The sequence below is a fragment of the Helianthus annuus genome, chromosome 17, assembly GCF_002127325.2.
Source record: "Helianthus annuus cultivar XRQ/B chromosome 17, HanXRQr2.0-SUNRISE, whole genome shotgun sequence".
Classification (NCBI taxonomy): domain Eukaryota; kingdom Viridiplantae; phylum Streptophyta; class Magnoliopsida; order Asterales; family Asteraceae; genus Helianthus; species Helianthus annuus.
Genome location: NC_035449.2, coordinates 34254430 through 34326518, shown reverse-complemented (window position 1 = coordinate 34326518; position 72089 = coordinate 34254430). Strand labels below are relative to the sequence as shown.

Here is a 72089-nt window from a genome sequence, read left to right as displayed (position 1 = left end):
GTTGCACTTGGGGTCAAGACTTAAACAAATTTTCAAACATTCAAGGATCTGAACAACGAACGGATTGCTGTCCGATCGGATTGCCATCCGATCGAACGACCATCTGATCAGCTGACTTTTGGATCCTGAACACTTAAACGTTTTACAAATTCTCACCACACATCAGTTCCAACGGATTGTCACCCGATCGGATTTCCACCTTATCGAGCGACCAGTCTGCTGTGAACTTATCATCAACCAAAGTGCCTTGCCAATCGGATCACCGTCCGATCGAACAGCCACCCGATCGAGTTGCCACCCGATCGATCGGCCGTTCGATCGACCGACCTGAAAGGAAGAGATACTACTTTGTTTTCAAAATGCTACAACGAAAACTTCAAAAGGCAAACCATCATGCACAAACACATCTTTCCCAACGAGGTAGCAATCCAATCGAATGGTCACCCGATCGAATGACCATCCGAACGGATTGTCACCCGATCGACCAGCCACTCGATCGGATTGCCATCCGATCGGAATACTGTCCGATCCTTTGACACCTTGCCCCGTTTCACGCACTGTTCAACGCTTACGCTATCGATCTGTAACCAGGATAATCTCACACGCGCTCCCTTCAATCCAACCAAGTTGCTGCTTGCTGAGCACCGACTGTGAGTATACTTGAACCCTTTTTGCTTTTGTACTTTTGGGTGTAACATACGTTGCTATCAAATCAAATCACATCAAATGCTTAAACTAATTATCAATTGCGAATGACCAATGTGCATAGTTATACGTGATGCTAGTTACATATGTGCTAGGACTTATACTCGCGACGTCCCACCATGACTAGTATAGTACTATTGCGCCCGACAGGGTCTAGTTTAGCAATCGCGATCGAAGCTCGAGGACTTAGCTGGTAGTATCAGTTTTGTGAGTATATATGTCGTGTATTACGTTTATGTACGTGGAAATTCGTAGCTTTTATCTATTACACTATTACATATCAAACCTGTATACTCGCCAATACTTTTGTATTGACATTATTTTAACGTATGTTGCAGGTTTAGTCGCATTCTACATCAAAGCAAGCTAGGAGGTCTAGAAACTCACCAAAAATCTAGGTTGTCAGATTTGTATTGTTCGAAAGGACAAGAAATCTGTGATAACTTATGTGATTGTACTGAGTGTTAGTGTGGGATAACAAATGTAATAAATATTGTCGCAGTATAGTTGTTATGGATTCTCTTGAGCAATCTGATTCTAGTGCCGCGCCCCGATGATTCCGCCATCGGTTGGGGTGTGACAGTTTCAAAACAAGCAGGTATAACATTTAATTATACGTTTATTTGTTGTACGTTAACTATTTTAGTGTTTTTACGTTTGATGTTGTTTTTATTAAAATCTTAGATTAGGGGTGCTAAACGGGTCGTGTTCGCGAGTTGGTGGGTTTAACCCGACCAGAACCTGCAAATTTTACACAAACCCGAACCCGACCAGAACCCGAAAATCGTATCATACATAAGAACCCGAACACGACCCGGAGTTTCATAGGTTGACCCAAACACGACCCGTTCAACCCAAATTTTTTTTATTTTTTTCTGAAATTAATATATTAAAATTTACTTAAAAAACAGAAATATATATATAATAATATCATATTTAAATTATAAAATCTATTTTAATTTCTCTTTTTAAGTTATAATCATGGCATAAAAATACACACCCCATTTAATTTATGACGTAAAATATATTGTAAAAAAATATTGTAGGATCGTTTGGCGACCCGAACGAGTCAATCAGAGGCGTTTTCGTCAATTACAGGTGCGGAATAACAAGTAAACGTAGGAATAGCTTGCAATGCACTTTAATCTTCTTTTCTTATTGATTTGACGATGAATACAACCTGTTTTCGATCCGGTAGCACTTCGGTACGAAAATCAGGAACGTTACAAATGAACTCGCTCTAGAGGTATATATAGGACTTTGGGACCGCTTATTGGACATGTCCAATAAGCGGCCCAACATGACATATAAGCGATCCATCATGTTGTCACATGAGCGGCCCATATAGATTGACATTTGAGCGATCCACCTAGCTACCACTCGAGCGGCCCACTTAGCTAATGGACTAATGAGCGGCCCACTAACCTAACATCTATACATTTTCACTATTTTCTATATTTCAAGCTAAGATCTATCATTCTATGACTCTGACTCGATACAAGACGTAATCAGCAGATGTAGTGCACCAACAGACTCCCCCTCAGATGTTGATGAAGTCGACTATCGAGTCACACCATGCTGTATCTTCACATCTTCAGTCTTGATCAGTCTTCGAGCTTTTCTTTCTCTATCTACAGACTCCCCCTCTCGATTTACTAGTATTCTCATCTTCAGTAACATCTTCAGGATCAACGTCTGGCTTTCCTGCATAGACTCTACATCAAAGTAAATTTCTTTTACAAATTGATTTCAACAACTATGCACCAGCATTTTACTCCCCTCAAAAACAATCTATGATGAACCACTTGAAGAAGGTTAGATTTATACAAACATCTAGATTTTCACAAACACTCCCCCTCAAATTCTGCTCATCATGTTTAGCACTTGGAATTTTGAAAATCAGTTTTCCAATATCAGTTGTCGAAAATCTTTTTGACTTTTTTAAAAAAAAAAATTATGCTAAAACACACACAAAATCTTTTTGGATTTTGAAATAAAGAAACTAAAATGCAGAAAAAAAACTATTTACAAACAATATTTTTGTGAGTTCGTGCAAGAGGATCATATCAGTTTATGAGACAAATCACCAACACCGTTAAGCTTAATTTCATTCTAAGTTTTAAACAATTTACCTAGATTGTCAGTATGTTTGTCCTCTTAAATTCTCAACACAAATTTCAATTGATTCGAGATACAATATTAATGTTTTAGATACTTAAACTTAATTGTGTATCACTCCACTTGAATATACTCCCGTATCCAGATCCCAAATATTCAGTCTTACAGGTGAGTATACCACAGATGATATCTGTAAAAGGGTTAGATGCGAAACCGTGAGAGCTCAGGTCAGAACTTTCGTTCAGCAGAGAGATGACGGCTCGACTTTTGGTGGGTCCCCTTTAGAGGATCTTTTTGCATTTCAACAGCAGCGACTATCAATTTTATTGTTTCATCAGCATGCTGAGGGCGGTGCTTTTTCAAGCATTTGCAAAAAGTATTATCCGGGGACTAGGTCAGTACTTCCATACAGCAGAAGTCCCGGGATAATACCCCAGATATCACTGAGTATAAAGACCTAGTATCTCAGAATACGGGACCTTTCAAACAAGATTTCGGGGGTTACCCATATATCCAAGAATAGTTACCCACGAATCAAGCAAGTTTGATTTAGGTTTATATCTCGTTTCAATTTACTAAATGTGCGAAAATCTACTGACACATCCGCAGTAAGATTGTTTAACACTCTTTAACTTTACATTTCTTTAGCGTGCCGTGATAGTCCACTGATGTACTATCATTTCCTCTTATTCGCAACAAAACTCATTTTTGATTTTATCATGTTTTTGGCTTTTCCAAATTTTCAAATGTTTTTGGATTTTCTGAAATTTCCCTACTCCCCCTAAAATGCAAACACATTTTAAAGAAAATTTGAAAACTTCTAGATATATGACCTACTAGAAATATAAAAAGCAACAACAAACTGTACAGAAACTTGACAACTGACACTGAATCACATCAAATCGCCATTCACTAGGCATAAACAATCTGAACTCCCCCTATCACAAATCATTTTCTCATTTAGATTTCAAAACACTTAAGTTTGTTTTAATCAAAATGATTTTTCCGGAAAATGAATTTGTGTTGATAACAACCACTTGTAGGTTAATCAATTTTAAAAACGGGGATGTGGTTCATCATCTTGTCTATCTTTTGTCATGAATAATAAATCAAGTACAAATTAATGTCCCTGATTTACCATTTTCATCTAAGAACCTTCTGTACCACTTGTAAATGTAATTAACTCAACGTATCCAAGCATCTCAAAATCTAACCACAATTACCACTTGTGGGATCAAAATTACCACTTGTAGATACCCAAACAACTACCACATGTAGGAATATTACGTCTACATCACCAATATATCAATCAGAATGCCGATTCCTGCTTCGCAATTAACCACCTGGAAGCTCCGGCATAGTCCTTTCACCTGTAAACAAAACATCCAAACATTAAACACAAACATTCAAACTTCTCAAATACTAGAAAGATGCCGATTCATGATCCACGATATAAACTTGGGATCTCCGGCGTAGTCCTTTGAATATCATGGAAAACAAACATCCATCCAAGTCTTCTTAGACTTGATGGATTTCAACTCCTGAGCAGTCGGGTTGTATGTAGCCTTTTTCGTGGCATAAAAATCTTTGACCCCCTTTGCTCTTCCACTCAACATTTTCCCAAATATCTTCTTAACATTCCCGTTGAATGTTTTCTCGACATCAAAATCATTCTTTTCTTTGTAGAACTGATTTGAAATCTCAGTTTTTCCCACTTTCTTTTTAACTTCGTCAAACTTCAATGATGGAAATTCCTCATCATTTACTAAAATTTTCTTCTCAACCTGTGGCTCTTCTGGCTTTGTGGAACCAGATTCATCGCCGACATTCACTTCATCCTTCTTCGCAACCCAGAACTGGTTGTCTTTTCCTTTTTTCTCATACTTGTTCTTTTGTGAACATTCACCAACCTCGAATTTTGAATTCTCAAACATTCTAAGTTTTTCAGTTGGTAGTTCAACATCAACAACTTTCTCTTTCAACTTCTGAGAAACTCCCTGTTTTGATTTGGCATTCTGTGTACAGTTCCATGCAATGTGACCGACTTCATTGCATCTGTAACAGGTTCGAGTCTCTCTTAGATAACAAATCTCATCTCCATTTTTCTTTTTCTCAGCAAGAAACTCTTTGTTGGATTGTCTCCAGAACGGTTTCTTCTGTTCCTCGTCTGAGCTTCCACCTGACACAAATTCAGATTTCGTTTTAGAATTTTTCATATTTTTATCATTTTCTGGTGGAATAAAACCTAATCCTTTCTTTTTGTAGCTACGATTTTGGTTAGGTTTCTTTTGAAAACCAGAACCAGAATTGTAACCTTTTTTCTTGTTTAAACGTTGTTGAACTCTAGAAGTATATTTTTTAGGTTTTTCAAAATTATTCAAAACTTTTAACTCAGGAATATTAACCTCTATTAGTTTAAAAGTTTTGTTGATTAGATCCGTTTTAACACTTAAAACTGGAAACTCTTTGTTGTAATATAATTTGTCAGAACCATTCAAAGTATAAACAACTTCGAATGTTTCATCATTTAAATCAGCTTTTGATAACAAAAACTCTTTACTATAAGACCGTTTAACCGACGAATTTTGACTGTTGACTGACGACTTTGACCCTCCAGATTCAGACTTTGACTCTGTCTCCTCATCAGTATCCAAAACCTGATCGACCACCTTTTTAATCAATTCCGACTCATGATCAGTATCAGATGAGGTAAACGTCACATCAATGTTTTCTGGTAAAATGTCAGTTGTGTCGGTTTTAAGCTGTATATTGACTGCTTTTGCAAGTTTCTCCTCATTTGGTTTCCTAGGTGAATACCCATCCCAAATTGGAGGTGGACACTTGTTATAGCTAACAGTCGGTTTCTTACCACAGTTCTTCTTTTCTTTCTGCTTCTCATCTTGAAAAGCTTCCATACCTGCAACAGTTGGGTAAACACGATCAATAAGATAATCAGAGGTAGAATAGCTCAACAATAACCTCCTAATTCTCTCATTTTCAATCTTTTCTTTCTCCAACTCTTCCTTCCATTTGGCACTTTCTTCAATGTAGAAGTTTATAGCTTTTTGCTTCGATATTAAAGTTGCATTCATCATTGTCAGCGCCTGTTCTCTTTCAGTGTTTGTTGTTTGTAGACCAGTTACTGTTTTGTTCAATATGTCATACGATTCCTTCACATAGTTGAGATTGAACAATAACTGCTCTTTCTTCTTTTCATATTCAGCAATGATGTCATCTTTGACTGCACAATCCTTGCATGCTTCTAAACACTTCTCACATGGCTTGACAACTTCAACAATCTTTTCCACTTCGATTGTCTTAACAACTTCAATCACTTTCTCTACTTCAATCACTTTTTCTTCTTTCACCATCTCGGTAATCTTCTCAGTTACACTTTCAGCATTCTGAGCATCACTTTTAGCTTCAGATTGTTGTTCTTTAGCAGCTCGTTTTTCCTTCAGTATCTCCATTTGCTCTGCAAAATAGAAATGAAAATTATCAGGAGACAGATGAGAATTTGCCATATTTATATGTTTTTCTTCCTCATCATCACTGCTGCTGTGATCAGGTAACTGATCAAACTGAACAGATTTTCTAGAATCATCATCAGAAACACCAGAATCAGACGGTGTTTTATCAAAAGCAACTGCTTTTTCTGAAATAATCTCATTCTGTATACTCTCATTAGAACTTGATAAACTCTCGTTTGAACCTACTGAAATTTCTCCAGATCTTTCTGAAAGTTCATCAGTACTCTCAGAATTTTCATCAGATACAACAGAAAATTCATCTTCACTAGACATTTTCACTCCAATCGATTTCATCCAAGTAGTAAACAGATCTGGCTCTTGGACAATCTTGGCAATGAACGCTTTAAATTCTCCTTTTTCATCCACAAACATATCCCAACTGAAACCTTCAGGTAATTTCTCATCATCTTGATCGATAATGCGTTCTGCGATGGCTCCAGATGGTATATAATCATTCCAGCTAAAATCTACCAAACAAGCTCTTTTGGGATCTTCAATCTTTCTTCCATGAGCTGTCTGAGGTTCCTGGGATTGCCCGACTTGCTGATAGATTGCTTTGCGGTAGTAGTCATCTTTTCCGAATGGATTCTGTGCTCCGCTAGCTTCTCTTCCTTTGCACTCTCGCTTGAAATGACCTTTCTCCCTGCAACGAAAACAAGTAACTTTAGATTTATCAAAACCTAAAGTTGAAACATGAGAATCAAGAAAGTCATTTCTCCCGGTAATAGTTTTGAATTTCTCAGCCCGACGAAGAACACTTGCAAGACACCATTTGATATCCATGAGTTCCATTTCCTCAGCGTCTATCTGATCGTAATCTTCTTTGGTTAGCATAGGATTTCCGATCCGACCAGCAACAAGACCTTCATAGGATAACAAAACTGAACCCAGAAGTGCCATATGATCTTTCGCAGTGTCTTCAGAGAAGCTTTGACCTTCTGGAAGATTAAGAGCTATGTTGCATTGAATCACATAACCGTTCCCAGTTTTTGTACTCTGAGACTGAAAACTCGTGTTAGTTTCTTTCGGATTCACACTTGGAAACGATGAAAACCCACTGCTGCTCTTGTTTGAACCCTGAACAACTTTGTCTGATGAATCTCCAGCACTGAAAGCGGTTTGAATTTTCGGACTTCTTTCAGTTTCAGAAACTGGAGCACTTCCTTTATAGTACATTTTAACATCCTGTTGACCACTTGAGCTATTCATCCGGGCTATCTTCTGTTGTTCCAGATCCTGCCCCTCTAACTTCTCAATAAACTGCCCGATTGTTAGTTTGTCATAAACACCCGTGTTTTTCAATATCATCAAATACGTTCCCCACTCTTTCTGAGGTAACGCATCCGCCAATTTATCAACCCATTCCTCACGACCTTTTTCAACTCCTAACATTGATAATGATCTCACCAAGTGAGAGTATCTCTCGATTAGCTTTTTAGTATCCTCTCCCGGCAAACTGCTAAATAAATCAAATTCCTTTTTAAGCAATGCCTTCTTGCTTTTGAGCATACTTTCACTACCCTCGAATTTTACTTTAAGAGCATCCTAAATTGATTTAGCAGTTTTGTCGTGCTGTAGCAAAATGAATATGTCCTCTTTAATCGCCTGCTGTAACAAACTAATCATCATTTTCTCTGCCTTGTACATTGCACGTTCTTGATCTGTAAATTCGGATATTTGTTTAGTAACTTGCAATTCTGTTTTAGGCAGTGTGTACTTTTCCAATATGCACTCCCACGATCTGAGATGATTTGCCTGAACCCAGTTTTCAAAGCGATCTTTCCACTCGTAGCATTCTTCAATACTCATCAGTTTCGGGGGTTTCTGGGTGGTTCCCGTTTCGTTTTCAATACTCATGGCTTGAGCAATTGCGGCTGGAGTACTCGGTGTAGCAAAGGCGTTGTAAAATTCAGAATTCATGTTGACTTAGCACAATATTCAATGCAGCTGACAGAAAAGCGGTCCAAATAAATTCTTAAAAGCGATCCAGATAATGTATTTGGAGCGGTCCAAGAATGATGTTCGGATGGGTGGTTCAACACTTATCAAATGAGTGATCCAAAGAGAGAATGTTGAAGCGGTCCAACAAATTTACACTTCGAGCGGTTCAGAAATAAATTTCGAGCGGTTCGAATGAGCGGTCCGAATGAGCGATTCAAGAGATTTCAGTTCGAGCGGTTCAACTCCTGTTCGAACGAGCGGTTCAAACAATCGATTTGGGGCGGTCCAAGTCACTCAACCGAATAAGCGGTCCTAAACACGGACGGATGAGCGGTTCACAGAAATTAATTTCGAGCGGTCCAAAGTAGTTCAGAAAAGCGGTCAGACCTCGGACTTCTTTTTAACCCACTATTTCTTCGAATTTCAACCTCAAACTTTCAAGGATTTATCTCTACACTATCGTGCACAATCCCTGAGATTTTTAGCAAGTTTCGACCATGAAAAATATCTGAATCTAAAAAAGAATGAGTAGAAGACAGAAATTTCTCCAATTTTCAGCTATTTCCTGTAGAACTCCTCCTCCTGAAGCTCTGATACCACTTGTAGGATCGTTTGGCGACCCGAACGAGTCAATCAGAGGCGTTTTCGTCAATTACAGGTGCGGAATAACAAGTAATCAACGTAGGAATAGCTTGCAATACACTTTAATCTTCTTTTCTTATTGATTTGACGATGAATACAACCTGTTTTCGATCCGACAGCACTTCGGTACGAAAATCAGGAACGTTACAAATGAACTCGCTCTAGAGGTATATATAGGACTTTGGGACCGCTTATTGGACATGTCCAATAAGCGGCCCAACATGACATATAAGCGATCCATCATGTTGTCACATGAGCGGCCCATATAGATTGACATTTGAGCGATCCACCTAGCTACCACCCGAGCGGCCCACTTAGCTAATGGACTAATGAGCGGCCCACTAACCTAACATCTATACATTTTCACTATTTTCTATATTTCAAGCTAAGATCTATCATTCTATGACTCTGACTCGATACAAGACGTAATCAGCAGATGTAGTGCACCAACAAATATAATATAGTATATGTGTAACGGGTCAACCCGCCAACCCGACCATGTTGACCCGAACCCGACACGTTAACCCAAACGGGTTCGCGGGTTCAACCTGAACCTGACCCGAACCCGTTTATACTAAAACTAAACCGATGGGTTAATCATTTGAGTTAATCATTAATTGACACATATAAGTGTTTTCGTTATAAATTCGCTAGCATGGATGAATTGGTAGAGTGGTGTAGAGATGTCGGACGCGAAAATGGCTACGCCATCGTCACCAAACGCACCATCTACGATAAACCCCCAAGCGGTCAGCCGTTAAAAATTTGGCTTACGTGCGATTGTGCCGGCGAGCACAAATCAACAACCATGGTCAGACGCAGCGGGACCAGGAAAACCGGTTGCAAGTTCCAACTGATCGGGACATACAGAAAGAGGTTAGGTTATTGGGATCTAAGGGTTGAGGAAGCTAAACATAACCACGAACCATTTCTGTATCCAGGGGGTCATCCGTCCCTAATGAGGCTGACTCCATCGGAAGAGAGGACGGTGGAGCAAATAACGCATCAGAACATAAAACCACGAGACATTCTTGCTACCATTAAAGAACAGAACCCTCATAATGTCTCAACAACAAACACCATATACAATGCTCGGGCCAAATTGGGTCGAATAGAACAAGTCTGCGAGACTCCAATGCAGATACTTTTCGACCGGTTGGAGAAAGTTGGGTTTGTTTTTTACCATAGAACGTCTGAAAACGGAGAACGGGTCGAGGATGTTTTCTTCATCCACCCGGAGTCGAACATGTTATGGTGCGCCTTCCCGCATGTGTTGCTTATAGACTCCACCTACAAGACAAATCGGTACAAAATGCCGCTAGTCCAGATTATCGGTGTTACATCCACATTGATGTCGTTTTGTATTGCTCATGCGTGCGTAAGCAACGAGAAACAGGAAAATTTCACATGGGTTCTATAGAGGTTGAAACACTCATTAGACAGTGTTATGGAACCCCGTGTAATAGTAACGTATAGAGATCATGCCCTAATGAACGCATGTGCAACCGTGTTTCCCAGGGCTAGACATTCATTGTGTAGGTGGCACATACAGCAAAACATTGCCAAACATTGCAGGCAAAGCTTTAAAACCGAAGAAAGCTGGCAAAGGTTTCTTTACAAGTGGGGCAAGCAAATTAACTCAACGACCGATCTTGACTACAACTGCTAGTACGAGCGAATACGATCAAAGTTGCCAAGCAAAAAAAACCGACGGTAAGTTTTATATTATGTTTGTTTAATAATCGTATTTATTTGACTTGTCTTAACTGCACTTGACTTTGGTTACAGAGATTATGGACTATTTGCATTCAAACTGGTTACAACCATATAGAGACCGGTTTGTTTCGTTCTGGAGCGACCAACATCTGAACTTCAATCAACGTACAACGAACAGGGCAGAGAGTCAACATGCCCTTTTGAAGCAGTACCTAGGCGACTCTAATTACACGCTAGATAAAGTGGTACCACTTATTGATAAGCTCATAAGAAATCAGGTGACAGAAATCAAAAGCAGCATTGAAACAAGCAGGAGTCGAACATTGGGTCCACATAACAAACCAATATTTGATCTCCTACGAAAGAAGGTTTCACATGCCTGCCTAGACTTGATATCCGCCGAAGTAAATGAAATAGAAAACTTAAAGTTATCTAACGGTACATGCGTGTGCCGTTTGTATACAAGCTGTGGGTTGTCGTGCACGTGTCTGTTGGAACCGTATATAACGAATGGTAATACATTATTCGACCAACCACATTTTATAATCATAGCATTTCATCACGCAAAATCTTATTCACGTTTTATGTTGTTTGTTTATATGTTTCTTAGGTCAAATGATCCCGTTAAAGTTGATAGACCCTTTTTGGAAAAAGTTAAATTTGGACTCCATACTGAAACCGAGCGAGGTGGACTGTTTCGACTTAGACGACGAACTTGCGCTTCTCAAACAACATTTAATTGCCCAGTCGAGAGAAGTCAAGAAAAACCGGGTTCAAAAGATGAAGGATTTGGTACAACTCAATAAGACGAAGCTCAAACAGCCAGTTATGCAAAAAAACACACGGGGTCGTCCAACTTTAAAAGTTCAGCAACAAAGGAAGGATGATTCGTTTACCGAGCCTTCAAGACACAGCTTTTTTACAACGCAGGACGCGTATAGTGATTCACCCGTTGGGTTTGGCACACAAGAGTCAATCATCGAACCTACCAGGCACAACTCGTTTTTCGAGTCACAAAGTTATTGTGCTGAAACACCTATGTTATTCGGCGAGATTGCGAGAGGCGCTAAGAATTCGAAAACGAAAAAGAAGGTCACAAAATCAAAGGAAGAGCAACCACACTTACCTTTGCTGCCTGTCGCACAAGTTAATATGTTCATGCACTTCAAACAGTTCATTCCACCTTGCTTCTATCCACACCTCAGTCACATACAAAATGTGCATGGTGATGGTAATTGTGGGTTTCGATCTATAGCGGTCGACTTATCGCTTCAAGAGTGGCAGCGGCTGTTAATACGGGGGAGCTTCAGGCTGAGTGCAACTGGTAACACGACTTATGGAAAACGATAAATGAACCTGAGTGTCAAAATGTTCTGGAGTCATTAGATTGGTCTGGTATAGGCGCATCACCTGAACATAAGTGGCTACAAATGCCTTTCACGGGGCTTCTGATAGCAAACCGGCGAAATGTCCTTTGTATCTTATTAAGTGACACTGGTTGTGCTTCATTTTTTCCCATGTTCAGAACAGCCGAAGACAATATTCCGCATCGAACAGTCACGCTTGTACATGTACACAGGAAACCATTTTATTCACGTCAGATTAGAAGGGGAATGTCCAATGGCAACCCCATCAGGATACTGGCGACAACCGACACGGAATACGCCAGCAGAAAGTTGGTATCACTATTACAAGGAACGTATTGACCAATATTATAGGAACATTGATGAATACAGGACCAGGGCATACGTGGATTTAGGTTGCCTATGAATATAAAATGTTATTTCATGTTTTGACAATTTGTAACAATGAACATTCACGTTATATTAATGTTTTGGCAACTTGTTGAAATTATTGATGAATACAGGACCAGGGCATACGTGGATTTAGGTTGCCTATGAATATAAAATGTTATTTCATGTTTTGACAATTTGTAACAATAAACATTCACGTTATATTAATGTTTTGGAAACTTGTTGAAATTGAACTTGAAAAAACGTTTAAAATGTTATTTCATTTTTTGACAATTTGTAATGATGAACATACACGTTATATAAATGTTTTGGCAACTTGTTGAAATTGAACTTGAAAAAACGTTTAAAACGAATCAACGTTAACACATACCAACTATATCTTCGTCACTTCCGCATATAGTAATTTAAGAAAAATGAAAAATACTCAATTGTATACGAGTCGTATAAATGTATACGCCTCGTATACATGACGAAAACAGGGATCGTATATGGAGTATATGACTGAATTAAAAAATAATAAATGATTGTATACGGGCCGTATACACTTATACAACCCGTATACATAAAATAAAATGTCGTATAACATTTTATACGACCTCATTTCCACCATACGACCTCAACATTCTCTAAAAATTCTCTCGTTTTTCTCTCGGATCGTTCTTGGATAGCGTTCTTCGGCGTTTGTGGCGTTTTCTTCTCGTTCTTCCTATACGGTACGTTTTCGTATAGTATACTTTCAAATTCCGAAACATGTTTGATTATGGTCTTGTATAGTAAAGGATCGAATAGCGTACATAGGCGTAATGATTAAGATTGTACGATTGATTTTGAAAAAAAAATGAAACTGAAAATTGTAACTGAATATTCAAGTGTATACAGTCGTATACAACTTATATGATCGTATAAGGATTGAATATTAAAAAGCGTATACGGTCGTATACAACTTATACGATCGTATAACGGTTGAATATTCAAAATGTATACGATCGTATACACTATATACGCTCGTATAATGTTTGAATGTTCAAACTATATACGACCGTATATGATATATACGGTCGTATACAGATTGAATATTCAATCTGTATACGATCGTAGACATTGTATACGACCGTATAAACTTATATTTTATTCCCAAATTGTTATATTTTTAGCGTATCCGCGACGTATAATACGTGCGTATAGGAAACGTATATCTGAGGTGTACGTAGCGTATACGTGCGTATAATACTTGCGCGTACGATACGTATACTTCATGTTTACGGATCGTGTACGAGATGTATAACACGTGAGTATACGAAACCTATACTTCATGTGTACAGAGCGTATATGAGATGTACAATAAGTTTGTATACAAGAAAAGTAGTCGTATAATACGTTAACGCTAATCGTATAGTGATTGCTAAGTTGTAATTGTTATTTTTGCAGACGATATGGCTGAGTCATCAGCAGCTGCTACGGTCCGTAGAGGTCGAGGTCAGGGTCGGGGACGTGGACGTGGATGTAGAAGGGGACGTCGACGTGGACAGGAGGAGGAGATTGTGCCCGATTTTACTGAGACAGGGCAGTTTGTTTGCGAAATCCCCTGGGGTACGGCTGCCTATAGGGTTTTGAGCAGATTACGAGAGATGGAGCTGGATGTGCCTCGAACCATTGATATTCAGTTTTTGACCGATATTGGATCGATCGGTCGGGTCCGGGAGTTCATTCCAGCTAACTCCGCGTGGGACCGCTTATTTGATGTCGCCGCAGAGCAGGCCCATAGGGAGATTACTGTAGAGTTTTATGTACTTTTTCATTTATAGACACCCGGGGTGGGCGTTTACAGCATTTTTTGACGACACCCGCCATAGCTTTTACTATTTGCGGCAAGACTTAGAGGATGACACTTCCTGAGTTTGTCGTTGCCTTGGGTCTGTACTCACAGGAGTACTCAGTGTCCCAGGCATTTTTTGATGCGCACATCAGCACGTCCAATGACGTGTTGTGGCCTTGGTGGGGCACTATTGGGTCCGGAGAGTTCGCGACACCGACTTCGCGATCCCCGAAGGCATGCGCGAATTGCCTTTACGACCCGTTACACCGATACCTACATCGGTGTATCGGCATGATGATCGCCGGTCGTCATGATAGCAGGGAATGGGTCACCCAAAGTGACCTATTCTACTTGCACGACTTACTTACCGGCGGGGGGCCAACTTGGCGTACATGTTGGCCGCATATTTCGCCGAGTACGCTTTTAAGCGTACCTCTTCCCACATCAGCTGTAGGGGCTTCGTGTAGCAACTCTTACTAAAAGTCCTATTTATTATTTTAATTAGTCTAATTGGAAACCCAAATTGAGAAACCCAAGTGATTCTGCAGAAACCCTGAAAGTTTTAGAACAATCAGAATCAGGATCAGGACCCCTAAAACTCAAGAGGGGTAAAACCTAGCTAATAGTTATCCTCAAAACTCGTTGTTTAACTTTGATTGGTGGAAATTTTCAAGTCAGCAAGCCTAGTCCCGAACTTAGCCGCCTTATAATTAGACTGCTTCCCTTACGGACCGTAAGGGATATGGCATATGGTCCGTAAGCAAGACCAAAATTCGGCTATAAATAGCAGGCCTTGGGACTTGCCTGAGGAAGTTACAACGACGCACAAACTCTCTGTGTACGTCGAACTATAGAGGAAACAGTCCAAAACACACACAATCACTAAGTGCTGCTACGATTCAGGGTATTAATTCGATCGCTGCTACGATTCAACGTCCGATCGATTGAAACTATCCAACGTATGATTAAGTGCTGCTCAAATTGAGTTTATACTTTGTTATTCGTCGTGATTTCGACTTGAATATTTGAGTATTATCCAATTTCGGACTATGCTCTGTTATTCGTTGTGAATCCGCTGAATTGTTAAGTATTGCACTTTGTTAATCGTTGTGAGGGTTTAATCTCGTGAATTGTCGTAACTGCTGTATTAGTTACTAACCCCGTTCGTGTGCATCATTGTTTAAATTAGGTTATTAGGCTTATTAGTAGGCTAAACTCTACCCTTACAATCAAAGAAGATAAGCAAAAGCAAAGGTGAGTTCACGAACTTTCTACAAGGCACGGCTATCCTCCAGAGGTAGGATGCCACTCCACTAATCTTCACACACATACCTGTAGGGCCGCGATGCGACGCGATACGGATACTAACCTTCGCACACATGTCTAGGAGACCGCGATACGGGCTAGTAAGCCAGCGAACCAACCGTGAATTCACTCAACTTTGTTGTTGACTCGTTGTTACATGCCTTGCAGGTCGTTAGGTTCCTAGCTTAAAGGAGCTTGCACTGGGAGGCGTGGTCGTTGTGGGAAAACTTATATTAAACTTTATGTTTTGCTTCGGCTGTAAACTCAAACTATGTTTTGACACCAATTGTATTATGGTAGGTTTTATTTACTTAAATACGTTGTTCAATATGATTGGTGGCTATGATCCTGGGCATGTCACGCCTCCAAGGCGGGGTGGGGTTTTGGAGGGGTGTGACACTTCGTCACCCATCTGGCGAAGCATTTCCCTCGCCTCTCGTCCCCGCATGTGGCAAAGGGTATGACCCTAACACTCCAGCTTGACAGGGTTGGGAGGGCCACATCCTAATCGATAGGTTTGGCTCATGAGGTCGAGGGAGAGCGGCTGGTTTGGGCGTATGGTGTGGATGAGGGTGAGGGACCCGAGGGAGAGGGAAGCGAGGGGAGGGAGGCGATGGACAGGGAGGCGATGGAGAGGGAGGCGAGGGAGACGGAGGCGAGCGAGAGGGAGGCGACGGAGAGGGGGGCGGGGTACATGAGGGGGTCGATCATACCGTCGATCGATCACAGGTAGCTGCGGAGGATGTACATGGTGATCGCCCGTACGTTCGACGGAGCGTGAGATAGCGTGTGACGCCTCCACCGGGGGTGGAGGAGAGACTCGTTCAGGTCGAGTCGAGACTCACTCAGGTCGAGTCGGATGTAGCTGCAGTCAGAGGGGATGTACAGTGGATGGTCGAGGCGATTGTGGCTATGCATTCTGGCGCGCCCCTACCTCCACGAGCTGGCGCTGCACCACCACCACCACCGCCGTAGCTGCTTATTGTATTTTTCTTTTTTGTTATTTTACGTTTGAAACATTGTAAAAAATTATCTTTTTGTTTGTTTTAGATGTAAAACATTCTAAATATTAATCTTATGTTTAGATGTTAAGTTGTTTGTTTAATAATTGTTGTCGTAGTTTATCATAATCATATCACACATTTATCGTTTTACAAAGTGGAAACTTATTAAACATTATAAATACGTTTGACTACAAACTCGTAACATAATCCGATATATACAACACTATTTTAAAATTTACAAAACTTATTAAACGTTTCCCGATTGCAACAAAAAATTAACTTTTCTATACATATTTATCGTTTTACAAAGGGGAAACTTATTAAACATAATAAATACGTTTAACTACAAACTCGTAACATAATCCGATATATACAACCCTATTTTAAAATTTACAAAACTTATTAAACGGTTTCCCGATTGCAACAAAAAATTAACTTTTCTATACGGCTATACGGGCCGTATAACATTATACGGCCCGTATACAGATTTCAAAACTAAAAATCCTTACCAAACCTTTGAAACAAAATTATGCAAATATGTATACGGCCCGTATATAACTATACGACCCGTATACATATAAAAACAAAAAAAAACATTCCACCACATTAAATTATGTGCCTAAACATTTTATACGGCCCGTATAAGACTATACGGCCCGTATACAAATAGGGATGTGAAAATAAGATTATAGGGGTGTGGAAATAGAATAGCCTTAATTAAAATTTCACTGGTGACTTCTGACATTAGAGACTTTATCTTACCTTTTCAGTACCAACTAGGAATTAGTACCCGCCGCAATGCGGCGGGGTTCTTACATGCGAGCGGCCGAGCATCCGTCCTTGTCTTCTTCTCCAACCTTCCGACTCATAGTTATCTCATCGTACCGAAAAAAAAAAGCCGGATCTAAATGACACCAAAAGTGAGTTGTAAAGTTAAATCAAACATTAATTGTTACTCGACTCGTCTTATTACATTCCTTATAATCTAAATATCTAATCTACATAACCAAATTGACCCATTCATAAAAAAACTTGTGAACCCGTTATTTTCTAGTATCTATCAGAATTAATCAGCTAGTAAGTAACTGGATAGTAGATTAGCATGCCCAGTATACGTATACAAATTCTGCAACATGGGGTAGGTTTTAAGCTAAGGAAGTATCGTTATCCGGGCATTATGTTAACCATTTACTACAACCTACATGATGAGATTCCACGCACAAATTTTGTAACACAATGCATAAAGTTCACCCATATTACTGTATGCATTAGGTAACTATTACTAAGAGCCTTACTTGAACATTATGCAAAAACTTCTAAATATAATTCTTATAAACAATAAAATTACCTCAGTTTCATAGCCAATTGTTGATAAAGCAGCTGTAACACACCTATGGATTTTGCTGCACATAACATTACGTAAAACCTTGGTCGAATCACATATGGAAAATAGGATTACAGACCATGACAACTGAAACACACCTATGGCCATTCTAAACACCATGATCGAGACTCCTAAAAAGTTACTCGTCATACGTGTGAAGAATAATACGGTGTGGTTTGTCCAACTGAAGTCTTAAAAGATATCAAAAGGTCTCTGCAAAAGCAAGTTTGATGGAAAAAAAATTAATCCAATGGACGTCAAAACAAATACTCTTAATGAAAAAACAAAATGTATTGGAAAGAAACATCAAAAGCGATGCTTTTGCTCCGAGTTCTCTATACAATATTCATTAAATTTATGTATGTGTGTACACGTTGGCAATGTCGTCCCTACCAGAACGGATTGCTCCCCCCTCTTCGCTCTCTTTGCCAGCCTTCTTCAGTGATGAACACGAACAAAAAAATTGTGTTCGCTTATATGTTCGTGTTCATGTTCGTGTTTGGTTAAAGTTAAATGAACAAACTTGTAAACGGGTCAATTTACCTCAAAAACGGATAAAAGTTAGCTGTTACAGGAATGAGTAAAAACAGTATAATCTGAATCTCTCTCCAAAATTCCAATATTCAATTTCAAAACACATGACAAAGTCCGTCGCGCGACTTACTTTACACTAAACCATTTACCTCGAAACGCTAGCAACTAAATCTCAATCAACAATTCAAAAACACATATCATATTTCATGCAAGATTCAACAATCCAAGATGCACAAAACAACAGAACCAACAACTTTAAACAAAAGTAGATTCACTGTATTCCCTCAAAATTTAATCTTATCTTGTTCATACCACAAGAATAAACAGTACACAGAATAGAAGCTTCCAACTGCTTCATTTCTAACTTAACCACATAATTATTATAACTATTATACAATAGAACCACAATAATCATAACCCAAAACAATAATCTTAAAAATACCATAAGATTTCAGTACCTCTCACCAGCATCAGGTCGCAGTTTCCTGTAAGCCGCAAGAACCGAAGGAATAACCGCTGCAAGCGCGAGTGAAAGATATTCCAAGCTGCTTTCCTTCCAGTTTTCAACACCCACAAATTCAACCCTCTAAACAAATATCAAACTAAAAAGAACTCAAGTAAAACTCAATAACTCATAATAATTAACTTTTGCAACTTTAATTTTAAATATAACTAGGGTTAAGACCCGCCCGCGTTGCGGCGCGGGTACATCGTAAACATTGAATGGATAAGTCCAAACGTTATATGATTCATTAACCATATGAAAACACACATTTCGACGTATCCAGTTGAACTCAGTGTAACCTCTACAAGCATGTGATTGGATCAAACGTAAAGTAAATGGAATTCATATCGAACAATCATAACGTATTATATGTGATCCAACTTATACAAAGAAAACGTAACGGGTATGAAAGAAAATATGCACATGTAATCGAAAGGGATTAATTAGAGCTTTCGAAAAAAGGGGAGAAAAAGAAACCATAATTTGACTCCAGTCGGTTTGAAACAGATTTTGTGAAACGTACATAAAATAAACACGAAAACATATTATATTTGACCTGAATCATTTTCTAAAAAAGTTTACATCGAAATGTAGAACAACTTGAATTTATACGAAAATGTACATAGAAATATGCACGTAAAAGTGGTTTCTTGAAACGAAAACATATTATATTTGACCTGACTCGTCTATAAAAAAAGTTTACATCGGAATGTAGAAGAAATCATATTTACACATGCCCGTAAATAAAATATACACGTAAAAAATAGTTTTTAAGTAAAGGAAGTATAGGGGTAAACCGAAACAAAAAATTAGTAAAAAATTTAATAGGTTAAAAACGTTCGTAAAACCGTGCCAAATAGCACCAATGCCACAACCACATCGACTCTCAACATCGTAAAAATAAAATAGATAAAATGGTAAAAATTACACTGAACGAAAAGCAGTCTAAAATCGTTGAACCACACACACCCGTTACAGTGTCTTAATACGAAGAAATTAATCAGAAACGTAAAACGTAGAAAATAATAACTTAGTCGATCTACCACCCGCCCGTTGCGGCAAACTTTTCAAAGGGGAAAAAATGGACGCATTGCAATGGGTCTGTCAAATATGAAAAAAATAGAGCAAAAACGTTGAACTTCACATGCACGCTACGACATGTTAACTCGCAAAATTTAGAACGAACCGTAAAACGAAAAAGTTGCGAAAGATAAAAAGTACGGGGTACGAAAGTTGTAAATAATAAAGTGTTGTGTTAAATTATAGAAGATGGAAAACTTTGGGTTAAAAGTAAAAAAAATGAAAAGGGGTTAAAATGTAAAAAGTCACATGTTTGGGTTAAAAGTGAAAAACCAAGTTTTTTTTTTGAAACATCCCCTAAGCAAAAGGTACAAGTCAAAAATGCACATATGAGTTGCTTATTAATATATGGAATAATTGCTAACAAAACACTATTTTCCATGTGAGATCACATACCTGGTTTGTATAGTAATCTCCCTGTAATCCATTCAATGTTTACGATGTACCCGCGCCGCACCTCACCACGACCGCCGCCTCCGCCATCCATCACCGTCGCAAAACCCTCAGAATCACCGCCAACACCGTTAACTGTCGCCGACAGCGACGGAACAAAGTATTCACCGGAAATCGAGCTCTCGCCGTAGCCACTACCACTCGACTGCCGCTGCAAACCGCCGATTGACGGCGGAAACGGCGACTGGCGGTTCTGCTGCATCCTGTTATCTGTGAAGGTCATGAGGTCCCAATCGAATCCAGATCTGTCGTTGTTACGCTTCTTCTCGCCGGAGTGAGAGTGATGACATCCGTCATAGCCAGCGGAAGGAGATGTAGAGGCAGGAAAACGTGGATCTGGGAGAAGATGCTCTCTCAAACCTTGACAGGGTTGGGGAGAGAGAGTGGGACAAGTTGGTGGATAAAAGGGAAGATGGGGAGTTTTTTTTTTTTTGAAATACACCCAAAGCACCATGTACAACTAGCATGTGCACAAATTAGTTGCTTCTTTATAAGGGTATAATTACGTCATTTTCTCCATTAAAATAAAGAGCTCGTTGCAAGTCTCCGTCAACCGCCGGAAAATTTTCGTTTCAATCAAGTGTTAAATTTCTTTTCATCTTCATTCATGGGTATCTTAATATTTGCTTAGATGTATTCCAATAAATAAAAAGAAAATTTTAACAAAAAATTGCCTTTCGTCAAGAAAGTTAAAGGGTATCACGAGCTACCCTTCTCTCCCACGTAGATCCGCTCCTGCCTGATAACATATATTAGTGGGGTGAAGAGTGGGGGGAAAAGTGCACCTCTATGACGCACACATGGTAGCATTTTTATTGCTAATAAAGCCTCGACGGAGCTCCTCCATACATATGAGTTACATGAATCGTGTTTAAGTTGGTCAGATGGGTACGGACGGATTGACTTGTTTAATACTGGTTATTCATAAGAAAATAATTTGAAGTAATAACTTAATCCTATTGAGTATTCTAGACTAAAAGTTGAAAAAATAAAAAGAAATAACCATAAACTTATATATTTAAAGGTGATTATTTTTTGTTGTAAATTTATAACTTTAAAGTATGAATATATAATAAAGATAAAGCAAATAGAATTTTGAGTTGAAAAGTAGTGTTTAAGTTCTGATATGGTTTTTAGATTCATTTCATGTTCTGCTTCATATCAAAATTTTGGGTTCATATCCAATTTAACGTGTGAAAACGGCCCATCGCATCCAACGTTAATATTTTGGAGGCGTATTTTTTAAGGCTCGTTTCCTTGGTCAAAACTTATTTTTAAAGGTTTCATTTTAAACTGTTTGTAATATAAACTAAAACAAACCGTTATCAATTTAGAATTCAACTAAACCGTTAAAAAAGCGGAACAATTGACAAATTCAGAAAATGTTTAATATATACATGAATATAACATCCATTTTGTTACACAAATTTTAGAATGAGATGGAAAAAAAAACATTTTGTTTGTTACATAAAGTAGTTGGTTTATGTAGTATTAAAAATTTTAAATTAGAGACAGAAGATCTTCAATAAACAATTAAGCTACAACAGAAAGTGATCAACTACATTAGGATATGATCCATGGTGGTATTCTATCTACGAACACCATCACGGAAACCGCTACACCACCATCAACTGATCTCCATTCCAGGTTAGAAGTAAACAACACGCTTAATTTGAAACATGCTCTCCATCTCCGGTTCAGTATTAACCTCCACACCAACACCCCTACTCGGTTTCTCAGGTGGCACCATTTCCTGAACCCATCCGTCTTCAATCTTAACATTTGCATACGTCTTTAACTGCGGCGCTCCCCTCTTTCTCTTCACTACTTCCATCTTAGAACCCGACTCAGTCTTAACCTTCACATGACAACCCCCACCGCAAGGTTTCTCAGTTGGCGACCACTCATCTTCAATCTTAACATTCCCATTACCATAACCGTAACATGAGTGTGTTCCATTGTTTCGGTTCACCTCTTCCATTTGAGTTTCTTGTTTGATTGGTCTTTTGCTCTTGAACAATCGAGTTAGCTTTATTACGCCTTGTTGCTTGTCGAACGTGAATGTGCCCACATCGCCTTCTGATAAGTTGTGATACTTACGGAACACTGCCCATCCTGCTGATAAGCCGTACTTAGGACTCGTATATCGTTGTACAATTATCCCCATTGGCCACTCTCTTCCTTCATGGTCCTTCAACTTTACGTGCTGTTTATGTTCTAGTCCAGCAGCCTTCACAAATTTGACTGGCAACGGCTATAACCCACAACAAAAAAAAAATTGATTTTATTAGCGAACAGATCAAGGGTCTACTCAAGGGGAGTGAAATTAGCTAAGGGCTTCGGGCTGCGATTTGCGTAGGCCCCCTAATTTTACTTATATACCTAAAATAATAAGTAAACGAAAGTGTCACGTATCACAATTATGTGATACCAAAATTATTTTCTTGCTTCCTTAGGAGGGTATAACAGTAAGATTGTTAAACGATAAAGTTTGTAATCTATAATTTTGTTTACTAATAATACAATGGATAGAAAGTACAATAACCTTTTTTAAATGTCCTAGTGCATACGTATATTTAGGGGTGTGCACGGTTTGGTTTGGTTTGGTTTGGTTTTGGTCAAAACCAAAACCGAAATGCCGGTTTTCGGTTTTTGAAAACCATTCGGTTTCTGTTTTTTTCGATTTTTACATCGGTTTGGTTCGGTTTTTCAGTTATTTCAGTTTTTAGAACAAAATTGTATAAGATTCAAGAAATAAAAGGTATAATTTAAAATTTAAGAATCTTTCTTATATGTTTATATTTAAGTTATTATATTTAACCTTTTTTAGTTATTTTTTTCACATAAACATAACCTTCTAATCTATTTTTATGTTTGTTTATAATATTTTGAAGATTATTTAATTTTTATATTAAATTTTGTTATTTATCGTAGACAATGAATAAATCATTTCAATTATAAATAAACATGTTAAATGTTTTTATTATAAATACTTACCATTAAAGAATAAAATTAATAATTTCTACTAACATGGGTTAAACACTTAACAACTTAAACTTAAACAAAAAAATATATGGATTAGGCCTACTGGGTGATGTTCTAGAGTGAACATTAGTGTATTTGTGAACTGAGTGAACAAGTCCTGACTATTGATTTAGATAATCAAATCGTAAAATATACTAGTGTATTTTCATCATTCATCCTGATCAAATTCTGGCTTACTAGAGTTCACCATCAAGAGGGTTGTTCACAAATGAACCTAACACTAGGTCTACTAGTGTAACTTATCGGTTGGGTTTTTCAGTTATTGAAAATAGTTATCCAAAAACCAAACTAAAATGGTTTTTGTTTCAATTTCTTTTTTTGGTTATTTCGGTTATTGTTCAATTATTTTGAATTTTTTTTTTCACCTTACCCATATTCACACACATCACGTGTCACATAAAACAAAATGCAGAAAGTCAAAAAAGTAAGCTAGGCCGTTTCCCAAGAATTATAAGATGATTTCAAGGTAATGTATAACTTCCATAGCATAATGTACAACTTATGAATTATAATCCTAAAAATAAAAAAGTTGGTAAACAGAACCACATTATGGTTTACAACAAGATGACAAGAAATCACATCTTTTGCCAGTGGTGAATGTTGTCAAGGACAACTTAAATTGATATATTTTATATCCAAGAGATGTATAACTTTGATAGCACAAGTGTCAAGTATCATTAGCAATAGTAGAAGAAACATGATTCACCAAAATTAGAAGTCTTACCATGTAATATCCCAAAGATTTCCGACCAAACACCTTTTCAAACCAAAGATTCTTATCATGGTATTCGCCATCATCTACATCATCTGCAAAATCCAGATTAATCAGTTTAAACCCAATTCAATTCAATTCAATTCAAGTTATATATAAAAAAACAGAAACAAAACAGAAAGAGAACCCAACTGGTTTTAATAACAGGAACATGTTTTTCACATCCGTTGGCACCAAGAAAAGTAACATGAAAAGTGAAAGAATCAATGAGCCAAAAGACAACAATATCCCTACTACACAACCCCACATCGTTGACCAAGTCCTCCCATCCATGGGCAAAACAGTAATCTTCTCCAATCTTAACAAACTTCATCCTCCATGAATGGTTTCCTGTTGCAGTCACGAGTATCGGGTTTTTAGGGATCTTTTCGAGATATCTCCTCACAAAAGCGTTTGGCAATGACTGCAAACACAATTCATATTATTATACATAGATTTATAAAAATAAAATAAAAAAGGATGGAAGAATATGTAGTACCAGATGAGCGGCGGATGGGTGACGGATGACTTTGAAGAAAGAAGGGGAGCTTTGATCCGGGTGGCTACTGCTACGAGTAGCCATTCCAATTCAATTCAATTCAATTGAAGAATAAGATATATGTGAATTTTTACCGGAGAAAAGAAAATTTAGGGTTAACAAACAGCAGTAACGAGGAGAGAGAGAGATAAGTTTTTCCTACTACAATTGTACAAACATAAAAATTGATGGTTTCACTTTCACTTTCATCGTGCCCGAGTCTCGTTGGGAAGGGAGAGGAGAAAAAGGAAGGAAAAGATATGATTTTTTTCGTGTTCATATGAAGTTTAGTTGGTGTTTGGGGTTCTTTATTGGACAAAAGTCCTTTTGAAAGTGTTTGGCTTTTCTTCTTATGTGAGAGGGATTTGCCAAAAGTCAGGAATTCCTGACTTATTTTGGCAAAAGGACTTTTCAAAAGTTGAAAATAAGCTAAGCCAAACATGCACTTAATGTAAAGTAAAGAAAAAAGAGAAGAAATCAAATATTTTATTTTATGTGTTCTCGAGTTAGTAGAAAAAGAAAAGAAAGAAACAATTTTACTATTATACCCTTTAAACATAAAACATTTTAATTAGATATGAGGGTAATTTAGTAATTAATAAGATTTTCTCTCCTTATCTCTCCAATTTGGGAGGTTAAATATACGTACAAATTTTCTTCTCTTTTCCCTCTTTTCCCCTCCCCTTCTATCCTTAAAAGATCTCGAGAACATAGTTTTTTCATACCTTCATACTTTTTTTTTCTCTCCTGTTAAATGAGACTCGCGTGAGTTTTTTAGGTTTTTATCGGGTAAAAAAGTTATATGGAATTGCATCACTTGGTTGGAGTAAGTGGAATAGCAAAGGAGAATCTTTATGGTGGTGTTGTTATTAGAGCATTTAGAAAGTTATGAATGAACTAAAGTTTGACAACAAACTTATTCTGGTCGAAGATATTATTAGCGAGATTAAATCGGTTTTTTATGGTTTAACAGTAGAGCCAAATAACATCGGTGCCGATAAAAATCGTTTCCATGTATATCGCTTCGCGGCCAAATAACTCAGTTGAAGACGGAGTTGTATCCGCCTATGTATCCGTTTTTTCTCTTTCGAATGCTATATCGAGTGCCCATGAAATCCACCGCGAAGAGCAAGAAAACCCACTAGTATTACTTAAAACAAACTCTAATGGTTTTAACCGTTAGTAACAAGAAGATACTGTCAAATTCTGCATATATAAGATCTAAATCACGATTATAACATTTTACATAAATTTTAGAATGAGATAGTGGCTTAAATGCATTGTTTGTAACATCTAGAAACATGTATGTGGGCACACCAAACAACACATAAATTGATACTGCTTAAAACATATCTCAACATGAAAATATTAACAGATAAACTAGAAAAAAAAATGGTTAAGCTACAAACTAGAGACAGAAGATCTACAACATAAAGAGATTAACTACACTGTGCGGTCGTCCGCCAACACCATCGCCCGCTTTAATTCAAGAAGCACACGCGAATTAAATGATTTTGAACGAAAACTGCCAGAACCACCATCAAATCACCATTTCATTAGAAGTAAACATGCTTACTTCGAAACACACTCTCCGCCCCCATTCCAGCATTTACCTCCACACCACCACCCTTGCTCGGTTTCTCAAGTGGCGCCACTTCCCTCTTTGGTTTCCTCATCATCTCTGGAACCCATTCAATTTTAGCTTCAGCAAATCTCTTCAACGGCGGCCTTCCCCTATTTTCCTTCACCACTACCATCTCAGGACCCGACTCATATTCGGTCTTAACCTTCACACTAGCACCACCGCTGCTGCAAGGTTTCTCAGTTGGCGACCATTGATCTTCAATCTGAACATTCGCATCACCATAACATGATTGTGTTCCCATTGGAGTTTCTTGTTTGATTGGTCTTTTGCTCTTGATCAATTGAGTTAGATTTATGACGCCTTGTTGCTTGTCGAACGTGAATATGCCCACATCACCTTCTGATAGCCTGTAATGCTTACGGAACATTGCCCATCCTGCTGATAAGCAGTATCTGACCCTCGAGTATCCTCTTTTTCCGCGTGCCGTTATTAACCTCATTGTCCACTCTTTTCCTTCATGGTCCTTCAACTTTACGCTCTCTTTATGTTCTAGTCCTGCAGCCTTCACAAATTTGGTTGGCAGCAACTACAACCCACAATAAAAAAACTTGATATATTAACAAATGCATACTCACTCTTTTGACATGTGATGCCTGTAATGTATGTTTAAACATGCAGTCATGTTTAAAAATATTAAACGTTTACTATTAATTTAACAAGCGATTGGTTAAAAATAATTAACACTCAACTGTTTAAAAAAAATTGATCACCACTCACTTGGTAAAACGCACGGTCAGTGAACGAACGTTTTTCCTGCTAATATGACATCTCCGTCAGACATTGCCACCCAAACCACTCGTTAGATATAACAATAGGGGTGTTCATCAGTTCGGTTTGCAAGTTAATTGGTTTCCTCAGTTCGGCAGTGGCGAAGCTTGACCCGAATGACGGAGGGGTCGAAAACGTATATACCCAAAAATTTCTATAGAACCGGGGGGTCGAAAACGTATATACCCAAAAATTTCTATACGAAAACTACATATATAACACTACTGAGCGAAAAGTTCGGGGGGTCGGACACCCCCTCCCGCCCCTTCTGTACTTCGCCCCTGCAGTTCGGGTTGTTCAGTTTGACAGTTTCTTTAGGTGGAACCGAAAACCAAATTCAGTTAGACTCAGTGGTTGTTTGTATAGCTCTTAATGGGACTCTAAATGGTTCAGACCTCTTACTGGTTCAGCACTTAATGGTTCAGACTATTTGTTTCGTGAGCAGATGTCTGAATGGTTCAGACATTTGTCTCTGAATGGTTAAGTACTATACTGAGTCTGAATGGTTAGGACCTATAATCTAAATTGGTCAGATATTTGCCTCTCAATGGTTAAGCATTATACTGGCTCTTAATGGTTCAGACTTCTTACTGGTTCAGCACTTAATCTTTCAGATGTTGCCAAACAACCCACCGAACCAAAAACCAACTACCAAACTACAATGCGTACATTTAAAGAAAGTGACAAAAAATGGTAGGTCATTTCCCATGAAAAAAAAGGTTCATTTCGAGGTATTGTACAACTAATGCAGTTTTTTTTTTTAAAGTGAAACAGAGCCACATTGTGGTGTACTGGTGTTACAGTAGTAACATGACAAGAAAACACATTTTTTCTACTTCAATTTTTATATATTTCTTCACAAACAAGCATTAAGTATCAACCTTTAACAGCACAAGGTACAAATATGTTCATCATTAGGGCAGTGGGGGTGGATCGTTAATCCACCGTGATAGCCAAAGTCCACGTGTGATAAAAACAAAACTTCCACCGCCACCGAAAATGTCCACGCGTGAAATTCAAATTCCGTTATTTTCTTCACGCGTTGAAAACAAATATTGAAACGAAAGGAACTGATTTTTTGGAAGATGAGACTTTGAGATTGTTTTGTCGTTTTATGTTGAATTAATAGCAACTTTGATGAAAAGTGCAAATTAGCCCCTCAACTTTTGTTAGCTATTTTTAAATAGCTTTCCTTTAATTGCAATTCAGGTCCCTCATCTTTATATAAATTTTAATTGCCCATCTCGACGAACCGTTTAAGTCGGTTGTAATTCAACAAAAGCGCGAGATTTGCGAAAGGTGGGGTTGGGAGATGCCACCCGTTTAATTTAAGTTTTTTTTTTCCAATGTTTAGTTGTTTTTTTATTTTGCTATGTAATTTATTTTTTAATTTTAATGAAATTTATAATTTAGTGTTTTATTGCTAATTTCTAATTTTAAAATAAAAATTAAAAAAAAAATTGTGAGTGATGGAATTCTATCACTAGTGATGACCACCGCCACTACAAAATGCTTGTGAGTGATAGAATAGTGGCTGATGACATGGCAGGAGTTGATTGGATATTGTGAGTGACAGAATTCTATCACTAGTGACCACCCCCACTCCCCTTAGGGGACTCGGGGCGGAAGCGTTATGGTTGTCCATAACGCGTTGAACGGCCACGGAACACCGCCGCCAGTGCTTTGATAACGCGTGGTAACATCAACGCGTTCTACGGATCACGCGTTAAACTTTTAAAAAATTCGACCGTTGGCACGTATATGACCGTTTTAAAACGGTAAATTCAATAAAAAAAAAATTAAACCATTTATCTATATATATCTACATTTTAACCATTTTTCACACACCAAACTATATCTTTTAAACCATTTTAAACCCATTTCACACAATTTTTATATCTTTCTCAAATGGAATTCCCTATGGATTCGACGTTTCCGATGTCTAGCGATACCGATTCCGAGTCGTCTTCCGACAACGACACGCTAAACTATTTTGTGTCGGTGTATAACGAGCTTGATGCCGAGTCGTCCCGCCCAAAGAAGAAGATGGTCGACCGTGATCGTACACGTGCCAACGAAGTTTTGATGAACGATTATTTTGTGGAAAACCCGCTATACAATGCCGAAACGTTTAGAGATCGGTTTCGTTTACCCAAAGAATTATTTTTAAAGATTGTTGGAGACATCGAAGCAAGTGAGGAATGGTTTCAAGAAGGTTATGATGCGAGGGGCAAACCAAGTTTCACGCCGATACAAAAATGCACGTCCGCCATTCGCCAACTAGCGACAGGTAACCCACCCGATCAATATGATGAATACCTAGCTATGTCTGAAAGAACTTCACGTGAATGTTTGCAATTTTTTTGCAATGCGGTCATTAAGTTGTATGCTAACGAGTTTTTACGTAAACCGACGAGCCACGACATCTCACGTATTTACGCCGCACACGAGGCTAGATGGCATTTTCCCGGGATGCTCGGTAGCATCGATTGTACACATATCGAGTGGAAAAATTGTCCAAGAGAGTTACGAGGGGCGTATGTGAGGGGAGACATCAAAAGAGCAACCATCATACTAGAAGCGGTGGCGTCGAATGATTTATGGATTTGGCATTCGTATTTCGGTGTTCCGGGTTCAAACAACGACATCAATGTGTTGCACACGTCGCCGTTGTTCCAAAGCGTAACGGATGGTACCGCACCTTCCTCTCCTTTCTATGTTAACGGTCGACATTACAGACGAGGCTTTTATCTTGTGAATGGTATCTACCCGTCTTGGTCTGTTTTTGTGAAAGCTCCCTCATTTCCTGTCGAGGCTAAAGAAAAGGCGTTCAAAAAATTGCAAGAATCGGCAAGAAAAGATGTTGAGAGGGCATTTGGTGTTTTAAAGGGTAGATGGGGTATACTACACCGACCGGTTCGTTCGATGACCAAGAAAGCAATACATAGCATAGTGTATGCATGTATCATATTGCACAATATGTTGATCAAACACGACGGACGTGCAATATCCCCGGATTGGGTGCCGGATCCTCCTACACAAGTTCAAGTTCCACAAGATATCCATTTACAATTGCGTAACGAAGAAACTCACTTTCGGTTGAGATTCGATTTAATCGAACTAGTAGGTTCTCTAGGTTTGGAGTTTCCAGATTCGGACGAGGAGTAGGTTTTTTTTTTTTTTTTTTTTTAAATTGTATGTTTCTAGTATGTTAAATTGGAGTAGTTTTTTTTTTTTTTTTAAATTGTATGTTTCTAGTATGTTAAATTGAAGTAGTATGTTTTATATTTAATGAAATTTTTAATTTTAGTGTTTTATTGTTAATTTCTAATTTAAAATAAAAAATTAAAAAAATTAGTGAAATTTATAATTTTAAAATGAAAATTAAAAAAACTTGGGAGTGATAGAATTCCATCACTAGTGATTCCACCCCTCCTACATTTCTATCACTAGTGATGGAAATTTGATTGATGACATGGCATGATTTTATTGGACATTGAGAGTGATAGATTCTATCACTAGTGAACCACCCCTAGTCCCCTTATAATGTGACTTAAAGAATAATAAATTAATAATTCACAAAATTTAGAAGTATTACCATGTAATATCCGAAAGATCTGTGACCAATCACCCTTTCAAAGCAAAGATTTGCATCATCATCATTATGGCATTTACCATCATCCTTAACAACATCATCGTATTCATCCCCTGCAAAATCTTAGTTAAAAACCAAGTTCACTAAATTTGTACATATAAATAGAGAAACAAAAAAGAGACAGAACTCAACTGGTTTTATTAACCTTCACACCAGCACCACCACTGCTGCAAGGTTTCTCAGTTGGCGACCATTGATCATCAATCTGAACATTCGCATCACCATAACATGATTGTGCTCCCATTGGAGTTTCTTGTTTGATTGGTCTTTTGCTCTTGATCAATTGAGTTAGATTTATGACGCCTTGTTGCTTGTCGAACGTGAATGTACCCACATCACCTTCTGATAACTTGTAATGCTTACGGAACATTGCCCATCCTGCTGATAAGCTGTATACGACACTCGCTGATCCTTTTTTTCCGTGTGCCGTTAACCTCATTGTCCACTCTATACCTTCATGATCCTTCAACTTTACGCTCTCTTTATGTTCTAGTCCTGCAGCCTTCACAAATTTGATCGGCAGCAACTACAACCCACAATAAAAAACTTGATTTATTAACAAATGCAAACTCACTCTTTTGACACGTGATGCCTGTAATGTATGTTTAAAAATGCATTCATGTTTAAAAATATTAAACGTTTACTATTAATTTAACAAGTGATTGGTTAAAATTTAAAAATAGTTAACACTTAACTGTTTAAAAAAAACTGATCACCACTCACTTGGTAAAACGCACGGTCAGTGAACGAACGTTTTTCCTGCTAATATGACATCTCCGTCACACATTGCCACCCACACCACTCGCTAGATATAACAATAGGGGTGTTCATCAGTTCGGTTAGCAAGTTAATCGGTTTCCCCAGTTCGGGTTGTTCAGTTTGACAGTTTCTTTAGGTGGAACCGAAAACCAAATTCAGTTAGACTCGGTGGCTGTTTGTTTAGCTCTTAATGGGGCTCTAAATGGTTCAAACCTCTTACTGGTACAACACTTAATGGTTCAGACTGTTTGCCTCTGAATGGTTAAGTATTATACTGAGTCTAAATGGTTAGGACCTATAATCTAAATTGGTCAGACATTTGCCTCTAAATGGTTAAGCATTATACTGGCTCTTAATGGTTCAGACCTCTTACTGGTTCAGCACTTAATCATTCAGAAGTTGCCAAACAGCCCACCCTTGGTTTAAAAAGCGAGCTTAAAGCGTGAGGCGATGAAGCGCTAGGGTTGTCGCTTTTTTTGCTCTGAGGCGACAAATCACGTGAAGCGTTTTGAAGCGCGCTTTAAGCCCGAAGCGCCAATGGTTTGAAGCGACGCTTCAGCCCAATCAAGTCAGATTTGGGTTTTTTATTTAGGCCCAATAGTCTCTAATAGGGTTTAATTGAGGCCCGCTACTTCTTTACCCTAAAAAAAGAAAGTGGGTAAACATCTTCATCCGCTCCCTCCCTCTTCTCCATCGATTCTTCGTACTTTCTCCAATAATCGACTTTAATTTACGTTTTAACTATGTTATTTAATCATGTTTTTGTGTTTATTATTGATTAACAAGTAGAATATGTCATATTGATGTGTACAAATAAATTTTTTATTTTTTATTTTATTTTGAGCGCTTCGTATCGTGAAGCTCTCGCTTCGCGCTTGAAGCTTCGCTTAAAGCTTTTGGAACCAAAACGCTTTGGAGCGCCTCGTGCTTTTTTAAACCAAGAGCCCACCGAACCAAAAACCAACTACCAAACTACAATGCATACATTTAAAGAAAGTGACAAAAAAATGGTAGGTCATTTCCCATGAAAAAGAAAAGGTTCATTTCGAGGTATTGTACAACTAATGCAGTTAAAAAAAAAAAAAAAAGTGAAACAGAGCCACATTGTGGTGTACTGGTGTTACAGTAGTAACATGACAAGAAAACACATTTTTTCTACTTCAATTTTATATATTGAGTAAAGTGCCATTTTGATTCCTGAGGTTGTTACTTTTACCACTTTAGTCTAAAATTTAAACCTTTTAAATCTGGGTCCCTGGTTTCACTTTTATTGTCATTTTGGTCCAAAAATGAAACCAGCTGATATTTGGCTAATAAAATCCTGTTATTTTGTCCTTTTCCTCAGGGGGCAAAATGGCCAAACATCTGCTTATTTCATTAATTTAATTAATAATGTGTTATAATAAAATTATATTGATCATTTTGCCCCTAAGAAAAGGGACAAAATAACAGGATTTTATTAGCCAATATCAGTTGATTTCATTTTTGGACCAAAATGGCAATAAAAGTGAAACCACATGGACCAATATTTAAAAGGTTTGAGTTTTAGACTAAAGTGGCAAAAGTGACCAAACCTTAGGGACCAAAATGGCAATTTACTCTTATATATTTCTTCACAGAGAAGCATTAAGTATCAACCTTTAAGACCATTGGGTATGGGGGAGGATAGTCTCCAAAGGACTACCCGCCACGTAGGCGCCACGTAATCACGGGAGGAGGATAGTCTCTTTGGTGACTACCCAAGGGTGTGGGGACTACCCCACTTCAATAAAAAATAATATATATTCAAGGAGAGAGAGAGAAGCAATGAAAGGGGCCCACCACCAGCCTCGTCTCCATCGTCCATATTCGGACGGAAGTGCCCGGACGCCCCTAAGGGGGGTGGTGTTTGACGGAGCTAAAGGGGGGGACGGCCCTAGGGGCGGACCTAGCCTTAACCGGGGGGTAACCTCCGTTACGGCTTGACTCGGAAAAAATTGACGTTTTTAGTGTAAATTTTAGAAAAATTTGATGTTTTTTCGATTTCGTTACGGCTTATTTATAAAACGTTACGGCTTGGCGTGAATCCTAGATCCGCCACTGGACGGCCCTGTGCCGATCCCCATACCCATTCGTCTAACAGCACAAGGTACAAATATTACCCATTATTATGTGAATTAAAAATAATAAACTAATAATTCACAAAATTTAGAAGTATTACCATGTAATATTTGAAAGATCCATGACCAAACACCCTTTCAAAGCAAAGATTTGCATCATCATTATGGCATTTACCATCATCCTTAACAACATCACCTGCAAAATCTTAGTTAAAAACAAGTTTAACTAAATTTGTAGAGAAACAAAAAAGAGACAGAAGAACTCAACTGGTTTTATTAACCGGAACATATTTTTCACATCCATTGGCACCAAGAAAAGAGACACGGAAGATTCTAGAGTCCATAAGCCAAAAGACAACAACGTCCCTGCTACACAATCCAGCATCTTTGACCAATTCATCCCATCCATGGGCAAAACAGTAATCTTCACCGATTTTTACAAGCTTCATCCTCCATGAATGCTCCCCAGTTGCAGTTACGAGTGTGGGGTTTTTAGGGATCTTGTTGAAATATCTCCTCACAAAAGCATTTGGTAATGACTGCAAACACAAATTCATATTATTATTATTATTATTATTATTATTATTACTAATCATACACATACATAGATTTATAATTAAAAAAAAAAAAAAAAGATAGAAGGATACATACCAGATAACCAGCGGATGGGTAACGGATGACCTTGAAGAAAGAAGGAGTGGATTCTTGTTGGTCGCTCATTTGTATATGCTTCAATTGAAGAAATTATCTGTATTTTTTCACTGAAATAATATTTTGGGGTTTGATTGAAGAACGGTGAGGAGAGAGAGAGTTCATAGTATGTTTTGTTTCCTAGTACATGTTGTGTCAACTAGTTTCACCCATGTTTTTTAGTGAGGTGGGTGTTCACTAACACTATTTCCCGAGTCTCATTTAACAGGGGAGGGGAAAGAAAATAAATTAAGAGAGAAAAGGAGGAAAAAGATGTGATTTTTTTCGTGTTCCCGAGTTTAATGAAATGTAAAGGAAAAGAAAAGAAAACAACCATTTTATGTGTTCCCGAGTCAGAAGGAAAAGAAAAGAAAATAACAATTTTACCATTATACCCTTTAAAGAAAAAAGAGTACTAACCTCCACCAATGGTGTTAACTTGCAAACACTAAATCAATATAAAATTATAATGCGTACATCTACTCTTAAGAATCAAAGAATCCACATTCAACAAACCAGCATGCAAGATTTGAACCTATAATTGTTTTATTCCTCGTTAATTTAATTAATAAGTAATCTATCAATTATTTTGATTTGAAAGACAAAATAATAGATGAAAGAAAGTTGCATGTCTATCATGAATGCCAACTGTCATGGCTATATTGCTTTGTGGCATTGCATTCACAGTCCTTTATCCTAATTTTGTCATCCATAGTCACAGTCACATTGCAGTCACAAGCGTTATGTTCAGCAGGTTCTGTGTTCAGTAGTCACAGTCCTATGTGCATCAAATGAGTCATTATTAGGGGGCAAACGAGCCGAGCTACACGCGAGCTACTCGAGCTCGTCTCGAAAAAATTACCATTTATAAATTAATTAATAAATACTAAATGAGTCGAGCCTGATCCGAGCTCGAGTTTGAAAAATTATATTTGAGCCGAGCTCGAGCTCGAGCTTTCACATGTTAAACGAGCTCGAGCTCGAGCCTGGTCGAGCTCGGGCTCGGCTTGGCTCGTTTGCACCCCTAGTCATTATGTTGGGTCATTATATTAAGGTGTTATGGTTGTATTGCATTGGGTCATGTGTGTTGTGCATCAAATGGGTCATTATGTTGTTGCAGCAGGGTGTTATGGTTGTATTGCATTGCATTGCATTGTGTCATGTGTGTTGTGCATCAAGTGGGTCATTGACATGTTAGATGAAATGCAGCAGGTTGTTAAATGAAATGGGTCATGCTTATGTTTGACATGTTAAAGTCAAACTGTAATGGATTGGTGACCGGTTTGACTTATTAAATCAAACAGCAATGTGATATAGGTTAGTCCATGTGATCATTTCAAGTAGCTCTTCAAGAGTATCATAGTCACCTTAAATCCAGTACCATTCTTAGAGGGCAACATTGTCTTCTCATCCAACCAACTCTTTTAGACAGTCCCAAACCCTCCCACACGTAAAACTAACTGGATCAAAATTGCCACACACAATAACAGTTGCTACATACGAAATAACGCAAGACCCACTATACGAAATAGGGATGAGCATGGTATCCATTCGGTACCAAAAAATGGGGAAAAGTGTTACCGGTATCGGTACTTACCGGTGTTCCCGTAAATACCGGTCAAATACGAAGAAAATGGGAACCGGTACCGTTACCGAATATACCCGGTACGGCTAGGCTCGTTTACTAGACAACTTTAAATAAGGGTAAATGTTTAAATATTAATAAAAACTAATGTCACACTAAGGCTCGATAAGCTTCAGATTCCAGGGTCGAGCTCAGGCTCGTAAATAAACTAGCTTTATTTTGGGCTCAAGCTCGGCTCAAGCTCAATAAGGCTCAGCTCGTTTCGAGCCAATCTCGAGCGGCTCACGAGCCGCTTGGCTCGTTTGCACCCTTACTTTCATTTATCAGTTTGTTTTTTCTGGTTTGGCACACGCACCCGCTGACAAGATTTTCTGGTCTATGACTTTTTGATATTCATGATAAACACGGATGCATTATGTGCGTCCTTTGGGTCCGATACAACAAGATATGTTGAGACATAACGCTATGAAGATTGTGACTGCAAGGTTGGGTCGATCGGAGCCAGCATTGGGTCAAGAAGTGGTAAAGTTTATGTTGGATTCGGATACTCACACTTGGATCATGAGGAGAAGCAAGTCGAACTGGTTTCGGATAATTAACGGCTTGTCAAAAGCAGCCACTTTGGCAAGATGGCCTGCATTCGGTAACGGTATCTCAATGCTACAATCAAGAAGGCGTATAAGCAGATTGTCGGTAGGATTAGATGTGGGCACAAGACAATAGCCAGGAGGAGCACATGAACCAAGACCGTCGTTGGTGGGTGAGCCCAGGTGCAAATCGAATCGAGCCATCTTGCCAAAGTGGCTGCTTTTGACAAGCCGTTAATTATCCGAAACCAGTTCGACTTGCTTCTCCTCATGATCCAAGTGTGAGTATCCGAATCCAACATAAACTTTACCACTTCTTGACCCAATGCTGGCTCCGATCGACCCAACCTTGCAGTCACAATCTTCATAGCGTTATGTCTCAACATATCTTCTTGTATCGGACCCAAAGGACGCACATAATGCATCCGTGGCAGCATCGGGGTCGAGTAAGCTTGGAGTAGACTAATCCATGATAAACACAATTACACATGATACTAACTTATTTTGATATTCTGGTCGATGACTTTTCTGTTGGTGTGAGTTTATGCTCGAGCTCGGCTCGCGAGTAAAACCTAAAGCTCGAGTTCGGCTCGCTTCAGCTCGAACTTGTTTTTAGAACAACCTTAAACGACCTAACAATTTTCATCAAAACCAACCTAAGTAGACTATGAACAATCTTTAAAATCACAACATACTACAGGTTACATCCTTCAAAGGTAAGATTGTTATAATTTGACAATTTTATTTTTGACATCAAGAAAGACCAATAACTCAGTACTTGTAAGCTAGAGCAACACAAGATGTTCTAACTTCAAATAACCTACGGTTTCTATCAAAAAAAAAAAAAAAAAACTAACGATTTTTCTACTATATCTCACACTAGTACAAATTAAATCTCCACTCTACTAACAGAAGGCTAAAACTCAATAAACTCAATTACGTGAAAACTAACAGTTGAAGAGCTTCTAGAAGAATCAAATATTCATGGTGTTAATCTTACACGAATATCATACCGATTATTCTAAGGAGGGAGATTACCTGGAGATTCCACGCACAGATTGATGTAACTGGAAGTGAAGAAGATGTTCGATTCCAGAACAGAGAGTGAGAGGGGATGAAGAAGTTTGCGCCAAAATTGATCCATAATAACCGTACGTGAGATTTATTAGAATTGGAGGGTATTTTAGTAATTGATAGGGTTTTCTCTCCTAATCTCCCTAATTTGGGAGGATAAAGATAGCTACAAAAATGGTTCCATTTTCCCTCCTTTCCTCTCCCCTCCCATCCTTAAAAAATCTCGGGAACATGGTTTTCTCCCATTTTCCCTCCTTTCCCCTCCCCTCCCCTTGTTAAAGTATTAAAGATAACATAAAATTAGAGAAATTTGTGGTTAAAAAAATGTTATAACTTAATTAAAGAAATCTGTCGTTAAAAAAAGTTATACCTTAAACCCTAAAGAAAAAAAATGTCTTTTCTCACGAGTTAAATTTAATTAAAAAAACTACAAAATGTTGCTTAAGGAATTTAGTCAAACTAGTTGAATTACCCGTGCTTCGCAGCGGGTTCTCGATTGGTATTAGTTTGGCTCGGTATGATACGACACTTGATATAGCAATGGAAAGAGATATGCATTATATCAATTGAAAACCATATAAACAAATTCTGGTATCTATGTTATTCAATGAATTTTATACCATCGCATGATGAAAACTATTAATAAATACGGTATAGGTATTGTTGTTAAGACGACATCGGTTCGGTTTCTCACGGTATAGAAGAAAACATATATCTGGCGCGTTCGAATGAAACTTTTATCGAATTGTAGATAAAAATAAGAATGTCACAACAATATATTCAAAATTATATAAAACATTATATTATATTATATTATATTATATTATATTATATTATATTATATTATATTATATTATATTATATTATATTATATTATATTATATTATATTATATTATATTATATTATATTATATTATATTATATTATATTATATTATATTATATTATATTATATTATATTATATTATATTATATTATATTATATTATATTATATTGGGTAAGGATAGTGTAAAAAGGGCCTAAAGTGTGAGAAGTGTGAGAAGTGTATTATAACACTATATATAATACTATATAACACCATATAAACACCGTATAACAATATGTAACACCATATAATACCATATAACACTATGTAACACTATATATCATTATATAACAAATATAACACTATACATCTATCATAGACATGCTATCAGACAACCTATAGTGTTATATTTGTTATATAATGATATATAGTGTTACAAAGTGTTATATGGTATTACATTGTGTTACATATTGTTATACGGTGTTTATATGGTGTTATATAGTATTATATATAGTGTTATAATACACTTCTCACACTTTGAGCACTTTTTACAGGATCCTCTACCATATTATATTATATTATATTATATTATATTATATTATATTATATTATATTATATTACTAAAAAAGGTAAACAACGTAATTTAGAAAAAAATATATATATAAAAAGGTAAACCGCGAGACAACTTTTGACTTGTACATTTGTGCATCAATCATTTATACATTAGTATTAACAACTTGATATTGAGTAAATTTTATCTCTACTTAGACAAAAATAAACATATCACAATAGCATACTCGGAAATTTATAATACATTCTATGTTAAAAGTTATAATCAAAAAACAAAATATGCTTAAAACTAATTCTAGTAATATTAAAATACATTTTATTTGTGAATAATACATGTGGAACTCAGAATGCAAAAGTCAATTTTGATATAGTAATGTCTCAAAATAGCTACAGTTTTTAATTATAAAAAAATTTAGAAAATATTGCTTAGAGCAATTAAGACAAATTCACACCGTATAATCTTAGTAATATAGACTATAACAAAATTTAGTCAAATGTCTCAAAATAGCTACAGTTTTTAATTATAAAAAAAAATTAGAAAATATTGCTTAGAGCAATTAAGACAAATTCACACCGTATAATCTTAGTAATATGGACTATAACAAAATGGTATAGTTTCAAAATTCAACTAAACCGTTGGTAACAGGGAGAAATTGTCAAATCAGGAAATTTAAAATCCAAATTGCATGATTAAAATAACATTAATCCATATTGTTACATAAATTTTAGAATGATATTGTGGATTAAATCCATTTTGTTTGTAAGATGTAGAAACACTTATTTGGGCACACCAAAGAACACATATAGATTGCTTAAAACATCTATTAACATGAAAACATAAATTCATTACCCGACAAACTATAAAAAAATGGTTAGGCTACAAACTAGTGACAAAAATCTTCAATACCTACAGCATAAAGTGATTAACTACATTTGGTTATGAAAATCCATCATCAACATCCATGCTCCTCACTTAGTGGTGGTTCTCTTTCGTCCGCCAACACAATCACCATCACGGCTTTACATCAAGAAACACAAAAAAGTGCTACAACCACCATCACACGAGCTAGGATTCAAGTTAGAAGTAAACGACATGCTTGCTTCGAATCACGCCGTCCGTCCCCAGTCCAGTATTCGCCTCCAAGCCATCACCCCTCTTTCGTACCTCTGGAACCCATCCATCTTTAATCTTAACTTCTGCACATCTCTTCAACGGCGTTCCACCACCGCTGCCGCAAGGTTTCTCAGCCGGCGACCATTGATCTCCAATCTTAACATTCCCATCACCATAACATGACTGTGTTCCCTTCACCTCCTCCATTGGAGTTTCTTGAATGATTGGTCTTTTGCTCTTGAACAGTATAGTTAGATTTATTATGCCCTCTTGCTTGTCGAACTTGAATATGCACTCGTCACCTTCTGAAAACTTGTGATGATTACGTAACATTGCCCATCCTGCAGATAAGCTGTATTTGAGAATCGCTGATCCGTTCATTGCTTTGTTCGCCGTTATCCTCATTGTCCACTCTTTTCCTTCATGGTCCTTCACCTTTACGCTCTCTTTATGATCTAGTCCTGCAGCCTTCACGAATTTGATCGGCAGCAACTACAACACACAAAGAAAATTGATTTTATTAACAATGCATACATTACACAGACCACACACCAAGTCGCTTGTAGCCTTGTAGCGAGCGATACCAAGTTACGTAGAAAAGGTGTCCCTCCCTAATGGTTGAGGGCTTTAGTCTCATCGTAGACAAAAAAATATAGATTTAGGAGTAGGAGCACTAGGTGTGTGTATATGTAAAATAATAATAATAATAATAATAATAATAATAATAATAATAATAATAATAATTAAAAAAGGACACACATCACGTTTCACAAGGCTAAGTTTAATGGTGCGTGAGAGGTGAGGGGGAGTGAGTCATGTAGGCTCGCACTCACGGGAACACTACGCCAGGCTAGTGAGTGGGCACCCCATGAGTCACGCTCACGCTAGTGCGCCATTCATGTGGAAAAATATTTTTTGTTTAATAATAATTTAATAACTATTTTACACGTGATTGGTTAAAAATTATAAATATTAGTTGTCTAAAAAAATCACTCACCAGTCACCAAGTATAACGCAGTAAGTGAACGCTTTCCCCGACCATATAATGTCTATGTGACACTGCCACCCACACCACTCAAGATATATAAGACTAGTTGTAGTGGTGTAGCGCCCACCACCACATTGACTTGATTTGGCGCTAAACACTGTTACACAAGCACCAATTAAGTCTTCGCCACCGCTTTCACGGGTGTGAACAAAGAAAAGTAGAGAGTGTTTATCTTTTTTAGCCTGTCACTCACTTTTTAGTTAAATCACTATACACTTTAAAAAAAACTTTTACATTTTTAGTTAACCGGTCACATAGTCTAACACAATAAATACTACATGCTTAAATAAAAGATAGTGAAAAGAATGCTAGGTCGTTTCCCAAGAATGAAAGGATGGTTTCGAAGTATTGTACATTTGTACAACTTCCACAGCATAATATACAACTAATGCAGCTCTTAAAAAATGAGTAAAACAGAGCCACATTGTGGTGGTACTGGTTTTACAGTAGGAACACACATCTTTTGCCAGTGATGAATTTCAAAGAAAACTAGATGTATAACTTTGACAGCACAAGGTACAAGTATCTTTAGCATTATTCTGCTACTTATTATAGACAAATAATCCACAAGTTCAGAAGTGTTACCATGTATCTGATAGATCCTGGACCAATGACTTTTTCAAAGGAAAGATTCTCATCTTGCACGTACTCCTCATCACCACCATCATCATCATCATCATCATCATCATCATCATCATGGCATTCACCATCATCATCATCATCTACAAAATTTTAATAAATCAGTTTAAACCCAATTTAATTTTATGTACAAAGAAAGAAAGAAACAAAATAGAAAGAGAACCCAACTGGTTTTGTTAACCGGAACATGTTTTTCACATCCATTGGCACCAAGAAAAGTAACATGAAAAGTGAAAGAATCAACGAGCCAAAAGACAACAACATCCCTAATACACAACCCCACATCGTTGACCAAGTCATCCCATCCATGGGCAAAACAGTAATCTTCTCCAATCTTTACAAACTTCATCCTCCATGAGTGGTTTCCTGTTGCAGTCACGAGTGTGGGGTTTTTAGGGATCTTTTCGAAATATCTCCTCACGAAAGCGTTTGGCAATGACTGAAAACACAATTCATATTATTATTACTAATCATACACATGCTGCATAGATTTATTAGAAAAAAGGATAGAAGGATAGATACCAGATGATCGGCGGATGGGTAACGGATGACTTTGAAGAAAGAAGGAGTGGATTCTTGTTGGTTGCCATTGCTTTGTGTAACCATTTGAATTGAAGAATAAAGTCTGTGTTTTTTTTTTTCACCGGAGAAAAGAAATTTAGGGGTTATTGATCAGTCGATCGAGAGATCGAGAGATCTCGAGAGAGTCATATGCTTAGTTTCCTACTTCCTGTTGCTAGTACTACTATGAAAATTGATTTGATAACCACTTTGCCCTATATTTAATGAAAATATATATTTATCTTTTTTTTTTGTACGAATTTAGTTTTAACCAAAAAAATAGAAAATTTTGGTTGGAGCAATTAATTCATTTTTTCTCAAAATAGCTCCATCCTTGTAATTTCTGAAAATATTTAGGTTCTATATTTAATTTGGCATATATTCTCCAAAAGAGAAAGTAAATCTTTCCAAAATAGATAATATTTTTCTGGTAGAGGATCCTGTAAAAAGTGCTCAAAGTGTAAGAAGTGTGAGAAGTGTATTATAACACTATATATAATACTATATAACACCATATAAACACCGTATAACAATATATAACACCATATAATACCATATAAAACTTTGTAACACTATATATCATTATATAAAAAATATAACACTATAGGTTGTCTGATAGCATGTCTATGATAGATGTATAGTGTTATATTTGTTATATAATGATATATAGTGTTACATAGTGCTATATGGTATTATATGGTGTTACATATTGTTATACGGTGTTTATATGGTGTTATATAGTATTATATATAGTGTTATAATACACTTCTCACACTTCTCACACTTTAGGCCCTTTTTACACTATCCTTACCCATATTTTTCTTAACGACGAACAAAACCGAATATTATCAAAAACCAAACACCAACCAACAAGGAGCTAACACTTACAAAGTACACCAAGACATGCACATAAACACCAAAACAATACAGAAGACAAAACACTTAAACAAGGGCTGTAAGGTCAAACTTTCTCCATGCCTCTCAGGAAAGAGTTCTCGACTTTGAACGGTTTTTAACCCAAAGAAACTAAGCTACTTGGTCTCCTCGATCACACCCGCAACCTGAGGGGATTTATTGTTGAAAACTACATTATTTCTCGATCTCCATAGACTCCACAGAGCAGTTAAAACAACCGCATAAAAAACCTTACGCTGTTTTTTTGAGCCACCCATGTTCTAATACAATAGTAACAGGTCTCGAAACTCAAAAGCGTAGATTGGAGTGACATGGCACCACTGGGAAATAACCTGCCAAACCAATTGAGAGAACTGGCAGGAAACAAACATGTGCTCCATCGATTCCTCAAAGTCGCCGCATAGCCGACACATCGGATTTTGAGTTGCTATATTCCTCCTTCTAAGAGCCGCCACGGTGGGTAACCGGTCTTGACAAGCCCGCCAAGCCACGATACAAACTTTTTTTGGTACCCAGTTATTCCAAGAAAACATGAACCGAGACCCGTTGTTATTGCCTTCAATAATTTTTAATTTAATACTCTTGACCGAAAAAATCCATGTCGTGTCTATGCCCCAAATCCATTGGTCTTTACCGGGTAGAAGCGAGACCGAACACAAAAGGGCACGGATATCATTCAGCTCCTGTATCTCCTGTTGTGACAAATTCACCCGTCTCCATCTCCATAAAAAGTTAATACCATTGTTCCCCATAACTAGTCTATCCGCAACCACGCGCCATTTGCATTGTTCTGTAGCATAAAGGTTCAGTGTCACACCCCAACCGATGGTGGAAACATCGGGGCGCGGCACTGAGCAAACAGATTGTCCAGAAGTTTCCATAACAACTATATTTACCAAATATTTAAAGCAACACGTCCCATACCATGTCATATAAGATAATACAATTATTACAGAAAAGATCTAGGCAAATTGTTCTGTTCCGACCACTCAGATTTTTATTATAGACAATTGTTTATTGTTTCTAGACCTTCCCTAGCCTCGATTTCATCACCATGCACCTAAGCATCCTAGCAACTTAAGCACCTGTCACATACGTTAAAGTAAAAGTCAATACACATAGTGTAAAGGTGAGCATACAAGTTTGATAATAGCATATAGAGTTCGAAAGCGTTACGCATAACCAGCACGTACACAGAGTGAAATGAGGCATGTTAGTTATCGACATGAACCTATCGATACCAACGACTGCGGGTTGACTGCCCGAGGCAATTCGCGATACATACTCACCACTGTGAGCCATGTAGGTAATTGTCCTTACAACCCCCGAGTGAACGGGTGCTAAGTCCAAACTAATAGTACTACCGTTGTTAAGGCAGGTAGACAGCATTCCATGTGTAAACATAACAAACAAGCATTCATTTAGTCACGTATACATGCGATAGCGGTTAGCGTTTAAAGTATTGTGTAGTATGTTCGATGTGATTTTGTATAAGTAACGTATGTAACACCCAAAAGTGCGTAAAGCAAAAAGGGATCGAGTATACTCACAGTGATTGATGGATCAAAGGGAGCGCTAGAGAGTAGGGTTAGCCTGAACAGGTTGATAGCATAACGATGAGCAACACGTAAAACGATGCAAAGTACAAGTGGGTCGGACGGCAGTTCGATCGGATGATAATCCGATCGGACAACCAGTCGTGCGAATGGTAGTCTGCTCGGACGGTCGTCCGGTCGGATGGCTGTTCGAGTGGATTGTTTCTTCCTTTGGGAAAGATGTGTTTGTGTATGATGGCTTGACTTTTGAAGTTTTCGTTGTAGCATTTTGAAAACATTGAAGTATATCTACCTTTCAGGTCGGTCGATCGAACGGTCGTTCGATCGGACAGCAACCCGATTGGTTGGGCACTTCAGTGATGACAAGTTCGCAGCAGGTTGTCACTCGATCGGACGGTTGTTCGATCGGGTGGCATCCCTAATGCATTGAACATGTTGAAAATTGTTTAAGTGAGGAAGTTCAAATGTCTCATGATTTGAATGGCAGTTCGATCGGACGGCAGTCCGATCGGACAACAATTCGCTCAACACTCAGACTCCAAATGTTGGCAAAAATGGTTAAGTGTGGGACCCAATGTCACGGCCCCCAACCCGGTTTGACCCGTTTCAGGTGCCGCGGGACAGGAATCCTGTGGTATTTAAATTTAGGCGACAGCGGAAGATTTTTAAAACAGGATCTTTCAATATTTTAAACTGCCCGTTTTAGGGATAAAATCCATAATTTACAATAAGCTGATTTCACCGGGAAATCTTTATTTCTCAAAACATGTTTCTTTATTTATTTACATTGAGCCACTTTTCTAAGCTGGTAGTGCTTTCACGGCACTTTTCTTTGCTCACAGTAGATCACCTGAAACATGTTTGAAAAAGGTTTTGTCAGCGGGGAAATACTGAGTGAATCATTCGTTTTACTAAAACGACACATTTGTTATAATTTACAGTATTAAGAGCGATTACAATGTTTCTGACATCAAACCAACTACCCACGGTACTTTGTCACTCGACCCACTGGCCCATCTGTCCAGTGGTGTCTGTGATTATGGTCATATCACCCATTGGCTGCCCCAATGTTGAAGATTATCAAGTAATGTATACAAAACCCCACATACCGGCTGTAACTTGGTGATTACAAAGACTTAATCCCTGTAATTATAACTTTGAAAACAATTTGGAGTTTTGTAAAACAGTTGATAAAAAGAGAATGACTCACATTGCAGATTTAACGAGCAGAGTATAAGCTTTACTGATTAGCCTTTTAACCTGATTTAAATAACAATGCACACACAAACGGGGTTAGTAACTAATTCAGCAGTTACGTCAATTCACGAGATTAAACCCTCACAACGATTTACAAGTGCAATACTTAACAATTCAACGGATTCACAACGAATGACAGAGTATAGTCCGAGTTCGAACAGCACTCAAACATTCAAGTCGAAATCACGATGAATAACAAAGTATAAACTCAATTTGAGTGGCACTTAAACAATCGTTGGATAGTTTCAATCGATCGGACGTTGAATCGTAATAGCGATCGAGTTATTACCCTGTTTGTTGCAGCAGCGTTCCGTGATTTGTGTGTGTTGATAGTAATTTACGTATAACTCAGTGCATGAAACGAGTTTTAATGTCGAAACAAGCAATCTGATCAAGTCCCAAGCCCCCCTATATATACTGAAATTTCGAACCTCCCGCGAGTCGCGGAAGGTGCTCCTGTTTCTGTCGCGTATCGCGGGGCATACCCCCCTAGCCTAGGGTAGCCTCGTGTCTTGGGTAGCCTTGGTGAGTCGTCAGCTTATGAATTCCTAATTCAGACAACGAATTTTCAAAGATAATTATCATTTAGGGTTTACCCCCTTGAGTTTTAGGGGCCCTGATCCTGATTCCGATTGTTATGAAAATTTTAGGGTTAGTGTAGAATTGCTTGGGTTTCTCAATTAGGGTTTCCTAGTGAACATAATAATATGTAATCTAATAATAAATATTAATTTTGGTGAGAGTTGTTACATCCTCCCCACCTTAAAAAAAATCTCGTCCTCGAGATTCACTGAAATAGATGAGGGTATTTCCGCTTCATTTCTGATTCTAGCTCCCAAGTGTATTCTGGTCCTCTCTTTGAATCCCATTTGACTTTGACTAGCACTAGTCGCTTGTGTTTGAGAAACTTGACTTTCTTGTCTTCTATTTGTAGTGGTTTCTCTACGAATTTTAATTTTTCATTTACCTTCACATCTTGAAGAGGTACTACCAGGGATTCGTCTGATAAACATTTCTTGAGATTGGATACATGAAATACATCATGTACTCCGGCTAGTTCTTCTGGTAGTTGTAAGCGATAAGCAACTGGTCCGATTCGTTGCATTACTGAAAATGGTCCTACGTATCTTGGACTTAGTTTTCCTTTCTTACCGAATCGTACTACTCCTTTCCAAGGAGAGACTTTCAAAAGTACCTTGTCTCCGACTTGAAATTCTAGTAGTTTGCGGCGATTATCGGCATAGCTTTTCTGGCGATCTCGAGCCGTCTTCAGTCTTTCCTTGATTTGAGTTATCTTGTCTGTGGTTTCTTGTACAATTTCTGGACCTGATAATTGACTTTCTCCTATTTCTGCCCAACAAACTGGAGTTCTGCACTTGCGTCCATACAGTGCTTCGAATGGAGCGGCTTCGATGCTTGAATGATAACTATTGTTATAGGAGAATTCAATTAAGGGTAAGTGGCTATCCCAATTACCACCAAAATCAATTACACATGCTCGAAGCATGTCTTCCAGGGTTTGTATTGTCCTTTCACTTTGTCCGTCTGTTTGAGGATGATATGCAGTACTTAAATTTAGTCGGGTTCCCATTGCTTCCTGGAAACTAGTCCAGAAATGGGAAGTAAAACGACTATCTCTATCTGATACAATGGAGAGTGGGACTCCATGCAAAGATACTACTTCATCTACGTACAACTTGGCTAGCCTTTCCATGCTAAAGGTTTCCTTCATTGGTAGAAAATGAGCTGATTTGGTTAATCGATCCACAACTACCCAAATTGCATCATTACCTTTTCTGGTCTTGGGTAACTTAGTAACAAAATCCATTGTTATGAGTTCCCATTTCCATACAGGCATTTCTAACTGTTGTAGTAATCCTGAAGGTTTCTGGTGTTCAGCCTTAACTTGTGAACAAGGAAGACACTTAGATACGTATTCAGCTATATCCTTTTTCATTCCTATCCACCAGAAATTATTCCTTAAATCTTGATACATCTTATTGTTTCCTGGGTGTACAGTGTACCTAGATTTATGAGCTTCTTCTAAAATCTTATTTCTTAATTCTCCCTGCTTAGGTACCCAAATTCGTTTCTTGTGGAATCTCCAAATTCCATCCTTTCCTTGCTCTAATTCCTTTAGGTAACCTTTCATTCCTTCAGAATCATCCTTGATTGCCGTTTCCTGAATGTTCTTCAATTGTTTCATTAAATCTAATTGTAGATTTAATCTAAGAGCACGGACTCGCTTTTGCTTTTCATGATACTTACGACTTAAGGCGTCTGCAACTACGTTTGCCTTTCCTTCGTGATATTGAATATCACAGTCGTAATCGCTTAGGATTTCCATCCATCTTCTTTGTCTCATATTCAACTCTTTTTGCCCAAATATGTACCTTAAACTTTTATGATCGGTATAGATAGTAAACTTACTTCCATACAGATAATGTCTCCAGATTTTAAGGGCAAAAATTATGGCTCCTAATTCTAGGTCGTGCGTCGTGTAATTTTCCTCGTGCTTCTTCAACTGCCTCGAGGCATACGCAATTACCTTCTTGCGTTGCATCAATACACATCCAAATCCTAATTTTGAAGCATCACAATATACTTCAAAATCTTCTGTTCCTTCGGGCAAAGCTAAAATTGGAGCATTTGTCAATCTGTGTTTTAGAATCTTAAAAGCTTCTTCTTGTCTATGTCCCCATTCAAACTTAACTGCTTTACAAGTTAGCTTAGTTAAAGGCACAGCTATCTTAGAGAAATCCTTAATAAATCGTCTATAGTATCCAGCTAAGCCTATAAAACTTCTAACTTCCATAGCTGTTTGCGGGACCTTCCAATTGGTGATTGCTTCTATTTTGGCAGGATCTACGTGAATTCCTTCGTGATTCACCATATGACCTAAAAATTGTACTTCTTGCAGCTAGAATTCACACTCCAAGAATTTGGCATAAAGCCTTTACTTTCTTAACAAAGTTAAGAGTGCATGCAGGTGCTTACAATGTTCTTCCTGACTTTTGGAATAAATAAGTATATCGTCAATGAAAACGATTACAAATTTATCCAAATATGGTTTACAGATTCTATTCATCATGTCCATAAATGCTGCCGGGGCATTTGTTAGTCCGAAGGGCATGACTGTAAACTCATAATGTCCATACCTAGTTCTAAAAGCAGTTTTAGATATGTCTTCTTCTTGTACTTTTAATTGATGATATCCGGAGCGCAAGTCTATCTTAGAAAAATACCTAGCGCCTTGAAGTTGATCAAAAAGATCGTCAATCCTAGGTAATGGGTATCAATTCTTAATTGTAACCTTATTCAGCTCTCTATAATCGATACACATTCTCATTGATCCGTCTTTCTTTTTCACAAACAACACTGGTGCTCCCCAAGGGGATGAACTAGGTTGTATAAATCCTTTGCTTAGTAATTCGTCTAATTGCTTTTTCAATTCTAGCATTTCGGTGGGTGCTAATCGATAGGGTGCCTTGGCTATCGGTGTAGTACCCGGAATTAGATGAATTCTAAACTCTACTTCTCTATCAGGTGGTAACCCAGGTAATTCTTCTGGAAAGATGTCTGGGTATTCTGAAACTATAGGGATGTCCTGGAGTTCCTTACTTTTAGTGTTAATGATTATAGAAATCATATACACCATTTCTTGTTTTCTTGAATAACTGGCCAACTTCATTACTGAAATGAATTTCATTGGCTTTCGAGGTCTATCTCCTGTAATTAAAATTACTTCTCCTGTGGGGGTCCGGATTTCTACAGAATTCTTATCACAAAGGATTCGAGCATGGTTGGCTACTAACCAATCCATTCCTAATACTACATCGAATCCGGCTAATTTCATAGGTAACAGGTTTGCAGAAAACTTATGGCCTAGAAGTTCTATCTTTCCTTCTTGCAGGACCTTATCTATGTTAACAGAATTCCCATCTGCTGTTTCAACAGTAAAGATCTGCCTAAGGGTGGTTAAGGGTAAGTTAAGAGCCTGGCAGAATGAAGTATTGATAAAACTTTGGTTTGCACCAGAGTCAAATAATACTTTTACATAAACGTCGTGGACTAAAAACGTACCGGCTATGACGTCAGGAATTAGTTTGGCTTCCTGAGTAGTCAATTGAAATGCTCGGGCATTCTTCTTAGTTGTTCCTTCAGCTGGTTTGCCTTTATTATCTGCGGCTTTAACCAATTTAGGACATTCTGTTTTGTAATGTCCTGTTTCTCCACAATTATAGCAGACTACGGTTTTCTTTTTGCAATTTTCTTCACTATGTCCCACAAATTTGCAAAAATTGCAGGTTATATTGCATCTTCCGAAGTGTTTCCTTTTGCAATTTCTGCAAAATGACGGGTTTGAAGATTGCCCTGTTCCTCTTCTTTTGAAGCGGTTATTATTATTACCCATACGAAATCCTTGGGTAATTTTCTGAGCCAATTCCTTCTTTCGATCTTCTTCTTTTGTGCGTACCAGTTCATCTATTAGGGTATTCGCTAATTCCACAGCATCGTCAATAGTGCGTGGTCTCGCAGCTTTAACGATGTTACGGATTTCTCCGATTAATCCCTAAATATAACGGGAAATAAGTACCGGTTCTGGCGAAGCCAGGGTAGGTACCACTTTCGCATATTCGAAGAATGTCGAAGTATATCCTCGACAGTCTACGCCTATCATACGATGACTCAGAAACTTGTTGGCCATTTGTTCCTTCTCGTATTCGGGACAGAATTTTCTTTCTATAAGACTATTAAAGTCTTCCCAGTTCATCGCATAAGCCACCCTTCTTCCTTTTGCTTGTAGTACTGTGTTCCACCATTCTAGTGCCCCTTCTTTGAATAGATTCGACGCATACATCACTTGATCTTCTTCAGCACATTTACTTATTGCAATTACTGCTTCGGTTTTCTCTAACCAACGCAGTGTTGCAGTTGCCCCTTCATTACCTGCAAATTCTGCTGGTTTACAGGCAAGAAATTCTTTGTAAGTGCAACCAGGCGTTGCAGCTTTCCTTTTCTTAGGGAGTGGGGCCTGTCGTGGTTCCTGATCATCATGATTGTCGCCTCCATTTATGTTGTTACTGCCGTTATCTTCCAAAGTACGTTTACTAGGGATTAATTGTTGTGGTTCGGCAGGTTTTTGAGCAGCAGCCATAATTTCTGGAATAGCATTGGCTATCCCTTGAGCAACAATATTCTCAATATCTTGCCTAGTCATATACTGATTTTCCTGATTTTGCTCAGATTGATTTACTTCATTAATTGGTTCATTATTAGCGTTTTCCATCTGCTAATTAGTATGAATTATTAGTATCTAATGGTTGATAACAAAATAATCACACATAAACACATAAGATCTTACAACACACATCTATAACCAAAATTGTCGATGCCTCGACTTCTATTTTGTTTTATAGATTATATATGCTTCCATACACTCTGTTTATCTTACAATGTTTTATTTCCCATTTTACAGAGTTAGATTTTACTACTATTGTTATTATACAGACATACTTTCCACCCCCCTATCTTTTGGTCCACTGGCAGTTTTAGTAGCGACGCTCCCTCTCGTCATACTTCCAGGAGATTTGTTCCCCCATTTCCCGGATCCTATTCCCTGTTCCTATCAGTTCTTCACCAAACTGTCGAAGTTCGGCTAAATTTTCGTTGCTCATTGGTGGATTGGGGATAGGTTCTGGATCAAACTGTGGAAGGAAGGAATAAGGACTGTTGATCATATTTTGGAATTGCCAGTCATTTGTCCACCATTCTTCCATTTGGCCTAAAGGTCGTGTGTGGATTAGTGGGTCTGGAATAGCTGGTTCTAAGTTTATTGGGAGTTGGGCTGTGGCAGGGTAAGAGTAGAGATTATTGTTGACAGGTTCTATGATATCACAATTTGACAGTAGACGGTCTATTTCGTCTTCAAATGTGATCTCCTCAGGTTGTTTAGAGCTTTCTTCGATCTCGATTCCCTTTTGCTTAATATCTTCCCTTATTTCTATCTCTGCTGGTTTGGAACTTTCTCCGGTCTCTATTTCTTTCCCTTTGCTCACAGGGTTTTCTATTTTAGGAAGTTTTCTAGTGGCTGGCTTTCTCCTGCGCACTTTCCTCCATCCTACATATCTTCTTTTCTTTTTAGGTTTTGCTTTTTCCAACGGTGGAGCTTGGAATTCCAGAGGTTCCTCTATATCAGCAACATATCCAGTAAAGTCGTGGGAGACTTCAATTGGTACTGGGTAGAGGTTGAGATTCTGGAATGCTTCAGATAGCTCACTCATGCTGTGTAGCATATATGCAAAATGCACAAAAATGCTAAGTTAAAACTTTGGAACAAAGTTTAACAAATAAACATTGAAGTTTTATTGCATACTAATTTGTACAAAGGACAACAGGAAAGAAAACACACTCGGATTTATTTATTTACTGGGTAGGAATTTTTCTACTAGACCAGGCTTATTGATAGTTTAGAGGTTTGCATTTTCTGCTACGGTAGCTAGCATATAAAGATTTGCCCATTTTTCATCTAATTGGTCTTCCCAAGGTGGATTATTGCCTAATTCCTGGATTTCTGGGTTAAACCTCACTTTCTTGGCTTGGGTTTTTGTCACGGCCCCCGACCCGGTATGACCCGTTTCAGGAGCCGCGGGACAGAAATCCCGTGATATTTATTTATGTGATTTTAGCAGCGGAATTTTTAACATCAGGATCGTTATAAAGCTAAAAACTTTTCCCGATTATTTTATTACACAACTCAGGATAAAACCCCGATAATTTACAATAATAAGATTTTTCTGATAAATCTTTATTTCAAAACATATTTCTTTATTTTCTACTGAGCCACTATCTTAAGCTTGAAATGCTCCCCGGCACTTTCCCTGAATTACAGTAGATCACCTGAAACATGTTTGAAAAAGGTTTTGTCAGCGGGGAAATACTGAGTGAATCATTCAGTTTACTGAAAACGACACATTTGTTATAATTCATAGTATTAAGAGTTTTTACATATGTTTATTATCTACCAACTACCCACCGTATTTGTCACTCGACCGGATCTGTGACTGTGGTCATATCACCATTGGCTGCCCCAATGAATGACGTATATCACTAAATTTTAGGTTCGCCAACCTAATGTGATTAAAACTGTAGTAATGTGCAATACCCCACATACTGGCTGTAATTTGGTGATTACATAAACTTAATCACTGTAATTATAACTCTGAAAAATGATTTGGAGTATTGTAAAACAGTTGATAAAAAGAGAATGACTCACATTGCAGATTTAACACGGACAGAATATGATTTAGCCTGGTTAACCTAATTTCAATAATAGTGCACACAAAACTGGGTTAGTGATCAATACAGCAGTCACGATAACTCACGAAATCAAATTCTCACAATGAACGACAAAGTGCAATACTTAAACATTCATCGATTTTAACGACGAACGACAAAGTATAACCCAATGTGGGCGGCACTTAAACATTCTTTGGATATATGTGATGTCTGTCGTTAGTGACATGCAAAAACTGAAATAAACTAGGTAGCTAGAGTAAGTCGGATATCGAACCAGAGGAGGATTGTGGAAAGTGTCGAATGAAAAGTATTAATTAATTACTACTGAATTGGAAAATCGGTGTGATTGATTATAAGATTATCTAAATTAACGAATAAAAATTAAGAGAAAGATTGAGTTGTAAGAAACAATGATGAGAAAAGGTGGTCACTCTGGGATTCAGATTCTGTAATTACTAATAACCTAGTTCTGATTTAATTGGATGCTATTGATTAAATAGTAAATCTGTCACATTTACCAATTACCTATGCAGTTCAAAATCTTAATATTAATTGATCAGAAAAATATTAAAACAAACATTCATAGGAATCATTCAATCAACAAAAGCATAATTGGATTCAAAACATGATTATAACTCTGACTGTCACTCAGGATTTGTCTGTCACACAAATTATATAATCGCGCAAATAGTCGGCTGTCACCCGACTACAAATCCAAATCTCAATAAAAACAAAAACTAGAATTAAAAGTGTCTAACAAGAATCATTCACCCGAAGTGTCCACGAGAGACTTAGCCGCTCATGATAGGTTGTTGATCTTCAATAGCTTCGGTCCCCGGTTGAAAAACCCTCCTCTTCTTTTCCGTCGAGATGTTAGATATATGATGTTTTTTCTCTTAAAAATAATAATACCCTCTTGTGCAAATGGATTCTCAAAGTCTAGTGCGGCCCAATCCCCGTCTGCCAAGCCTCTCACGTGATGTAATTAAATGGCGGCTGCCCTTTTTGATGTTGGAGGACGTGTGATCTTATGATGTTGCTTGTTAGACAAAACAATTATCTCCCGTCCACTAATGATCGGCCCACTTGTGAATATGGCGGCCCATATATTCACGATGATGTTGTTGTTGACTTATGAACCAAGCCCACCTGTCCAATCATGAAGTCCATCATCCCTCCAAGTATTATTGGCCCATGTGTGATAGCTTCCCCTAAAGTTTCTCTTCTTCGAGATGTAGGCTGCCAAGATAGTCCCTAGTGTATGCTTCTTTTTTTCTTTTTCAATGCCACGTGACTATCCCCTCAATATGTCTTGACTTTTATTCAACCTCAATGTTCACATCCAAACATAATGATATGCGCCCTGCCCTTTCACGTGAATTCAAGTTGCCAACAACTTGATTTTGTTCCATCTAATTAATGTTGATGATGTGATGCCTCCTCATATGTCAGCCGTCAAAGATGTTGTCGGCCCAAATAAAAGAAGTCCACATGTTTCCTGTGTCGGCCCAGTTGATGTTGGATGATAATAATTAATAACCTCACGTGTGTTTGTTGCTGCCATACATACACGTAAGTTACGTCTTTAGATCGTAACCTACGGTTCGCAGTTTCTGTTGCTTTTGTTGGTTCTAACCGTAAGTGGAGGTCCCACCACCGTAACCTATGGTGATGTCTGTTGTTGATGAATTAACCCCCGATGCTCCATACATTCAAGCTATATTTTGACTCGTAACGGCCTCCGCTAATATAGTGTGTCTCGACTATTATCCTTGATAGTTCCGCTTCATCACCAAACGCTCCAACTTTACCGAATTAAACGGTTAACCTGTAAAACCCACACGAACTCGTAGTTAACATATTCAAAGCGTATAATCACGTGAACGACAATAAAACACATAAATTAAGCACATTAACACTCAGGTTTCACACCCTCCATCACATCCCCACACTTAACATTGATTGTCCTCAAGCAACCGTTACAAACATTACTTACCTTATTAACAAATCACCATTAAATCTCTTACCGAATTAACAATTTAAGGTCCCAAGTCATACCCGTCCCATAGACTGACACAATCGAGATTGACAATCTGACAAATAAGTGATATGCATTTAAAACAATTTAAGACTTGCCTAACTAACACTAACATACTTATGATACTACACACATGCCACACGCCCCTCACAATGATCACTCCTCTCGGTTTAATCAAGACTAGCGTGTAATGTGCTAGTATATAATTCACTCAAAACCAAATATGCTACCTTGTAATCATAAGCTTGTATAGCAATCACACCTCCACTGTATCAAATAACGTAACACATATCAAAAGGACTTTTGGGTTTTGGGTTTTAAGAGTAAAGGTAAGGAAATATTTTTTTGCTTTTTATATTTTCTAAGGCGAACACAAAAGAATACCAAACCATGGCAACTTATTCACCATGATACTAACACTTTGGGTTATTTTCAACCCATTTCTTTACCACGAACATAACAATGAATTTTTTTTTTCTTTTCAATTTTTTTTCTTTTTTTTTATAACATACTTGTCATTCATGGTTGGTAATCAAACGGGTCAAACAAGGTGTATCAAATGAAGGGTAAAAGGCTCAACATGGTTAACTAAGGTGGGTGGATAAACAATCAACAAATAACACAATGGAAGGGATCCTACTGCCTTTATCATTTATGTGTAAACGCTAAACCACAGTCTCGGCACGTATTAAACCACACAAGTTCTAACACAAAGCAACATATGGCCTACTCTCAGCAAATGAACATTTATTGCAATTCAACTAACAACTAGTAGGCTCAAATATCTCACCGAACAAAATGAAATTGGGTTGCCGACACGTAGCATGTGTACTACCTAAAGCATGTTACCCCTAGTTAGGCATCTCTTTTTAGTTCTTTTCTAAAACTTGTCAGAAATACTCTCATGAAACTTAAAGGGACAACCATGACTAGGTATCTAAGTTAGTTTAATATCAGTAGGAACCCTTTAGTGATTGAAAATGTTGGTTTTCATGTAGTTCAAGCATACTTGAGAAACACAAATTTTCAAATTTTTTTTCAATTTTAGCACAATTTCAACCCTTCCAAGCAATTGAGATCAACAATCTTACCAGCCCTCTCTCGAGTTACCGCATCCCCACACTTGGGATACATTGTCCCCAATGTATGGTGCAATTTATACTCTAAACTCGAGAGATACCACCCACAGACCATGAACGGCTAACAACCTACCCGACACATAAAACCACTCCCAACACAAAAAATTCACACCACCAAATACACGAAAACAAATAAAACACAAGATAGATAGACACATGCACCTGATCAGAAAACAAGTGAGTGTCTGTGGCGGTGTAGCTGCTGCGATCTAACCGGAACATACGCCCCTCATGGATTCTTTGAGATCTCACCGGGGATGTTGCCAAACATCCCCACACTTGACTCATTGTATCCGTGAAGATAGAATCGTAGGAACCTGTCAAAACACAAACACACCAAAACAAAACCAAACCAAAATACAATACTCTACATCCTCGGGTTGCCTCCCGAGAGCGCTAAGTTTAAAAGTCTTCAGCCAGACCGTACCTGATTAAGCTCATGGTGGTTCAAATGGCATCTCTCGTGCAAAGAACACTTGCGCTGGTGGATGGTAAGTATCCCACTGCCATCCATCACTCCATATGGCATCCAAATGATCCGGGTTATCGAAATCTATCGACTGTAAGAATTCACCCTTAATTTTCCTTGTGGGCTTCTTCTTTTCCTTCAACTGTGAGAACTCACCCATATTCACCTCAAGTGGTCTCTTCTTAGATTTGGTTGCATCCTCTGGTGACTTCTTTTCTAACTTGACTGAACGCTTTTTGTTTCTCATCTTGAGCCACCAGGGTGATTTGACCACTTTATCCTTCACGACCTTTTCATCTTTAGACCTGTCAATCATAGCAACACTCTCTTTTGGGACATCCTCATTAATTGGAGGATGACACTTGTTAGCAATATTAGAATAAGCACAAGTGTGAGACATAAAGTTTAAGGAAAACTTACGTGACCCGAAGACCATATTTAAAGTATTAGCATTGCAATCAATGGTAGCCTTCGCGGTTTTCAAGAATGGTCGGCCTAAGATAATCGGCGGTTGTCCTTCAACATTGGACGACGTGTGGTCCACAACTAGGAAATCTTCGGGGTAATAACAATCCCCTACTCTTACAGCAATTCCTCTCAACATCCCCCTAGATGGTTTCCTTGACCCGTCTGCAAGCACAACCGTGTGTCCACCTTTTCAAGCTCACCAAAATCATATTCATCAAACACTCGACCCGCCAATATGCTTATGCTTGCCCCATGGTCCACCAATGCCTTCTCAGTCTTGAACTCACCCAACTGGACTGAGATCATAGGCACATTCTCCTCTTCATCTTCAACACTTGCAACCAAACGGATTGCACCAATGGTCATATTTAAACGGACGGTGAATCATTATCATCAACTATTACCCGTGCGGGAGTTCTTGCCTCTACATCTGATTCTTCAATACAAACCTCATCTTCGGACTCCGCGATTGACTCGGATATTTGAGATTGTGAGTCCACTTGATTGTCGCTTCCTAATCTCTCGGTGTCACGACCCCCGACCCCATCTAGCCGGAATCGGTGCCGTGAGCAGTTCAGTGGTACCGGTGATTATTTTGAAAAATATTGCAGCGGAAATTTCATCAGGACCGTGAGTTAGGAAAAATATCAGAGTTTAGAAACACCGGATTTTATTTAAAAAGATGGAATAAATTCCATGTTTTACAAAGGTAGCTTTTAATAAAAACAATATTTCTTATTTTGAAAATAAGCCACTTCTTGAAGTCCTCCAGTGTCGGATCCAATCCTTGCTCCAATCTATTGTAATTACCTGAAACGCGTTTTAAAAAGATTTTGTCAGCGGGAAATACTGAGTGAATTATTCTAGTTTCTGAAAATGACACATTTATTATAATTCACAGTGATAAGATCTTTTACAATGTATCCTGATATCAACCAACTACCCACAGTACTTTACCACTCGATCCATTGGCCCATACGTCCAATGGTATCTGTGATTATGGTCATATCACCCAATGGCTGCCCCAATGGTGACGATTATCAAGTAATGTATACAATACCCCACATACCGGCTGTAATTTGGTGATTCACATAAACTTAATCACTGTAAGTTATAATTCTGAAAATAATTTGGAGTATTGTAAAACAGTCACAAACTGTGAGAAAAGAGTTTATAAAAGAAGAATAACTCACAAACTGCGAGAAAAGAATTTACAAAAGAGGAATAACTCACAAATCAACATGCAGGATTTAATTAACAAACTTCCTGATTCTACTTCTTCCGATAATTAGGCATGCACTTTATTATTCCGGATCTTCTGATGATTTTATAGTTTGTTTGATTGTAAGGGTGTAGTTGGGAGTGTTTTTGGTGGTTTAACAGAATAGAATACGTATTGGTGTAAAACCCAAATCAAACCTTAACGGTAGTCATGAGATTCGAACCTTAATGAATTTCATAAAAACCGGGTTAATGATCGATACAGCAGTTACGATAATTTCCCGAGATCAATTTCTAATGAATGTCTAAGTGCAATACTTCGGCTCATTTATCAAAATGACAAACGATAAAGTATAGTACTTCGGCTCATTATCGAATTATCGACAACGATAAAGTACAATGCTTCGGCTCATTCATCGGATTACCGACGATCGATAAAGCATAACCCAATGTGGGCGGCACTTAGGCATTCCTTGGATATATTAATCCCGGAAACTCAATCGTAATAGCGATCGAGGAATAATTGGTTAGAACACCAACGTATAGAGAGAAGAAGAAAAGAATTGAGCAAAGAAAAATGAATCCTAAGCTTCCTATTTATAGTAAGCAGGCAGGCAGGCACCTCAACATAATTTCGTCGATGTGGGACTAAGTGACGTGCTTGCTAGCTAGCTTGACGTGCTAGCTAGCTAGCTTAGTTATTTTATTTCAGCTGCTTAACTCGTTTTTCTTGTATAACTTTTAAAATATAACGTTTTATAAAACGACGAATATGTCAATAGAACGAGCATATTTTTATCTACGTTTTAACCTAAGTTTCATTAAAAACGGAGTAAGGAAAATAAAATAATATATTTTATTATTAATATTAAACGTTCTTATACAACCTTATATATATCTATTTTTAATAGACCTTACTTAGCTTAATTAATCTTGTTAGCTTAATTAATATTGATTAACTGATTAATTAATCATACTAAACTTAATTAGGGTTTCCTTATTGCATAATTATCATACTAAATATTAATTTTTAGTGAGGGTTGTTACATCCTCCCCACCTTAATAAAAATCTCGTCCTCGAGATTTGGACGATGACATTTTCTTGGAATTTTGTTTCTTCTTTTAATTAGGAGAAGCAGTGTATCGTGGAATGGAGTCAAAAGATATTTTGAGGGGTATGAACATTTTAAAAATAAAAATAATTTATAGAAACAGTTGGATTTAATATTCAAAATGAACTTACTTTAATCAATTGAGGGAGATTCTGATTCGATAAATATCTATTGGTGAATGGGAGTATGGAAAATAATTTGTTAATGATTATCCGAAAATCAGTATTGTTTACTTTAATGGTAATGGACAACAGGATTTAGTGTATTGTAATCTGAGTACATAATTGTACCAAGAATATGATAAATCAAACGAATGACTTATGAATAGGGTTTAACACAGGCTACAGCTCTATTCGGATGCTACAAAGCGTTTGTAGTGATTGAAAGAATTCAATAATGATGACCGAATAAATTCACCGTTTTCGAAATTGTGAGTTTCAAGGAAGCGAATCTAGATATTTCAAAAGATGAAATGTTTAAACGAATGAGATGAAATGGTATAGTTTTTTTCAAGGTAATTGGGTTTAAGCCAGAAGATATATGATAAATAGATTTTAAAATAAATGTGTAGGATTTTTGGAATCACTAAAATTCTTTATCAAAAGAAATCTTACTTGATTGACAACTGAGAAAGACTGGGAATTGACGGGTTCAAAAATAAGAGCATGAAAAATGATTTTTCAAATAGTAAATTATGATATGAAAAATTCTATGTGTTGAGATGAGTGAATTGCAAAGATACACCAAAGGGCAATAGAGTTAGTGTATTATTATTTAGAGTTCCAAGTTGTTTTAAATTGTGAAATAATGTGATAGTACACTATTAGTGACTATATTTTTCATGCTATGTCCTAGAGATGGAAATACAATAAAAATAAGTTGTTTTGACATGACTAACCATTATATTATATTTTGTAAAGCCAATGTAATATATATTATTTGTTTCGCATTTTTTACTATATATAAATGGTTACTATTTTCAAATAAATGTTTTAGTATCCTTATTATATTATGTAAAATAACTATGTAATATAGGTTACAAAATACTGTAATGGAGTTATTACATTCACAAAATATTTTAGTATTATGATTTTGTAAAAGAATCACTATTATTTATAACGTTTAAATGAAAGTTGTGAATAAAAGGGGTAAAAGTATTTGTAAAATATTTTATATAACACTGGGTCAATTCTATGTGATTACTTATTTTTATTTTGAAACCATATAGCGTTGTAAAATGTAGTTACAAATGTTGTGGTGACTATTCTTTATGTATTACAATGTTCTTCTAACCCAATGTAGTCGCTGACTACTATATTATTCTTATATGGTTATTTTCTTGCTAGAGTGTTATAGTACATAGTTATCACAAAATATGTGATACATAATTATTTGTATAATTTTATTCGTCCCTCTAATTCTGGTATTGTTTTATAAAAATATGTCTTCTCTTTTTAGTACAAAGTAAAATATTTTTATATATAATTAAAATTTACTAAATAAGTATGATGACTTAACTAACTAGTCATTATCACGGCGGATATTGGTTAGTGCTGCCTTGTTTAAGCATAGGTGGCCAGTCCATGCCTAACTAAGGCTAGGCTATCCAATACATGCCCCTGATAATAAGTCTAGTATCTAAAAATAATATTAACACTATTATTATTAACATATTATTGCTAATAATAAAACTAATATTAATTACCAATAATAAATGCATAAACTTAAATGAGAATATACTTTAAACAAAATTTTATACGTAAAAATATAATTTCTTTACCTTAATGATTTTAACAAAAATTTTAATTACAGAAATACTATATTGTAAGTTTCTATATATAATCAATTAAGTTTATACAATGTTTTTCGATTAATGAAAGGTAAGAAATATCACGAAAGGCTCGATTGGTTGTAAGGACTACGGAATTAGGACATGAAATGGTGGATCATTATTTTAGCACATAGTTGTGTTAAGATTGCTTTTATAAAATAAAGCGGATTCAATATAAATAAATAATTAAATCTTAGATTAGCGCAATTTTCAATTTTGTGAAAATGTCATCACAAAGTGATCGTGATCAAAGAGATGATTTGATGAATTCGAAGACTAAACAAGCATATTATGGTTTAAGAGAATTGAAGTGCTTGTTAGGATTATTTTGAATATGATAGTTTCAATCCATCATATGGGATTTTGAATTGAATACGTAATACGAGCAAGTTTAAACAATTGAACTTGGTGTAAACAAAACGAGTTCATGTATTAATAAGAAATTTTGGATATGGTTACAACAAAACCCATGTATGCTAAAGGAAATTGAGTTTTTCAAGAAACTTATTGACTCGATATCAAAGAGTCAACGTTTTGCAATAACCGTGGTTTATAAATGCAAAGATCAAGTATAGTAATACGATATTTGAACTTTTGATAAAAATAATAATTTGGAATGAAGCCCTCCAGTGGTCTTTATAAATCAAACGAACCACATGCGCAACAAACAGTGCATGTGTAAAGTGTGGATTTACCAAGAAATGAAATAGATCAATATTTGCTACTATGAAAGAAATCCTCATGGTATGATGACTATTAGAGGAAGTAAAAACACGAAAGTCAATTCTTTATAGGCAGAAGTCAGAATTGCAACGAAAGAAATATAAGAGCTTTATCTGGAATTTCGTGTGATAACTTATTTGTTTAATGACATTATCAGAGAATGTCGAATGAAGTGAAATGAAATAGGGAATGTGCAAAACTATATGACTTCTTTTGTAGTACTAATAATTATGACTCAGGTTAAACTATGTACCGATGTTTGTGAAATGTTGTTCCAACGTACCTCAGCGAGATTTTGATTGTTTTGTAAGATCATGTGGCAAAATACCGCTTTTTGATTAGTAGTACTTTTACCGACGGAATTAATATTGGTGTCATCGTGCCTAATTTATATTTTTCAAAGGTCTTGCCTTGGAAGTTGTGTGTGATAAACTTTGACGTATGTGGACGTATAATTTAAGTTTTATGTGTTTTCTTGTGCATTAGCACAACTTGACATGCTTCTTACTTGCGTTCATAATTTATGGCGTTAATAATTTATGGTAACGTATTGGTAATTCTTATATTTTTTTTTTGATGGTGTCCCAACTTAATGGGTTTCCATTTATTATTATCGCTCGAGTTACGAGGTAGATGATCAAACAAAATAATGTTTGATATCGATATAGGTAAGAGATTTTTTGATAAAGGAATCTAGATTTATTATTGACACATATACTTGTGCTTTATCCCTAATTATCAATTGTTATGGCTTTTGAAATTTCTTATAGATATACATATCTATATAATCATATATTTCACATGCTGTAATATACATACCCTTTATAAGGTTAATGTATTTAACAGATTCTTATTTCCAAAAACAAGTCTGATATCAGACCATGATATTATTTTAGGGAAATCTTGTCACTTGTTTGACATTTTATATACCCCATCTTACCCGGTTCGCGCCGGAGAGGTAATCTCAGTATATCCGGACAAGCTGGAGAGTCTGCTACTCTATACCCAGTTTTGCCGGAGAAAATTTTCTATTTCCCATAAATAGTATCTTTTCAAGATTTTAAAAGTGTCTCTTTTATTAGGACTTTTATCCAGAATCAAGGAAATTTGTATTCCCATAACATATCTTATTCTAGACCAAATAATATCAATAAGCAAGAATAAATAGCAATTAAGTGCTATTGCCTGCTAACCGTTATTCTTATGACATACCAGTATCCATTACATTATACTTATATAAGTAATTTACCTTAAAGTTTATTTTAAGGCAAAATTCTTAAGTTCAAGTCTAAATATCATTCAGAATGTTATCAGATAATTTTTAAGTTTCTAAGTTTCCGTTTAAGCTTAGGTATTATTATTATAACTCCTACTTGCTCTTAAACAAGTGGCTTAGTTTATACTAAGGCATCTTTTCTTATGTTCAAGTCTAAATTCTATCAGATGTGCTACCAGTTAATAGCAATCTCCTAACTCTTTTATTTAAGTATTGTTATCACAACACTTATAGGCTTAAAGTAGTGGCTTAGCTCTGATACCACCTTCTGTCACGACCCCCGACCCCATCTAGCCGGAATCGGTGCCGTGAGCAGTTCAGTGGTACCGGTGATTATTTTGAAAAATATTGCAGCGGAAATTTCATCAGGACCGTGAGTTAGGAAAAATATCAGAGTTTAGAAACACCGGATTTTATTTAAAAAGATGGAATAAATTCCATGTTTTACAAAGGTAGCTTTTAATAAAAACAATATTTCTTATTTTGAAAATAAGCCACTTCTTGAAGTCCTCCAGTGTCGGATCCAATCCTTGCTCCAATCTATTGTAATTACCTGAAACGCGTTTTAAAAAGATTTTGTCAGCGGGAAATACTGAGTGAATTATTCTAGTTTCTGAAAATGACACATTTATTATAATTCACAGTGATAAGATCTTTTACAATGTATCCTGATATCAACCAACTACCCACAGTACTTTACCACTCGATCCATTGGCCCATACGTCCAATGGTATCTGTGATTATGGTCATATCACCCAATGGCTGCCCCAATGGTGACGATTATCAAGTAATGTATACAATACCCCACATACCGGCTGTAATTTGGTGATTCACATAAACTTAATCACTGTAAGTTATAATTCTGAAAATAATTTGGAGTATTGTAAAACAGTCACAAACTGTGAGAAAAGAGTTTATAAAAGAAGAATAACTCACAAACTGCGAGAAAAGAATTTACAAAAGAGGAATAACTCACAAATCAACATGCAGGATTTAATTAACAAACTTCCTGATTCTACTTCTTCCGATAATTAGGCATGCACTTTATTATTCCGGATCTTCTGATGATTTTATAGTTTGTTTGATTGTAAGGGTGTAGTTGGGAGTGTTTTTGGTGGTTTAACAGAATAGAATACGTATTGGTGTAAAACCCAAATCAAACCTTAACGGTAGTCATGAGATTCGAACCTTAATGAATTTCATAAAAACCGGGTTAATGATCGATACAGCAGTTACGATAATTTCCCGAGATCAATTTCTAATGAATGTCTAAGTGCAATACTTCGGCTCATTTATCAAAATGACAAACGATAAAGTATAGTACTTCGGCTCATTATCGAATTATCGACAACGATAAAGTACAATGCTTCGGCTCATTCATCGGATTACCGACGATCGATAAAGCATAACCCAATGTGGGCGGCACTTAGGCATTCCTTGGATATATTAATCCCGGAAACTCAATCGTAATAGCGATCGAGGAATTATTGGTTAGAACACCAACGTATAGAGAGAAGAAGAAAAGAATTGAGCAAAGAAAAATGAATCCTAAGCTTCCTATTTATAGTAAGCAGGCAGGCAGGCACCTCAACATAATTTCGTCGATGTGGGACTAAGTGACGTGCTTGCTAGCTAGCTTGACGTGCTAGCTAGCTAGCTTAGTTATTTTATTTCAGCTGCTTAACTCGTTTTTCTTGTATAACTTTTAAAATATAACGTTTTATAAAACGACGAATATGTCAATAGAACGAGCATATTTTTATCTACGTTTTAACCTAAGTTTCATTAAAAACGGAGTAAGGAAAATAAAATAATATATTTTATTATTAATATTAAACGTTCTTATACAACCTTATATATATCTATTTTTAATAGACCTTACTTAGCTTAATTAATCTTGTTAGCTTAATTAATATTGATTAACTGATTAATTAATCATACTAAACTTAATTAGGGTTTCCTTATTGCATAATTATCATACTAAATATTAATTTTTAGTGAGGGTTGTTACACTCGGACTCTCTTTTAACTCGCTCATTACATAGTGCATTTATGAATTCACCTAGCTTGACTACATCTTCATAAATCTTATATATATCAGGGATGTCTTGGGTGTGACTTGATGAGTCATATTCATTAAAATGACCATTGCCTCCAAAACCAGAGTCCTCAAAATATTCTGATTTTCCATTACAACCCCAATCTGGCTTGTACCGGTGACCATCATCCATCTCATAACCACTGTACTCCCAATTTGGATCATGATGGTAATCCATATCATCGATCTCTTCTTGATATCTATCTTGATAAGAATAACCCTGGTAACCCGCATTTTCTTGTCTTTGCATGCGTTGGGACCATACCCACTCATCAAGTTCAGCCTTACTCTCGAACATTGGGCATATCAATGCCCAATGTCCTTGGCACCCACACCTTGTGCATCTAACATATTCTTTATATTCCCAGCTCATATTTCCTGCACAAGTAGCAAACGAAAAGCAGTACCGAACAAAAAGAAAACAAAAATAGAAAAAGAAAGAAAGAAAAAAAAACAAACTAACTAACTAGAAAAGGCAAATACTTTTTGGATTTTTATTTTTTATTTTTTTTTTAACTAAAACTTAACACTAAACACTTTGCGCACGCCTCCCCGGCAACGGCGCCATTTTGATGTCTGTCGTTAGTGACATGCAAAAAACCGAAATAAACTAGGTAGCTAGAGTAAGTCGGATATCGAACCAGAGGAGGATTGTGGAAAGTGTCGAATGAAAAGTATTAATTAATTACTACTGAATTGGAAAATCGGTGTGATTGATTATAAGATTATCTAAATTAACGAATAAAAATTAAGAGAAAGATTGAGTTGTAAGAAACAATGATGAGAAAAGGTGGTCACTCTGGGATTCAGATTCTGTAATTACTAATAACCTAGTTCTGATTTAATTGGATGCTATTGATTAAATAGTAAATCTGTCACATTTACCAATTACCTATGCAGTTCAAAATCTTAATATTAATTGATCAGAAAAATATTAAAACAAACATTCATAGGAATCATTCAATCAACAAAAGCATAATTGGATTCAAAACATGATTATAACTCTGACTGTCACTCAGGATTTGTCTGTCACACAAATTATATAATCGCGCAAATAGTCGGCTGTCACCCGACTACAAATCCAAATCTCAATAAAAACAAAAACTAGAATTAAAAGTGTCTAACAAGAATCATTCACCCGAAGTGTCCACGAGAGACTTAGCCGTTCATGATAGGTTGTTGATCTTCAATAGCTTCGGTCCCCGGTTGAAAAACCCTCCTCTTCTTTTCCGTCGAGATGTTAGATATATGATGTTTTTTCTCTTAAAAATAATAATACCCTCTTGTGCAAATGGATTCTCAAAGTCTAGTGCGGCCCAATCCCCGTCTGCCAAGCCTCTCACGTGATGTAATTAAATGGCGGCTGCCCTTTTTGATGTTGGAGGACGTGTGATCTTATGATGTTGCTTGTTAGACAAAACAATTATCTCCCGTCCACTAATGATCGGCCCACTTGTGAATATGGCGGCCCATATATTCACGATGATGTTGTTGTTGACTTATGAACCAAGCCCACCTGTCCAATCATGAAGTCCATCATCCCTCCAAGTATTATTGGCCCATGTGTGATAGCTTCCCCTAAAGTTTCTCTTCTTCGAGATGTAGGCTGCCAAGATAGTCCCTAGTGTATGCTTCTTTTTTTCTTTTTCAATGCCACGTGACTATCCCCTCAATATGTCTTGACTTTTATTCAACCTCAATGTTCACATCCAAACATAATGATATGCGCCCTGCCCTTTCACGTGAATTCAAGTTGCCAACAACTTGATTTTGTTCCATCTAATTAATGTTGATGATGTGATGCCTCCTCATATGTCAGCCGTCAAAGATGTTGTCGGCCCAAATAAAAGAAGTCCACATGTTTCCTGTGTCGGCCCAGTTGATGTTGGATGATAATAATTAATAACCTCACGTGTGTTTGTTGCTGCCATACATACACGTAAGTTACGTCTTTAGATCGTAACCTACGGTTCGCAGTTTCTGTTGCTTTTGTTGGTTCTAACCGTAAGTGGAGGTCCCACCACCGTAACCTATGGTGATGTCTGTTGTTGATGAATTAACCCCCGATGCTCCATACATTCAAGCTATATTTTGACTCGTAACGGCCTCCGCTAATATAGTGTGTCTCGACTATTATCCTTGATAGTTCCGCTTCATCACCAAACGCTCCAACTTTACCGAATTAAACGGTTAACCTGTAAAACCCACACGAACTCGTAGTTAACATATTCAAAGCGTATAATCACGTGAACGACAATAAAACACATAAATTAAGCACATTAACACTCAGGTTTCACACCCTCCATCACATCCCCACACTTAACATTGATTGTCCTCAAGCAACCGTTACAAACATTACTTACCTTATTAACAAATCACCATTAAATCTCTTACCGAATTAACAATTTAAGGTCCCAAGTCATACCCGTCCCATAGACTGACACAATCGAGATTGACAATCTGACAAATAAGTGATATGCATTTAAAACAATTTAAGACTTGCCTAACTAACACTAACATACTTATGATACTACACACATGCCACACGCCCCTCACAATGATCACTCCTCTCGGTTTAATCAAGACTAGCGTGTAATGTGCTAGTATATAATTCACTCAAAACCAAATATGCTACCTTGTAATCATAAGCTTGTATAGCAATCACACCTCCACTGTATCAAATAACGTAACACATATCAAAAGGACTTTTGGGTTTTGGGTTTTAAGGGTAAAGGTAAGGAAATATTTTTTTGCTTTTTATATTTTCTAAGGCGAACACAAAAGAATACCAAACCATGGCAACTTATTCACCATGATACTAACACTTTGGGTTATTTTCAACCCATTTCTTTACCACGAACATAACAATGAATTTTTTTTTTCTTTTCAATTTTTTTTCTTTTTTTTTATAACATACTTGTCATTCATGGTTGGTAATCAAACGGGTCAAACAAGGTGTATCAAATGAAGGGTAAAAGGCTCAACATGGTTAACTAAGGTGGGTGGATAAACAATCAACAAATAACACAATGGAAGGGATCCTACTGCCTTTATCATTTATGTGTAAACGCTAAACCACAGTCTCGGCACGTATTAAACCACACAAGTTCTAACACAAAGCAACATATGGCCTACTCTCAGCAAATGAACATTTATTGCAATTCAACTAACAACTAGTAGGCTCAAATATCTCACCGAACAAAATGAAATTGGGTTGCCGACACGTAGCATGTGTACTACCTAAAGCATGTTACCCCTAGTTAGGCATCTCTTTTTAGTTCTTTTCTAAAACTTGTCAGAAATACTCTCATGAAACTTAAAGGGACAACCATGACTAGGTATCTAAGTTAGTTTAATATCAGTAGGAACCCTTTAGTGATTGAAAATGTTGGTTTTCATGTAGTTCAAGCATACTTGAGAAACACAAATTTTCAAATTTTTTTTCAATTTTAGCACAATTTCAACCCTTCCAAGCAATTGAGATCAACAATCTTACCAGCCCTCTCTCGAGTTACCGCATCCCCACACTTGGGATACATTGTCCCCAATGTATGGTGCAATTTATACTCTAAACTCGAGAGATACCACCCACAGACCATGAACGGCTAACAACCTACCCGACACATAAAACCACTCCCAACACAAAAAATTCACACCACCAAATACACGAAAACAAATAAAACACAAGATAGATAGACACATGCACCTGATCAGAAAACAAGTGAGTGTCTGTGGCGGTGTAGCTGCTGCGATCTAACCGGAACATACGCCCCTCATGGATTCTTTGAGATCTCACCGGGGATGTTGCCAAACATCCCCACACTTGACTCATTGTATCCGTGAAGATAGAATCGTAGGAACCTGTCAAAACACAAACACACCAAAACAAAACCAAACCAAAATACAATACTCTACATCCTCGGGTTGCCTCCCGAGAGCGCTAAGTTTAAAAGTCTTCAGCCAGACCGTACCTGATTAAGCTCATGGTGGTTCAAATGGCATCTCTCGTGCAAAGAACACTTGCGCTGGTGGATGGTAAGTATCCCACTGCCATCCATCACTCCATATGGCATCCAAATGATCCGGGTTATCGAAATCTATCGACTGTAAGAATTCACCCTTAATTTTCCTTGTGGGCTTCTTCTTTTCCTTCAACTGTGAGAACTCACCCATATTCACCTCAAGTGGTCTCTTCTTAGATTTGGTTGCATCCTCTGGTGACTTCTTTTCTAACTTGACTGAACGCTTTTTGTTTCTCATCTTGAGCCACCAGGGTGATTTGACCACTTTATCCTTCACGACCTTTTCATCTTTAGACCTGTCAATCATAGCAACACTCTCTTTTGGGACATCCTCATTAATTGGAGGATGACACTTGTTAGCAATATTAGAATAAGCACAAGTGTGAGACATAAAGTTTAAGGAAAACTTACGTGACCCGAAGACCATATTTAAAGTATTAGCATTGCAATCAATGGTAGCCTTCGCGGTTTTCAAGAATGGTCGGCCTAAGATAATCGGCGGTTGTCCTTCAACATTGGACGACGTGTGGTCCACAACTAGGAAATCTTCGGGGTAATAACAATCCCCTACTCTTACAGCAATTCCTCTCAACATCCCCCTAGATGGTTTCCTTGACCCGTCTGCAAGCACAACCGTGTGTCCACCTTTTCAAGCTCACCAAAATCATATTCATCAAACACTCGACCCGCCAATATGCTTATGCTTGCCCCATGGTCCACCAATGCCTTCTCAGTCTTGAACTCACCCAACTGGACTGAGATCATAGGCACATTCTCCTCTTCATCTTCAACACTTGCAACCAAACGGATTGCACCAATGGTCATATTTAAACGGACGGTGAATCATTATCATCAACTATTACCCGTGCGGGAGTTCTTGCCTCTACATCTGATTCTTCAATACAAACCTCATCTTGGGACTCCGCGATTGACTCGGATATTTGAGATTGTGAGTCCACTTGATTGTCGCTTCCTAATCTCTCGGACTCTCTTTTAACTCGCTCATTACATAGTGCATTTATGAATTCACCTAGCTTGACTACATCTTCATAAATCTTATATATATCAGGGATGTCTTGGGTGTGACTTGATGAGTCATATTCATTAAAATGACCATTGCCTCCAAAACCAGAGTCCTCAAAATATTCTGATTTTCCATTACAACCCCAATCTGGCTTGTACCGGTGACCATCATCCATCTCATAACCACTGTACTCCCAATTTGGATCATGATGGTAATCCATATCATCGATCTCTTCTTGATATCTATCTTGATAAGAATAACCCTGGTAACCCGCATTTTCTTGTCTTTGCATGCGTTGGGACCATACCCACTCATCAAGTTCAGCCTTACTCTCGAACATTGGGCATATCAATGCCCAATGTCCTTGGCACCCACACCTTGTGCATCTAACATATTCTTTATATTCCCAGCTCATATTTCCTGCACAAGTAGCAAACGAAAAGCAGTACCGAACAAAAAGAAAACAAAAATAGAAAAAGAAAGAAAGAAAAAAAAACAAACTAACTAACTAGAAAAGGCAAATACTTTTTGGATTTTTATTTTTTATTTTTTTTTAAACTAAAACTTAACACTAAACACTTTGCGCACGCCTCCCCGGCAACGGCGCCATTTTGATGTCTGTCGTTAGTGACATGCAAAAAACCGAAATAAACTAGGTAGCTAGAGTAAGTCGGATATCGAACCAGAGGAGGATTGTGGAAAGTGTCGAATGAAAAGTATTAATTAATTACTACTGAATTGGAAAATCGGTGTGATTGATTATAAGATTATCTAAATTAACGAATAAAAATTAAGAGAAAGATTGAGTTGTAAGAAACAATGATGAGAAAAGGTGGTCACTCTGGGATTCAGATTCTGTAATTACTAATAACCTAGTTCTGATTTAATTGGATGCTATTGATTAAATAGTAAATCTGTCACATTTACCAATTACCTATGCAGTTCAAAATCTTAATATTAATTGATCAGAAAAATATTAAAACAAACATTCATAGGAATCATTCAATCAACAAAAGCATAATTGGATTCAAAACATGATTATAACTCTGACTGTCACTCAGGATTTGTCTGTCACACAAATTATATAATCGCGCAAATAGTCGGCTGTCACCCGACTACAAATCCAAATCTCAATAAAAACAAAAACTAGAATTAAAAGTGTCTAACAAGAATCATTCACCCGAAGTGTCCACGAGAGACTTAGCCGTTCATGATAGGTT

At 37.2% G+C, this 72089-nt stretch overlaps 3 protein-coding genes across 4 annotated transcripts; all 3 read right to left on the bottom strand.

Moving 5' to 3' along the window:
• Positions 1-21870: 21870 nt before the first annotated feature.
• Positions 21871-25098, bottom strand: LOC110868053 (B3 domain-containing protein REM17). The gene is made up of 4 exons (XM_022117138.2): positions 24783-25098; positions 24437-24707; positions 24257-24339; positions 21871-22741 (listed from the first exon to the last, which is right to left on the bottom strand). Exons 1-4 carry the CDS (start codon positions 24864-24866, stop codon positions 22136-22138), a joined length of 1044 nt encoding a protein of 347 aa, XP_021972830.1. The 5' UTR covers positions 24867-25098; the 3' UTR covers positions 21871-22135.
• Positions 25099-26129: 1031 nt separating this feature from the next.
• Positions 26130-34650, bottom strand: LOC110868054 (B3 domain-containing protein REM10). 2 transcript variants are annotated; one of them, XM_022117142.2, is made up of 6 exons: positions 34399-34650; positions 34016-34286; positions 33849-33943; positions 31022-31415; positions 30833-30942; positions 26130-26992 (listed from the first exon to the last, which is right to left on the bottom strand). In XM_022117142.2, the coding sequence occupies exons 1-6, from the start codon at positions 34465-34467 to the stop codon at positions 26378-26380; spliced, it is 1554 nt and encodes a 517-aa protein (XP_021972834.1). In that variant the 5' UTR covers positions 34468-34650; the 3' UTR covers positions 26130-26377. The 2 variants fall into 2 exon arrangements, with proteins under 2 accessions (XP_021972834.1, XP_021972833.1); XM_022117141.2 differs by having other exon boundaries at positions 30833-30951; positions 34399-34609.
• Positions 34651-39839: 5189 nt separating this feature from the next.
• LOC110868055 (B3 domain-containing protein REM5) lies at positions 39840-42615 on the bottom strand. The gene is made up of 4 exons (XM_022117143.2): positions 42383-42615; positions 42029-42299; positions 41807-41943; positions 39840-40665 (listed from the first exon to the last, which is right to left on the bottom strand). The coding sequence occupies exons 1-4, from the start codon at positions 42464-42466 to the stop codon at positions 40138-40140; spliced, it is 1020 nt and encodes a 339-aa protein (XP_021972835.1). The 5' UTR covers positions 42467-42615; the 3' UTR covers positions 39840-40137.
• Positions 42616-72089: the final 29474 nt, after the last annotated feature.

Coding starts and splice junctions, on each gene's coding strand:
- LOC110868053 (XM_022117138.2), bottom strand. CDS start 24,866: ATGGCTACTCGTAGCAGTAGCCACCCGGATCAAAGCTCCCCTTCTTTC. Junction 24,340..24,436: donor TGTTCCTGTTATTAAAACCA/GTTGGGTTCTCT, acceptor TGGATTTTGCAG/ATGATGTAGATGATGGCGAA. Junction 22,742..24,256: donor AATCTTTGGGATATTACATG/GTAAGACTTCTA, acceptor TGTGGGTTATAG/CCGTTGCCAGTCAAATTTGT.
- LOC110868054 (XM_022117141.2), bottom strand. CDS start 34,467: ATGAGCGACCAACAAGAATCCACTCCTTCTTTCTTCAAGGTCATCCGT. Junction 31,416..33,848: donor GATCTTTCAAATATTACATG/GTAATACTTCTA, acceptor TGTGGGTTGTAG/TTGCTGCCGATCAAATTTGT. Junction 30,952..31,021: donor TGTGAAGGTTAATAAAACCA/GTTGAGTTCTGT, acceptor TTTTTAACTAAG/ATTTTGCAGGGGATGAATAC.
- LOC110868055 (XM_022117143.2), bottom strand. CDS start 42,466: ATGGTTACACAAAGCAATGGCAACCAACAAGAATCCACTCCTTCTTTC. Junction 42,300..42,382: donor ACCCATCCGCCGATCATCTG/GTATCTATCCTT, acceptor TTGTGTTTTCAG/TCATTGCCAAACGCTTTCGT. Junction 41,944..42,028: donor TGTTCCGGTTAACAAAACCA/GTTGGGTTCTCT, acceptor AAAATTTTGTAG/ATGATGATGATGATGGTGAA.